Here is a 72,089-nt window from a genome sequence, read left to right as displayed (position 1 = left end):
TTTCTGTCTGTCTGTTCTCAGTTTTGGAATTAATGTTCATTTTATCACAACTAAAAATATTTACACCTGTCATTTTGTTATTTTTTTCTTAATTTCCTCTTTCTCTCTTTTGTTCTTTGTGATTTGATGATTTTTTTCATTGATGATTTTTCTTTGTTTCACATTCACTTTTTGTATCTTCTCTACTAGTAGCTTTTATGCTCTCATATAATTTTTTTTAATGATAGTTACTATCTTCTCAGTTCTAATGAAGGATTTTCTTAAACATTTTTTAAAAGATTAACCTGTATGGTGAAAAATTCCCTCCTTTCACTTATCTGAAAAGACTTTATTTTTCCTTCACTTCTGAAGGACAGTTTTATTGGATATAATGCTTTGGGTGGAAAATTCTTTCTTTCAAAACTGTGAATGTATCATTCTACTTTTTACTCGTCTGTAAATTTTCTCTTGAAAATCTTTTAGCCTCATAGCAGCTCATATATATGTGACTTGTTGATTTTCTCTTGGTGTTTTTGGCACTTATCTTTGTATTGGGCTTTTGACACTTCAACTGTAATAGGCATCTGTTAGGGTTTTTTCTTTTTGGTTGAATTTATTTGGATTAATTTGAATTTATGGACCTGTCATTTGATATACAGACCCAAATGTGTGTATCTATCCCAAGATTTGGAAAAATTTCAGCCATTATTTATTACTTATTAAATAGGGTTTCCTTTCATTCTCCTTCTAGAACATCAGAATATATACATTTGGTCACTTAATGGTGTGTTGTAAACTTTTGGGAATTTCTTCATTATTTTTTCTTTTCCTTTTTTTCCTTTCCTCTGATTGAATTTTAAAATTTTATTTTATTTATTTAGTGTCTATTCATTTAACAAAGTTGTTTTATTACATTCATAGAATTCACACTCTATATAATCTTTCTTAACCCACCCTGTTTTTAAGTAACTTTTAATTGATTATTACATTTTCATACATGCATATACAGTATGCATATAACTGGACCCTAATGACCCTCTTCTTTTGTCTTCCCCCTCTCACCTAACAGACCCCGTTTTACACTCATGTCATTCTTTTTATCTTTTCATTTTGTTGTCTAGATTCTGCATATGAGAGGGTATATGTGATATTTGTCATTCTTAGTCCTACTTATTTCACTTAAATGATGATCTCTAGTTCCATCTGTTTTCCTGCAAATGACATTTCATTCTTCTTTACAATACAGATTTGTGTACTTCAGAAACCTTGCTTCTGTTTGATTTAGTCTGTTGTTGTTACTCTCAATTGCATTTTAAATTTCCTCTATTGAGTTATTTAGCTGTAAGACTTCTATTTGTTTTTTGTTCATGATCTCTGTCTTTTTGCTGAATTTATTACTCAGACAATAATTACCTTAATTTTTTGCATTCTTTTGTATTTAATTGGGTTTCATTAAAAACCATTATTTTTTTTTAATTTTTATTTTATTAGTATGTGCATACATTTTTTGGGTCATTTCTCCCCCCCTTCCCCCCACCCGGTCCCTTACCCCCCCCTTACCCCTCGCTACCAGGCAGAAACTATTCTGCCCTTATCTCTAATTTTGTTGAAGAGAGAGTATAAGCAATAATAGGAAGTACCAAGGGAAAAGCCATTATTTTGAATTTTGTTTTAATTCATTGATTTCCTTTCCTTTGAGGTCTGTTGCTGGAGAGGTGTGTTCCTTTAGAGTTATGAGGTTGCCTTGTTGGGTTCAGATAGAAAGGCCTTGAGGGAGAAAGACATCCCATTGTGTGAATGGCATTCTATCAGGGGCACTTCCTTAAGCTAGGAAGAACCCCACTGTGTTGGGGGTAGAAGAGTCTTGGCCAGAACCAACTCCTCTTTCACTATGAAAGAGTGAGTAGGATTACAGGAAGTCAAGGGGTAGAACATTTTTCAAATGTCTTAATATGTAACATAAGCTAGCCTTTGATTCTCTGAATCTTCAGAGGTCCAGGGTGCAGCTTTGGATCAGTTCATCTAACTTCTCTTCCTGACTGAGCTCAGTCACTTCTTTTGATAGGTCTTGACACTGGGCCAGCATGCCCTCATCCTCAGACAAACTGCAGCCTATCCACTGGACATTGTTCTTAGACTTCTTCTTAATGAAGTGGATGCCTTCCATCACATTGGTGATATCATAAATCCTTCTCTTCTGCAATTTCAGCATCTCTGCTGCCTTGTTCAAATCCAAGACCCCAGTAGGTGACTGACTTAATAGCTGAATGAACTTCTTGGTGAGCATGGTAAGTGATGTATCATACCACGTTTTTTTTCCTGAGGGAGATTTTTGAGTTTTTGGACTATCTGGACTTCCTTTGCCCTTGGAGTTTTTCAATCCATCTGTGAGGAACCAATGGCCACTTTCACCCAGCTCCAGAATTCCTTTTGCCTGCTGCTGTAAGGTCATGTCCGAAACCAGTCTGGGAGAGGTGGAGGGGCTGGCTAGAGAGGAAGTCTGGAAGGCCAAGAGGACCCACACTGGCTGAGCGTGGGTGCTGGTGGAGGGGTTTGGGCTGGTGGTGGCACCAAGGGTGGGTGTGAGGGCACCAGGACCATCTCAGGCCAGAGGGTAGTTGAGTAGGAGGAAGTGGGTACCCTCCTCCCCTTCCAGCACTCCTTTTTGTAGCCTCCTCCCAGTCACAGGCGCATCCTCCACATATATGTGTGAAAATGTCACCCAGGGGTCCCAGAGAGAGAGCTATTTCTAGTTTTTTTTCAGGGATTTTATCATGAAGGGATGCTGAATTTTGTCAAAGGCTTTTCCTGCATCTGTTGAGATAATATGAATTTTGTCCTGATTTCATTTATGTTCTATTTTTTTTTTTTGATTTGCATACGTTGAATCAACCTTGCATACCTGGGATGAAGCCAACTTGATCATGTTGTATGATCTTTTAAATGTGTTGATGAAGTCAGTTTTCCTAGTATTTTATTGAGAAAACGTTGATCCATCGTTTTCTTTTTTGTTTTGTCATTATCTGGTTTTGGCATCTGTGATAGTGGCTTTGTGGAAAGAGTTTGGTAGGATTATTTCCCTTTCTATTTTATGTAATAGTTTTAGGAGTATTTGCATAGTTCTGTAAAGGGCTGGTATAATTCAGCATTAAATATGTCTGGTCCTGAGATTTTCTTTGTTTGGGAGTCTCTATGCTGCTTCAATGTCATTACTCATTGTAGATCTGCTTAAATTCTAGAACATTTTTATTTCATCTCTGATTTCTTCAATGGTCCACTTATCTTTCCAAAGTGCATTGTTCAATCTCCATGTGTTTGTATAGTTTCTTTTGGTATTGATTTTTAATTTTATTCCATTATGATGTGTTAAAACCATGAAATAATTTTGTTTTTTTCATATTCGTTAGACTTGTTTTATGGCCTAAATTGTGATATATTTTGGAGAAAGTTCTATGGGATTGTGAGTAGAATGTGCATTCTGTAGCTGCTAATGAAAAACTCTGTAGATGTTCATTAAGTCCATCCGATCTATTGAGCAGTTAACTCTGAGGTTTCTTTGTTGAATTTTATTTGGATGATCTTTCTATAAATGAAAGTTTGGTATTCAGCTCACCCACTGTTATTCTATTTGGGCATACCTGTCCCTTTATGTCTATTGGTGTTTGTGTTATTAAACTGAATTTACCAATTTTTGGTGCATACATATTAACAATCATTAACTTTTCTTGATGAATTACTCCATTTATAAATATATAGTGACCTTTATCTATTCTCAATAATTTTGGCTTTAAGTATACTTTGTCAGATATGAGTGTAGCTACTTTTTTGCTTTCAGCTTCTATTTACTTGGTGTATTATTGCCATCTTTCACTTTCAGTCTGTGTGTTTCTTTGCCACTTCAGTAAGTTTCATGTAGACACCAAGCTTCTTTTTATAATTCAATCATGCAGTCAGTGTGTTTTGATTGAAGAATTAACCCTATTTATATTTAGGGTTATTAGTGGGAGGTATTTGTTGATTTCTGTAATTTGATTAGTTTTTCCTGTTTTATTTGATTACTATTTGCTTTTTTATTTCTCTTGTATTCATTTTAGGAGTTGTTGGTTTATTGAATTTAACATGTTTGATTCTTTATTAATTTCATGTGTTTATCTATTCTTATGAAATTTATTCTTTCTTGAGCTCTCATGTTTGTTTTTCCTCATCTTGTATAGAATACCTGTAAGTATTTTTTGTGATGCTAACTTAGTGATTCTAAATTGCTAATTTTAATAGTGATCCTAATAGTTTATATTTACCTTGCAAGACTTTTAAATTTTAAAGGATAACTTTGCTGAATATAGTCATCTTGGTTGGCAGTTATTTATTCTCAGGGTTTGAAGTATATCATTACATTCTTTCCTAGCTCTTAGGGTTTCTGCTGAGACATTTGGTTTAATTCTGATGAGTTTATTTTTGTAACTAAATTGTTGCTTTTCTCTTATTGCTGTCAATATGCTTTCTTTGTTCTGTAGTTTTGGTATTTTAAGTATGTGATATGGAAAGTTCTTTATTGGTGATGTCTATTTGGGATTCTAAGTGCCTCCTGTACTTGAATGTCTATATTTTATCTTAGGTTTGGGAAGTTTTCTGCTATACATTCATTAAATAAGTTTTCTTTGCCTTTAGTTTGTATCTCAACTCCTTATTCTAACCCATGGATTCTTAGATTTGGTCTTTTGATAGTATCCTGGTGTTCTTTCAAGTTGTAGTTATGCTTATTTTTGCTTTTATCCCTTTATTGTTGGTTGAATGTAATATTTCCTTGACCTTGTCTCAATCCCTGATGTTCTTTCTTGTGCTTGAGTTGTCTACTGGTGATGCTTTCTCCTGTGTTTTTAATTTGATTTATTGACTTTTTTAGTTTCAACATTTCCACTTTTTCCAGAGTCTCAATCTCATTGCTTAATTGCTCATGTGCATTGCCATTTCCTCTTTCAGGTCTTGAACTGACTTTCTTATTTCATTTATCTGTTTGTATGAATCCTCTTTGAGGACATTCTTAAAAGTATACCTTTGAATTCTTTGTCCAATGTTTAAACCATTTCAGTATCATTAGAGTCTGTTATTAAAGAAGTTATGAGCTCTGAAGAAGTCATAATTCCTTATTTTTAAAAATTTCTTGTGTTTCCATGTTGTGATTTATACATCTATTCAAGAGGATAGATGTATACTACCACTCATAGAAGAAACAGAGAGAGTAGTAAAAATATAAGTAATTCAAATATGAACCAAACTTTAAAATATAGTTAAAAAAACCCCACTTGGAAACATAAGCTGTATCTCCAATAAGGTTAGGGAAGAAAGAAACTAGGATTCTTATAGGATAAACTGGGAGTTTAAAAATTATTAAAGGTATATTTTTAAAATTGAGTAGTGAAATAAAAGGGGAATGGGGAAAAAATGAAGAAAGATGTAAAATCAGAAGTATATGGGATGATGGTATAAAATTAATACTGTGAGAGAACAAAGAAAAATAAGCACAGAGAAAGAGAAAACAGTCAGAAAAACAAACAAACAAACAGGCCCCATGTTCTCCTCAAAAGTTAGGTAGCTCCTGATGTAGCTGTGGTTGTGGATTTTGGAGGTTTGCATTGACTTCTGGTGTTTGACAATATATCTGAGTATAGGGCAGTATCTCTGAATGTTAGTCTTACACTCTTCACCTGAATACATGGGGCCAGGTTGTGGGCACAGGGTGGCTCTTGATATCACGATGTGAGACTCACATTCTCCTCCCAAGTAGGCCAGTTGATGGCTCAAAGTGTGGGGTAGATGCAGATATGTGGCTTCACTTTCCCTCCTATGTAGTTATGTGTTGAAGAATCTGAGTCAAGTTCCAACCAGTTTGATATGTCCACACTGGTGAGAAAGAATCTCAATGTCATTTTGATTTGTGTTTTCCTTTTGGTTAAGGATGTTGACTATTTCTTTCTGTATTTATTATCCTTCTGTACTTATTCTTTTGAGAACTGTCTGTTTAATTCATTTGCTCATGTTGTTACTTGGATTAATTGTACTTTTAATGTTAGTGCTCTTTGTGTATTCTGGGCATTGACCCTTTGATGAATAACAAAAAGCACTTCTTACATTCTGTGATCCATCTCTTCATTATGGTAATGGTTTCCTTTGATGTGTAGATACTTTATAATTTGGTGCAACTTCATTTGTCTATTCTTGCTCTTATTTCTTGAGCAACTAGAGTCCTATTTTGCAAGTAGTTGCCTATGCCTATATCTTCAACTCATTCTGTGTTTTCTCTAGTAGATTGAAAGTGTTAGGTTTTACATTACAATCTGTGATCCATATTGAATTCATTTTTTCAGTGGATGAGAAACAGTCATCTAGATTCAGTCCTCTATAAGTAGATCTTCAATTTCCCAGTACTGTTTGTTGAAAATGCTGTTTCATTTTTCAATGTATGCTTTTTGGCACTTGTGTCAAAAGATAGATTGCTTAACTATGCTTTTGGGGTTTTTTGTCTAGGTTTCCTATTTTATTCCATTCATTAACTGTCTGCTTTTGTGCCAGTACCATACTATTTTTCCCAGCATGACTCAATAGCACTATTTAAAGTCAGATATTGCAGTATCTTCAGCATAGCTTTACTTCTCTGGATTGATTTGGCCATTCAGTATCTTTTATGCTTCCATATGAATTTTAGTTTCAATTTTTCTATTTCTGTGAAAAATGACATTGGGAATTTGATACAATTTGTACTGAATATACAAATTATTTGTGGTAGTATAGCCCCCTTTTAAAAAAACAATATTAATTCTGTTGATCCCTGAACATGGGGAGTTTTTCCCTCTTCTAGTATCTTCTTCAATCCCTTTCTTGAATGTATTGAAGTTTTTATTGTAGATGTCCATCACCTCCTTATCTAATTCTGAAGTATGTTTTCTGAGGCTTTTGTGAAAAGAATTGTTTTCTCATTTATTTCTCAGCCTATTAATTTTTACATAGAAAAGCCACTGATTTTTCTGTGTTGATTTTATATCCTGCTAATTTGTTGAAACATTTATCAGATCTAAGAGTTTTTGGTGGTCTTTAGGGTTTTTTAAGTATAGGATCATATTGTCTGAAAATAAGTGCAATTGGACTTCTCTCTTTCCTGTTTGTGTCCATTTTATTTCTTTCTCTATCCTTATTGCTAGAAATTCAAGTAGTATATTGAATAAGAGAAGAGGGGACATCCTTGTCTTCTTCCTGAGTTTGTGGTTTTAGTTTTTAATGGTTTTATGTTTTCCCTGCTTAGTATGATGCTGTTTATAGATTTGACATACACAGTCTTTATTATGTTGAAGTATGCTCATTTTATTCCAACTTTCTTAGGCTTTTATCATGAAGAAATGCTGAATTTTTAAAAAGTTTTTTCCTGTCTCTGTTGAGAGAATTAAATGTTTTTCGTCCTTGAATCTGTTTATGTGCTGAATTATGTTTATTAATTTGCATATGTTGAGCCATCCTTGTGTCACTGAGATGAAACCAACTTTATCATGGTATATGATATTCAATGTATTTTTGAATTTGATTTGCAGGTATTTTATTGAGAGTTTTTGTGTTTATGCTAATCAAGGAAATTGTTTTATAATTTTTTTGTTGTGTCCATATGTGATTTTGGAATCAGTATAATACTGACTTCATAGAATAAGATTTGTAGCATTTCTTATTTTTCTATTTTATGAAATAGTTTGAGCAGTATTAGTGTCAGTTATCCTTTGAAGATCTGGCAGGATTCAGAAATGAGTTTGTCCTGTCCTGGGCCTTTCTTTTTGGGTCAACTCTTTATTACTGATTCATTCTCATGGCTCACTATAAATCTGTTTATGAGGTTTATGTCCTCTTGTTTTAAATTTGGTAGGTCAGATGCACCTAGAAGTTTTACAATTTCTTCTAGTTTTTTCAAATTTGAATATCAGTTTTTGAAGTAGTCCCTAGCAATCCTCTGAGTTTCATTGGCATTTGATGTGATATCCTCTTTTTCATCACTAATTTCACTAATTTGAGTCTTCTTTTATTTGTTTTGATTAGTGTGATGAAGAGTTTGTTAATCTTATTTATTTTTCAAAGAACCAACTCTGGTTCATTTATTCTTTGTATCATTCTTTTAGTCTTCATCTCATTAATTTCTGCCCTCTTTTTAAAATTATTTCTATCCATTGACTGATTTTGGGTTTTGGTTGTATTATTTTTTAATAATTTTAACTGTATAGCATTAGGATAGAGATCACTCTGATTTTTTAAATGTAGGTTTCCATAGTTATAGTTGTAATCTTTCCTCTTTGAGCTGTCTTTTTGTATCCCAAAGTTTCTGTTGTGTTTTCATTTTTGTTTGGTCCTTGGGATATTTTAATTATTATTACCCTTTATTTCTTTGATGACTTAATGATTATTAAAAAATGTAGTAATTAGTCTTTATGAGTTTGAATATTTTCTGTAGCTCTCCTTGTTTGTATTTGAATTTTACTACATGTGGTTTGGTAAAATACAGGGTTATTTAATTATTCTGTACTTGCTAAGACTTGCTTTAAGTCCTAAAATATGATCTGTTTTGGAGAATTTTCCTTGAGAAGAATGTGTATTCTGTGGCTGTTTCATAGAATATTCTGTAGGTGTTTCTTAAGTCCATTTGATCTGCAGTGTCATTCAATTCTGAAGTTTCTTTGTTGATTTTTTGTTGGAATGACCTATCTGGTGATGAGAGTAAGATATTGAAGTCACCCAGCATTATCGTGCTGGGGTCTGTTTGTGATTTTATGTCCAGTAGTGTTTGTTTTATGAAATTAGGTGCACCTGTATTTTATGTGTGTATGTTTGCAATGGTATACCCTCTTGGTAGATTACTCCTCTTTATCAATATGAAGAAATATATTTTTATTTCTTCTGATGAAGTTTAGTTTGAAGTCTGTTTTGTCAGACATGAGAATAGCTACTCCTTCTTGCTTTTGGGCTCAATTTGCTTGGAATATCTTTTTCCACACTTTCACTTTACGCCTGTGTTTGTCTTTACCATTTAGGTGCATTTGTTGTGGGCAAAAATGGTTGGCTCTTGTGCTTTAAAACAATTATCAGTATGTTTCTTTTTGATTGAAGAATTGAGACAATTAACATTCATAGTTGTGATTAGAATTTATGTACTAATTCCTGTAACTTTGTTGGTCTTTTTAAAAATGTATTCTTTCCTAATCCTCATTTGCTTATCTACTCTTCTAGGAAAGTTAATTTTATAATTATATTTTCATGGTTTTGTTTATCTTCCTGTTTTGTGTGTGGGATTCCTTTAAGTGTCTTGTGCTGTGCTGGCTTGATGCTCATGAATTAATGAATTTTCTTTGCATTGAAGATTTGTGTTCTCATTCAGTTATGAAAAGTAGCTTCGCTGGATATAATTGTTAGTAGTCTGGTTGGCAGTTATTAACTTTAGGGCTTGAAACATACCATTGCACGTCCTCCTTACTTACAGAGTTTCTGTTGAGGAAAATGCTGTTATTGTGGTTGGTTTGCCCTTATATGTGACTTGACACTCTCTCTTGCAGTTTTCAATATTCTTTTCTCATTATGCATGCTTAATGTTAGAGCGAGCTATAATGCAACGTGGAGAGTTTCTTTTCTGGACTTGTTTGTTTGGAGTCCTAAAAGACGCCTGTACCTGGATGACCATCTCTTTCTCAAGATTTGGGAAACTTTCTGCTATGATTTTATTGAATGTACTTTCTATGTCTTTAGCTTGAACGTTTTATCTTTCTTCTTTGCCCATGATTCAGAGGGTTGCTCTTTTAATGGTGTCTCAGATATCTTTTATGTTCCATTTGTACTTTCTTAATTTTTTCTTTTTTTTTTTTATTATTCATATGTGCATACAAGGCTTGGGTCATTTCTCCCCCCTGCCCCCACCCCCTCCCTTACCACCCACTCTGCCCCCTCTCTCTCCCCCCTGCCCCCTCAATACCCAGCATAAACTATTTTGCCCTTATTTCTAATTTTGTTGAAGAGAGAGTATAGGCAATAATAGGAAGGAACAAGTATTCCTGGTTGAGGTAAGGATAGCTATACAGGGAGTTGACTCACATTAATTTCCTGTGTATGTGTGTTACCTTCTAGGTTAATTCTTTTTGATCTAACCTTTTCTCTAGTTCCTGGTCCCCTTTTCCTATTGGCCTCAGTTGCTTTTAAGGTATCTGCTTTAGTTTCTCTGCATTGAGGGCAACAAATGCTAGCTAATTTTTTAGGTGTCTTACCTATCCTCACCCCTCCCTTGTGTGCTCACACTTTTATCATGTGCTCAAAGTCCAATCCCCTTGTTGTGTTTGCCCTTGATCTAATGTCCACATATGAGGGAGAACATACGATTTTTGGTCTTTTGAGCCAGGCTAACCTCACTCAGAATGATGTTCTCCAATTCCATCCATTTACCAGCGAATGATAACATTTCGTTCTTCTTCATGGCTGCATAAAATTCCATTGTATATAGATACCACATTTTCTTAATCCACTCGTCAGTGGTGGGGCATCTTGGCTGTTTCCATAACTTGGCTATTGTGAATAGTGCTGCAATAAACATGGGTGTGCAGGTGCCTCTGGAGTAACCTGTGTCACAGTCTTTTGGGTATATCCCCAAGAGTGGTATTGCTGGATCAAATGGTAGATCAATGTTTAGCGTTTTGAGTAGCCTCCAAATTTTTTTCCAGAGTGGTTGTACTAGTTTACATTCCCACCAACAGTGTATGAGGGTTCCTTTTTCCCCGCATCCTTGCCAACACCTGTTGTTCGTGGTGTTGCTAATGATGGCTATTCTAACAGGGGTGAGGTGGAATCTTAGTGTGGTTTTAATTTGCATTTCCTTTATTGCTAGAGATGGTGAGCATTTTTTCATGTGTTTTTTGGCCATTTGAATTTCTTCTTTTGAGAAAGTTCTGTTTAATTCACTTGCCCATTTCTATACTCCCAAAAGTGATCTACATGTTTAATGCAATTCCCATCAAAATTCCAATGACATTCATTAAAGAGATCGAAAAATCTACCATGAAATTTATATGGAAACACAAGAGGCCACGAATAGCCAAGACAATTTTTTCTTTATATTAGTCTATAGGTTCTAATTCATTTACCTTGTCCTCAAGTCCTGATTTTCTTTCTTTAAGTTGATCTCATTTACTGGAGAGGCTTTTATCTGAGTTTTTGTCTTATTGAGCTTTTTATTTCCAGAATTTCAACTTGAGTTTTTTTTTTTGAGACTTTCTATATCTTTACTGAATTCTTCTTTCTTGTCCTAAATTGTCTTCCTTGTTTCATTTACGTGCTTACTTGTATCATCTTAGAATTTGTTTGTTTGTTGTTTTTGTTGTCTTTGTATTAATTCAGATGTTTATATATGCTCAATTTAATTTCATTGCTCATTCTTGTAATCATTCTTTCAAATTATTTGAGATTTTATCCACTTCACTTTCATTATAGTCACCCTTTATGTAGTTGTTCACATTTTAAGAGTCATGTTACCTTTTAAAAAATATTTCTTATGTTTTTGCATTGGCTTTTGTACATCTGAGGCCATGGTATTGATTGAGAGTTTTAATAATTTGTAATCTGTCATCTTGAGCATTTTCAATTTTTAGGCATGAGTATGTAGTAGCAGAGTTGAGGTGCAGTTTTTCATCACTGGACTGGGGATATATTATCTCAGTAGCCAAATGTTTGTCCACATGCTCAGGGCACTTGGCTTTACCCTCAGCACTACTCACATAGAGAAAAACTAGCAAGAGTCTCTTGTAGTGTCTAGTGTACTTCCTGGTACTATATGTGGGTTGAGGGTAGGGCTTGTCAAGGGTCATTTGTCCACTTCCTTGGTACTTTTACTTCATAAGCTTCCCTTCTTTGTGTGCTAGGAGCTGCTTTGGCCTATAAAGAGCTTTGAGGACTGTAGGGCAGTTGTATTCCCACATTCTTTCTCCCAGCCCTGACTTTGTGTCTCCATGGGCAGCAAGCATCCAAGCCTAAGGGTATCCCCTAAATGCATTAGTGAGCACTGGGTTCTGCAGTAGAGAGAACTCTTCAAGTTAGTTTCAGCGCTTTCAGAGCCCATCCAGAATTTCATCACTCTGTGTGTGGGAGGAGGCTAGGGAAATCATGTGGTTTATAAGCCCTGTATGAAAGTTATCAGTCACATTTGGCAGCACACACTAATAGATAGCAGGCAGCTCCAGAAACCTGGTGTCAGTGCTTTCAGACTCCAGTCAGTAATTCACTTCCCAAGACTCCTTGAGCCACTATTGTTCCTTGTTTTCAAGTCCCCAGAGTACCTTACTCTTGAATAATAAGACCTCTGTAAAGATGGCACCTCACAAGAGCTCTCTGAAACATAGGAAGTGAAAAATGTCTTTGTCCTCTGATGTTAACCTGTCAAGTGGGAGGAATCACTATTGCACCAAATCCATATATTGGGTTTAAGACTTGAAGAAGGTGGGGACATGTTCTATGGCTAGTCCTACCAATCTGTTGCCAAACCCACCTAGCTTACTTTATGGAGATGGCTTTGAGTTTCCCTTCTCCTTAGGGAGCTTGAGCTGGTACTGCAGACTATTTTCTATTTTACTCTGTCACCTTCTTTTCTCTAGGCTTTCCAGCTGTCTGTTCCCCTGTCATGGTTCCCAACACCTCCTTCCTTCCTTCCTTCCTCCCTCCCTCTCTCTCTCTTTCTCTTTCTTTCTTTCTTTGTCTGTCTCTTTCTCTCTCTCTTTTTCTTTCTTCTTCAGAGTATAGTCTCTCTTTTGTTACCCTGACTTCTCATTCATAAAATCAAACATCTTTCAATTGGCAAATTTTAAATGAAATAATGTGCCAGAAGTCAGACAAAGTCCATAAGTTATAGAAATTAATGTACATGTTACTTTTTTTTGGTGGTACTGGGGCTTAAACTCAGGGCCTCACTCTTGCTAGGCAGGCACTCTACTACTTGAGCTACTCTGTTAGCTCATTTTTATGTTGGGTATTTTTGTGATGGCGTCTCATGAACTATTTGCTTGGGCTGGCCTCAAACCATGATCTTCCTGATCTCTTGCCTCTCATGTAGCTACGATTAAAGGCATGAACCATTGGTGCCTGGCTTTATGTATTCTTAACTCACTTATTATACAATGTTTAGATTTACATAAATGAAAACATAACTCTATAATTGGTACAATATATGTAGCTAAAATAGTAATGCAGCAAAATTACAAATAAAGGAATCAATAGAGATGTATCAGTTAAAGTACTGGCAAGTATATCAATACCTATCCCTATGATCTTAGTCCATACTTTCCACTCCCAGTGACAGACTCATTTCCGTAAACACAACTCTGGTCATCTATTTTGTTGCAGTTGTCAAAATTATTTCCCATCTTTTAAAACACAGTTTATTTTTGGTGTTTCTTAATAACTAAACTATGAAGACAATGTAATCCTGTTTTCTGGATCCCCAAGCTTGTGAAAAAAAGGACATATTGATTTTAACTCCAAATGCACTGGGCTTATGGAATGAATTTGGCAGGCTACTCTATTTCAATGTATGAGGTTTCCTACAACAAAGGCATAAAAATTACCTAACTTGTTGGTAGAACAAATGAAAAGTCTAGCTTAGTAGTGATCAGATGATATAATTTTAGTAAATTATTTTTCTTTATTATTTGCAAATTTACTTGATGAATAATCTTTTTATAGATTTTGTGGATTTCACTATTTTTATGCCTAATTTATGCTTTGACAACTTCTCCATCTTCTGTTAATATGATGAAAATTTTAGTTTTCATTGGGTTACTGAAGGGTATTGGTACTCCTAACGACTAACAAAACAAGCAATGTTCTCATGGAGAAAAAGAAAGAAATGTGATTTAATTTATATAATCAGTAATACAGTGCCATATACAATGAAAAAATAAGCAGACTACATTTAATTAAAGTTCATAGGGATTTCATTATGAAGCGCATTGTTTTAAACTACAGATTGATAAACCAATGCACTAATATTTTAGGTCATCAAAGAATTTGAGAGTAAAAATGGCTATTGCTAAACATTAAAACGTTCTTGTTTTTTGATGGTAGTAGAGTTTGAACTTGATAAACAGGTGTTGTACTGCTTGAGCCAGACTGCAGCAAGTTTTGTTCTGGTTAGTTTTGAGAAAAGGGTTGACTTTTTGCCCAGGCCAGCCTGGACAGCAATCCTCCTATTTTATACTTCCTGTTCTAGCTAGCATGACAGAAGCATGCTATTGTGCCAAGCTATTGGTTGAGATGTGGTCTCATAAACTTTTTGTGTGGGCTGGCCTCAAAAGTACAATCCTCCTGATCTAAGTCTCCCAAGTAGCTAGGATTATAGGTGCCTGACTGAGAATATTCTTGATTAGTGAGTGTTCTGTATGAATACATAATCAAACATAATATCTTGACAGAGCTAAAATCAAGTTAAAAATCAAATTCAAACATGTAATTTATGTCCTATCTATGGTGTTGTTTAAGAAAATATTAAGATTTGAGAAGGCAAAAGGTACTTGAGAGTTCAAGATTATGCTTTGGGATTGGAAAATTTGCCAATGATACTACATGAAGGCTATCTTTATATACACTAACTTTTTTGGGGTAGGCAGTACTGGTACTTGAACTCAGGGCCTTACTCTTGCATAGCAAGCACAATATCACTAGAGGGTCAACTCCAGCCCTTTTTGTATTAGGTTATTTTTCAGATAGGATTTCACTTTTTGCCCAGGGCTTTCCTCCTATCTATGTAGCTCAGGTTACAGAGCCATGGGTCCCAGGTATATACATTAAAATTTATTTTTGATATACATTGGATTTGTCAAAAATTGTGCCTTCTTACACTGACAATCATGGATCTTTTTTTCTTCTTTATCATACTGGGTGGGGGTACATTGTGGCACTTACAAATGTTCTTACAATGTATCAAATATATCATACTTGACTTCATCCCTTCCACCTCTCTCCTTGATCCTTTTCTCCCTTGATAGGGAGAAACTAGAATAGTTTTAACAGGTATCATTTTTGCATTTACAGAGATCACCTGCAACATGACATTTGTATTAAATGTTGTGATACCAGAAAAGGAAGGACCTATACATTATAGCCAACTACCAAAGATCAGAGGTAAGATTGGGCAGATTCTTAATTGATGGGCTTAATCTCTTTTTATTTTTAAAAATTTTATTAGCATATAATAGTTGTACAGGGGGATACATTATGATATTTACATATGTGCTTACAATTTATCTTAGTTAGGTTTACACCCTCCATCATATTCCATCTTCTTCCCCTCCCCCTTCTCTTAGGACAATTTCATCAAGTTTCATTCTTCTATTTTCAAATATGGATACAAAATACATCTATCATATTCACCCTCATTCTCTCTTTTGTTGTGCCCATGTACCTCCTACTGATATTCATCCCAGGAAAATATCTGAGGGGTTTAATGTCTAACAACCAAAGAAATCATGAAATGTGTGAGTATAACTGGAATGAACTACATTAGGTTTTCTTGGAGATTCCAAAGAGAATAAGTGGTTATATATTTTTTATTCATAAGTTAAAGGATTGGAAATATTGCATGTGCTTTCTCACTGATTTTTCTCAATGAACTCAATATGTTGATTTTCCATGTGAATTCAGCCTCCGGTGGCTAAATAGCCTGGGACACTGCTGCAACCTGACATTTGCCTTCTGGGAATTTAGCTGTGACCTCAGAGCATCAAGGGAGAAGGAAGAAGGAGGAATTTTCATGTTATATTAGTACTCTTTGATCCAGAAGATAGTAATTAAAATGACAAATGTTTTATTATTTAATAGGATAGAAAGACTTGTAGGATGTAAATGATGTATTCTTGCACTTAGAATGGTACTTACACATAGCAGGATCTCCAAAAAAATATATGGTGACTAAATAATTGGAAAGTAAATATTTTACGATGTCATGTTGAGATCATTAGATTCCATTCCCCCGTACAACTTTGCAATTTTCACAAAAAAGGATTTTTGTTTTATAGATAAGCCCTGTTCATGTCTCTATATAATATACCCAGTGTTGGTCCCCTTCCTCACAAATTTTGCCTAACTCACTGATATCCAAGCTCCTCAAATTCCATATTAGCTTTGGCTATTTGTTTACAACTTTGTTATTGAAACAATGCATATACACATGGGGATAGATAAAAATCTTTCAAGTTAACTTGAATAAGGATAGTGAGTGTTCAACTATTAAACTCCATAACAATTTAAATGTGGAGATACAATATTAATTTTTATTTGATCCCTTCATTTCTTCTCTAGCTCTATTCAAACTATAGTATTTACCTCTAATGCTAAGAAAACGGCTTTCTCAAAATTCACATGCCATAACATTGATGCTGTTCGTTTTAAGTGAACTTGTTGGATGAAGCTTCACAGGTCTTAAACCTTTTCAGCTCTCCTAAAATGCTCATACTCTAAACTGTCATAGTGGTATGCTTATAAAAGTTTATGTGATGCTACTTTATATTTCTAACTAAGTTTGTGGTTGTCTTTTGGGTACTGAACATCCCTGAAAACTGACAAAGACCATGAGCTTGGCAACATATTAAGCTGTTGGTTGAATCATTTCAAAGTTTTATATGAATTTTTGTTATTTTGTGTTAAATCTATCACAGATATCTCTTTTAAATATACTTACCACCCACATACTACTGCTTAATTTGAATGTGTTATGGTATGTTAATATTTTACATATGATTTTTGTACTTCTGAGTAATTTCATATGAAAGTTGTGCTGTGTCTAAATCACTAAGCTACAGTGGATTTCTCTCTTTTAAACTTCCTTTAGGATATTTTTCATCAGAATTTTGTGCAAAACACTTTTTACTTCCTTATTTCTTAGACTATAAATGAAAGGGTTCAGTAAGGGAACTACTGTTGTAAACAAAATAGCAGCTGGTATCTCTTTATTTCCTTCTTCTGATAAATTGGGTGTAATGTATATGAAGAAAATAGACCCATAGAATAATGAAACTGATAAAAAGTGAGATGCACAGGTGGAAAAGGCTTTAACTCTTCCCTCTTTGGAATTCATTTTGAAAATTGTAAAAACAATGTACACATAAGAAATTAAGACAGTTCCTATTGTGAAAAGTTGAAGTGAACCTGCAAAAACAAATAGCACCAGTTCATTGATATAAGGGTCAACACAGGACAGTCTGTACAAGGGTAGAATATCACAGTAAAAGTGGTTGATGTGATTAGGCCCACAGAATGTTAACCTAAATTGTAGCCCAACATGAATCATGGAATGCAGGTTTCCGGCTATGAAAGCCCCTGTGGTCATCTGAATGCAGAGTTTCTTGGAAATCCTGGTGTGGTACTGCAGTGGGCTGCATATGGCCACATAGCGGTCATAGGCCATGGCTGAAAGAAGAAAGCAGTCTGAAGTTTCAATGGTGCAGAGAAAATAAAATTGTGCCATACATTCATAGAGGGAAATCCTTTTGTCCTCAGAAAAGAAGTTTCCTAACATTTTAGGAGTAATAGCACAGGCACAGCAAGAATCCACAAGAGCCAAGTCACCTAGAAAGATGTACATAGGTGTGTGAAGAGACCGTTCTTTTGAAATTAGTATCAACAGACCAATATTCCCTACCATGGTGATCAGATAAATGACAAAGAACACTGTGAACAGAAGGGTCCTCATGTCTGGGTGATCTGAGAATCCTGTGAGGATGAACTCATTTTTCATGGTATAATTTTTATCAACCATTCCTGACTTCCCTGAAAAAACAAATGATGAGAAAAAAGGTGGGAATATATCACATCCCAAATACATTTAAGTTCTCTTTGGCTCAAAGGAAGATGAGAAATTTCTCCTATTTACCCATGTGTCACCTTAACTTTAGTGTATTACCAATTCTGGAGGAGAATCAATCTTCATAGGATATTTCATTTTATTTTTTCATTGCCTGTTATTGAACCCCAGCCGTTGTGCATGCTATATCCCTAATCTGCTAGGCTATTATGTTTTTACTTGTTTATTAAACATTTTCCATCATATTTTCAAGTAAACTTCAGATTATATACAGAAAGATGGCTTTTGCATTCTTGAGAGAAATATTCAGGGCAAAAATTGCTTTGTATAAGTAAAGCTGACTCATAATTAGTAGGCAGTTAGTATCAGAGCTTCAAAACAATTCAATGGCTGTATAAAAATGTGAGAATGTTGTTTAAAAGGCTATTGTTACCCAAGAACGTTCATAGCAACACTATACATAATATCTAAAAGGTAGAAACAACCCAAGTGCTCATGGACAGATGAATGAATAAAGTGTATTGCATATGTAAAGTGGAATATTCCTCATTCTTAGAAAGAAATGAAATTTTGACATCTTACAAAACTGATAGTCATTTATCCTAAGTGAAATAAAACAGACAGTAATGACAACCCTTGAATGATTTCACATACATGAGGTACCTAGAGTATTCAAATGAGTAGAGATAGAATATAAAATGGTAATTATGTGGGATTCAGGCATAGGAGAGCTGTGGTTTGATGGGTACTACTTTCTGTTTGGGAAGATGAAGAAGTTCTGGAGATGAGTAAAACAATACAAGTGCATCCAATACCACTGAACTACACCTGTTAAATGTCACCACAATGGTAAATTATATGTTATAGGTAATGGACTAACATAGGATAAAATTTAAAAGGTGTTTTTATTTCTCTGTTCTTAGTAATTTTCTATCTATAATGCTATTGGAGTATACATTTAAAAATAACATGATTTAGGGAAAAGGGGATTATTTGCCAAATAGTTACCACTGGAGATGGGGAGGGAAAGGGTATTCATGGATACAAAAAGGAGTGTGGAGGAAGTGACAGGCAGACAAACAGCTGTTCTAAACTGTCCAAATGATTTACAACACCATTTATACGTGCCATGTAAACTTATTCATAAGTTCATGTGTATAAAGAAATTTAAATGCAAAGAAATGTGAGAAATTCTAAAGTTTAAAAATTGATAAATTCACACGTTTCAAAAATCACGAATAAAATCAAATATCAAGCACAAAATTTTGAGATTGTTTGTAATAAAAAGAATGTTCTCCTAGCTTTTTTTTAATGAAAGGCTTATAAAAATCAGCAGTAATAATTAGTACAAAGCAGGTAAATGGCAAGAACAGAAAGCCCTCAAAATAGATGCATTTTTAAATAAATCAAGAATGTTTGACTTCACTACTAAAAATAACATTACATGAAACAATGTAAGTCAAAATATGCAATATAAGTCAATGTTGTCAACATAACAAGGTGTACAGCTGGCACAGTGGCTCAAGTAGTAGAGCACTTGTCTAGCAAGTGTGAGGCACTGAGTTCAAACCCCAATGCCAACAACAGCAAGAAGAAACAAAATAAAAAGTTTTTTTAAAAAGATGATAATTTCTGATGCACTCTACAATATAGTGAAATGGAAATGAAATTGAATTCCTGGTTGTAAGTTGTTGGGATCATTAGAAAATTATCTAGTAGTGAGTTAATGAAACCTTGAATGTTTATATCCTTTAAATAATAATTATAAATCTATCAGAAAGAAATAATTAGAATCTTAGGCAAAGGTTTACATATAATTTTGTCCATTGGAGTTTCATTTACCAAGGTGAAAATTGTAAAGCAACAAAGTAGTATTATCAAATAAAGATAATCATATATGATGGTATGTTGTACAATCATTGAAAATTATACTAGAATATTTATTGCACTGATATAATAGACACAAGTATGTGGAAAAGAAAATAGAAAGATTTATATGCAGAATAGTACTAATTTCCAAATAAATGCATACAACATAAATTTATACTGCATAATAAAAATATAGCTCATTCCTTATATTTCTACCTATTTCAAAGTCTTTAGATTGATTATTACTCTTACAACCAGATACATAAATTTTTGTTAAATAAATTAAATAACATGTTCTGTTGTATAGTTTGAATAGTCCACAACAATCATTGGGGTCCCAACTAATATTTTCTTCACTTTACAATTCTAAAATAGATAAAGTCAAAATGCATTTTTTGATGATATGCCTGTTATGATAAATGCATGAACAGACATAATAATTTACTGGCAATAATACATGCATCTTAAGCCATTTAAAATTTGTTGTAATGCATTGGTAAGGTCATTTGGCTCTATGGAAAGCAATATCTTTCTAATGTCAACTTTCACTCTTTCTAATGTTGGGTATTTCCATGTTATTTGTAGATTCTATGTTGTTTACATTATTAATATTTCAGGATATTTAAAAGAGTTCTTATCTATTGGGGAACATTTTATTATGATATAAATTAACTAATTCCAGTTACTTTGAAAATCACTCATTCATTGGTGTGATATTTATTGAGTACATGCTCTATGCTACATATTTTATTCAGATGGTTAGTCCTTCCCACTCCCAATATTTGTAGATTAACAATTTTCTGGATAGTCACCTACGATGACTGTACTCTAAATTTCAGAAACAGGAAAAATGTTTTGGAGAGACATAAAAAAGGTCTTTGGGTTCCTGAAAATATTGCTGACTTAAATCTCAGATTACTTGGGAATGAAGCCATTAAGAACACTACTAAAAAGAGAACTTTTTTAACATATGCAATTTGAATATTGTACACATTAAATGTGTAATTCTTGCCAGCTAGAAATTATGTAGCATAATGAGATTTTCTTCAAATTTACTGGTGGATTATAATTGATCAAACAGAAGTTATGTTTTACTTTGACATTTTATTTTCTAAGACTCAAGAGAAGCTAGAATGCTTCTTAAAATTAAATTGAAAGTTTAAATGACTTGCTTGAAATTATAGTAATTTCTCAAATAATTTGTTTAATATATATAGTGAATGCCACCACATACACACACACACACACACACACACACACACCCTATGTTCTGTTTCTTTGCAGATACTAATAATCCATCTCATCAAATTGCAAGTTTTATGACAAACCACATTATTCAGAGAAGTTTTAAAAATTTTACTAATGAATTACATTACAACTAAAAAGTGTGCTCTTACATATTTGATGCTTTTGGTAAATTTAGGCTCTTGTTGAAGTCAGAAGTAATATAAGCAAATGACTTTCTTTTGTGTAGTGCATTCAAATACACAATAGACTTTTGAGTAAGGGAAGACTTCAAGAGTTTTAGAAAAGAAATTGAAAATTTAGTATTGCAACCCCCCCCCCCAAATACCATAGAGAAATAAATGCTTCAGGGTATTAATATTTTTAGCAGAAATACATTTTAAACTCTTTCTCACCTTGGTTTACCTAATGATACTTCATAAAGCCAGTTGTTTGTCTGATGTTAGGTTTTAAAGCAGGTCCACACATACAAGTCTTCAGTAGAAGACTATTTTTTCACAGATGTCAATGATAACATTTATTTCAGTGGTATGGAATGTTTCACATATTCAAAAGAATTCCAAGGGGATTTACTTGGCATTGACATCAGAGTGCAGCCTGAGAGACCCAAACTTCTGAACATCCCAGACCTACTAAATTGGAACAATAAGTGTGTCCTTTGAGACCTGAAGAGTAAGGCACATGGGCATGTCTAACCAAATTCTTTTTTTAAATTTTCATTTGACTTTGTACCATTTATCCTTATCAGCAATATGAATATAAAATACCAAGTAAGATGGAAAAATTCCCACTGGATCTGTTAGTAAAGGCTTCATAAGTGGGAACTGAGTTAGAATTGGTTGCTACAGAGGGGTAAAGGTGTGGTATGAACAGAGGTCAGAAAGTAGCACCTTTTTCATCTCTTTCTAAAGCAAAATACAAAATTTCTAGAATATTTCTTTGAAGTTATATTGTAATATCCTGAATCATAGTTACTAAAACAACGATTCTTAATCGAAGAAACAGTTTCTTGTAAGCATTTCCTCAAAATCCTTTTTTACCTGTACTCTCCCAACATTCAGTGTCACAACTTCTTAGCTTGAAAATTCTCATCTCAATTTGTTTGGTTAATTACTGTGGTAGTCAGCTTTCCATCATTATAACAAATACTTGAGATAAATGTTTATTTTGATTCACAGTTTTGTAGGTTTCAGTTCATGACCTGTGGGCGCTGTTGCTTTGAGCCTGTGGTGATGCAGCACATCATGGCAGAAACATGCAGCACAGCTAAAGCACTCACCTGATGACTGGGATACAAAAGAGAGGAACAGGAAGGAGCTGTGCTCACACCATTCCTCCAATGACATGAAGACTTTCCATAGGACCACCTCTTAAATGTTCCACCATCTCTCAATACTTCACTTTTTCTTACAAGTTTATGAAACTTTTTGTGTTCACTTAAAAAATATGAGAAGTCCACATATTCAGAATCACAAATTAACTACCAGTTTTGTGCCATTTATCCATGCAATTATAAAATAGAACAATATCGTGCCTACTCTGCCATCACATTATACTGTCTACTTTCATGGAGTTTCAATTCTGTTAGAAGAAATAGGGAAGCAGATACAGATAAATACATAACAAATGAAAAAAACTAATTCTATGGTAAATGTAACAAAGGGTCATGTGACAGAGAAGCACTTGGAGCTGTTTTAGATACAGTGAATGGAAAAGGCTTATAGGAAAAATCGAGTAGTTAAACTGAGATACTAAGTTGCAAAAAAGCAGTCATAGTAGACTGGGGAAGAGCATTGTAGGTACAGAGGAGGAAGTAAAATTCCCTATAGAAAGAAGCTATGTGTATGTGTAAAATCCATCAAGGCTGGGGAAAGCAGTTCATGATGGGATTGAAGACTTGATCTCAAAAGTTTTTTTTAACATGAAACACGTACTATTTCCAAGAAATGGGAAGCTCTGGGAGGATATATTAATTTCTTATTGCTGCTAAAACAAATTACCACAAATGTAGTAGCTTAAAGCAACCCAAATTTATTACCTCACTGCTCTGAAAGTTGTAAGTCTGAAAAGACTACTAATGGGCCAAAGTGAAAGTGTGAACAGGGCTTGTTCTGGTGGAGTCTGTGGGGAGAATCCCTTTCCATGATTTTTCCAGGGTTGAGTCCAGCCCCATTCTTTGGCTCATGTCCTCCTTCTATCTTAAAGATGCTAAGTTACATGTTTTTCACATTGTATTGCTCTATTCCAAATCAACTGCTTCTGTTTGCCTTATTTTACGTTATATTGGACCAACCTGGATAATTCCCTTATTTTAAGGTCAGTAGATTAGTCACCTTAATCTGTAACCTTTATTCCCTCATGTCATGTAAGCATATTCACAGCTTCCATGGAATAATATGATCTAGTGGCCACTATTCTGCATGTCAAGTGAGAGGTTGTTTAAAGCACACAAGTGGTACTATCAGATTTACTTTTTTAAAGAGACATTTTATATATTGTTCAGAAAACAGGGAAAATGGGAAGATCAGCTACTAGGATACAATGGGATTTCAGTTTTAAGGTTATAATAGTGTATATGTAAATTGACAAATGGATTTGGGTTATGATGTAGAGGATTATTCAGTAGGTTTTGTTGATGATTTGGATTTGAGAAGAAGATGTGAATCAGATATAAGAAGCTGGCAATGATGACGTTTAGGTCTTTTTTCTTTAAGCAATTGAGTGCAAGATGGTAACATTTATGGAATCAGAGGAGATTGGAAGAGGAATACTCTCTTAAAGAAGTGTGAAGAGAAAAAGTTCATTTTTTTAAGATGGCATTTTGGTGACACCCAATACTTCCCTGTGTCTCCACAGGTTTGGATAAAACCTCAGGTATGTGGCTGCAAGGAGAGGTGGGCAAATTAGTATGCTAGATAAGAAGGTATAAGAACAGATAGTATCTAGAGAGAGCTGGATGGAAGGCTAAGAGCAGATTGGTCAGGGCTTCTCTAGGCCACCAAACAGAAGTCAACCAGCATTTGTGTGCCACCACCTGGACCAGAAAGAACATAAGAGAAATGAACCAAGTGGATGAGTTGGTTTGAATCCTGAGGGTTACTGCACTGGCCAGCTCAGCGATCTTTTGGGTAAATGGGTTGATAAAGGCTCTCAGACCAGACCCCAGACCTTCAGTGAAGAGGGTGAACCTGTGAGAAATTCACTACAACCATTGTTAATGTTAATCACGCTGGTGCAGCCTGTGATCAGAAGACTTTCAAATCCTTTGTGTCCCCTTGGAAGAATCCATCTCAGGACATGTAGGTGTAAAGGGTTTTTATTAAAATTTAGGGAAGAGAAATACAAAAGGGAGCATGGTGGGTGAAGTGGAGTCTGCCACCAGAGAAAACGTGCTTTTCTTTCTCAGGTACTTTTAAAACTTATGATAATCTATGGACAGGAGGAAACAGGTGATTCCCATCCACTAATAAATGAGTGGGGAGAGGCATGAGTGGTTCCTGGCCAGGTGAGGATGGTCTGGGTTAGACATTGCACCCTACATATACTTATGAGTCCTGAACTTTCCCTACTTCTAGCCCACCTCAGATTTCCTCTGCCCCCACAAAGAGACAAGATTCCGAAAAAAGTCTTTTTGAGGTTGCTGAGGGGCTGAAGTTCTCTTTTCTTCTGAATCTACTTTGAGCTGACAAGGGGCAGTAGACCCTACCTTTAAGGAGAAATTCTCTCTCCATTTCTTTCCATTGGGGCTCATTTGGACACAAGGTGTCTGAATTATTGTTCAGCACAGTCAAGGTCCCCATGGAGACTTGGGTTGCTCATGGAGATGTTGTTTGTCTGTAAAGATTGATAGCCCTGTTGTCTCAAGATTTGAGTCCTAAAGGCTTTTATTCTGGAAGAGATAAATTTGGTTTAGAAGCTATGATCTCAATATGGGTATTGATGGGATCATCAGAATGGACTCTGCCAGGTAGAAAAAACAAAGAACCTAACTTTTCATTTTGAAAAAAATGATAGTCTTATGTTTTTTTTTTTAAGGTATTTATACCTGTAGCTATTTTTAACCTTTCGTTGGCCCTCTATTTGGATTTCCACTATACTGGGCAGTTGTACATTAGGGACCAGGTGCACCAGGGGGCAGGTGTCAGTCCAATTAGAGGTTAAACAGTGAGTCAGTTCTATACAGAAAGAAGACTCACAGCATCCCTAAGCAGAAGTTCAGTACCATTTGAAGTTATATTGCCTTTGTTTAAACAGAAGACCTTGGCCAAAGACATAAGTTTGCCCTTTGCCAGAAGCCTAGAAGGCTTAAATATTCAAGCACATGTATAAAAGCCTTAAAAAATCTTTTGGTATTGGTTACTTTTAGAGGTCTTGTATAATTGACTCCATCTAGATCTGGAGAAGTCCCCTCATTTGTGTTGTCCTTTTGAACTGCCTTGGGTGGCTGAATACCACTTGTTTCTCTAAGAAGTTGAGAGATGCTGACAGCTTAGGGATCATGTCCTTTTAAACTGTTTCTCTGAACAGCTGTCTCTAAAGATTTTGCCAATTTGGCAGTTTTGTCCACTGGAGCCAGGAGCAGCTTCTCCCAGGATGTCCATAAAGTCAGATTTTGTCTCACAGAGGAGGCGAAGTAAGATATTGAATAGATCAGAAGTCAGTGCCAATGTGACCTTTTTGGCCAAATTAAGCAGCATAAAGATTTATTAAAAAATTGGCTATTAGGATGGGCTCAATTAAATCTAATTGCCTGCCCCATAGGGGATGTACTGACACCTTTAAATTATTGTAAAGTGTCAGTAGACAACAGTTATTAAGTTTTACAAGGAAAATACAAAACAACACTAATACTTAAGAATGCATGTCCTGGTTGAAAGATAAGCAAAGTCATTTTCCTTGGGCTTGTCTGTAAAAATTTTAGAAGGATTAAAACTGTAATGATAAAACTTAGAGTAACCATGGTTAATCACAGTTTAAACCTTGAGTTTTGGTTAGGTAAAGTAACAAGTTAGTGTTTGTCAGTACACTAACAAACTGACAAATATAGTCAGTACAGTATAGACAATTAAAAAAATCTTAAATTATCTAATGGTTAGAAGGCAGTGTTGGTAACTTGAAATAGTCTCTGTTTTAATGTTCAATTGTTATCATAGAACTGGAGGTTTGGCTCAAGTGGTAGAACACCTGATGTGCAAACATAAAGCTCTGAGTTCCAACCCTGGTTCCACCAACAAAAAAAAAAAAAAAAAAAAGAAAGAAAAAAATTGTATATCATTGTTCTTCTTTGCTTATCCTCCCTGATCATTTCTTAGCAAAAATTTTCATTAGCTTTCAGCTTAAATTGGTGGAGCTAGTTATTGTATGTCTGGAATTTGATCTGCAATGTTCATGATGACAACTTCACTTATTGTTAGCTCCTAAAGAGAACCTAGACATTTGGCCTTATTATAATCATATTTTAATTAGCTCAGATAAAGCCATATAAATAAAAGCATTCGGAAGAAAACATCATTTTATATAAATAGTAATGTTTGCCTAAACATGTCAGAAATGTCACTTGTGGTAGGCAATACAGTTGTGCAGTATAATATCAGTTATTAAAATAGAACTGTCTGCAGTGACTTGATGTTTACAATTCTAAATTCTGTAAAACCCTGTGGAATCATCTGAAGTTTCTGTAAGATTGTCCAAATCTACAATGCCCAAATCTACAATGCCTAGTAGATCAGTTTCACCTTTTCCTAAAGGGAAGCTTCAGGCTCTCTTGAGGAATTTAGTTTCCCTTTCCTTTGTTTTTTGGCAAGAACACTTAGTACTATTGATTAACTCTTGTTTGAAGGCTTATTTATATACATATTTCCTCATTTTGGGAAATGAATGTAAAGAATCAGTGTGCAAAAATTGCCACTGATTTTTTTTCATTCTTGTGTTATAATTTTATTGTTCTACTGTGTTAAGCTTAATTATTTGAAATTCTGTACAATTTTTATCATGGTATGGGTAAGAGAGAAGTGACTTCTATAATCTTTGTAATTATTTATATGGAAAGTTAATTTTTTGTTTAATTTACAACTTAAGATTGAGTTTATAAGATGCCCAAATAGACAGGAGGAAATAGGAAACTATTAGCTAATTATCTCTGTGCTTTATTTTCATAAATAAAGTCTGGATAAGCTAAATAGTTAGCTAGAAGATTGATTGCTCCTCCTAAAGATGTTATACTGCCTTGTTAATCTTACTATAATAACATTCTAAGTTTAATTATGGGAAATTAGAAAATTTACTTAAAACTGGGTTTAAAATCAATCATAATTTTCATGTGAGATACTCACTTTTGATTCTTATAAAAGGGTTCATTCCATTTAATTAAATGTGGATTCTGATCAAAATTTTTAGGTGACAGTCAAATATTAGCTCCCATTTCTTTTACCAGCTTCCAATAGTAGTGGACTCTCTCTCTCTCCTCTTCCTCTCTCTCTCTCTTTCTCTCTCTCTCTCTCTCACACACACATACACACACACGCATAGATGTCAGGAAATATTCACACAAAAACAGGATTTGAGAATTTGTAACTATTTTGCCATTTGAGATTACATGGAATGAAGCAATCCCAAGCTAAATTAAACTTAACTACATAAATTATTGGTTATTTATACAACCTGTCTCAGCTTGAAGTCTTAGCTAAACAGTATTCTGTACAATGAAAATTAAAAACTAGGTTAAAATACAAGCAATAACAGTTTTTTTAAACACAATAGTTTTGTTTTTTTAGATGGGAAGATACATATTCAGGTAAAAAATCCAAGGCAATGTTCCATGGGAAGAAAAGGAGAATATCTCTATAACATTAAAACAGAAGGGGTACGTGCAGCTGCAATATTCTTCGAACATGAGCAAGATTAATCAAGGAGGCTATTTGAGAACTGGCACAAATTTAAATGGTTATAAAGTTTTAAAGTCCTATGAAATGTCCAGGTAAATGGCAAACTGGACACTCTGAACTCTCTTTAGACCTTATAGGGTATGAGAAAATTGTTCTATCTGGCAGTTTCAGTTCCTGCCATTATATCTATGAGGCAGCCTAAATCTTGACAACAAATTTCTAAGACTCAAAAAGAATTTTTTGCTCTCTTGAGCTGGTGGTGTGGCTCAAGTTTTAGATTGCCTGCCTAGCAGATGCTAGGCTCTGATTCAAAACCCCAGTTCTCAAGAAGAAGAATGAATTTTTGCTCTTTCTTTGATCACTTGGCATGTATTTTAAATTTTGTTACTAAAAGCCATGTAAGTCAGTGCTACTCATGTAAGTCAGTACTACTCACTATAAATAACAAAAAAGGAACTTTTAAATATGAAAAGAACTTTTGAATAGTTCTAGTGCATTTATAAACAATAGAAAGCTCATAAGTAAAATTTAAATCAGATCTTATAGTAAATCTTATAGTAAAAAAATTTACTGAATAGCAGTAAAGAATTAGTATCTTTTGATGAGCTTCAGGGATAAGATCCATATTTATCCCAAAGTCTCTAAATCTTTCCTTTTAATTGTTTTTATCCTTACTGTGATTCTTTTTCCATTTTTGACTTGTCTTATCCATATATGTCCATTTAATCTCTTCCTACTTCTCTTACTTTTACTTCACTTTTTGCAACTCATTTCTCTTTCTAATTCTCATCACTTTCTCTTCTCAGTAACTTTTATTTAAAATTCTTGTGAGGAAAACATTTTACATTTGTCTATTGCAGTAAACAATTACCAAATGTTCTTTAGCTAACATGGAAGGCTTGAGTTGTCCAGTTTGCTTTTCATTCTCTCCAGTTATTCTTTGACTTTAATACTATACTCAACTGGAAAATGCACTCATTAAAGCCACTCAAAATCTTGTTCTTTCATAATCAGTGATCTATGTTCACTCACTGTCTTGCCAGTACCTTTGTTTTGCATTTGGCACTGTACTTCATTTTGTTCTTGAGTATGTTCACATCACTCAGCTGCCTGGTTTTTCTCCTGCATCTGTGTCCACTCTTCTCAGTATCTTCTACTCTCCCCTTTGTTTTACTTTTGTTAGAGCAAAAACTGTTGGTTACAAGAAATGAGTCTATTGAATTGTTATTGGCTCTAACATAGAAATCCTCAGGAGATTGGGAAAATAAGTTATGAAATGAGAAGGGATAAAATGAAGTAAGGCAGCCACTCAGCAGACAAACTCAATTCCCCACAACAGCTCAGTGAAGACTAATATTACTGTTGCTGAACTCTCTGATGACGTAGTTCACACCATCCATTCCATTGTTGAGAGTGGGACACATTTGCTAGAATCCTCATGCATTTGTTTGGGATTCAATTCCAAAATTCAATTTTGGTCCTCTGTTTCTTTGTTTCTCCAACTTCAAATTACAAATCCATAGTTGTTTAGTTAAAATTACTAAATCTGGATTAACTCTTCTTACTCTAGATGCAACAAGTTCAGAAGTTTCTAGCTGTAGAGTATTACTCTCTGTCCATCACCAAGACATATGTGGTAGAAAAGGAGATTAGCTAAATTCCATCTAAGGAATGATGTGAATACTCTTTATAATGTGTTTAAAAATTTTTTGAGACAGTTTTCTCTTTGTAGTACAGACTGGCCTGACACTTGTGACTTCTTAACCTTTGCCTCCCAAGTACTGGGAGAACAGCTGTGTACCACATTGTTCTGCTTATAACCTGTTTAATGCATTTTCTTAAGGTCCTTTCTTCATTCTGCTGTAATTTTGATATACTTTAGTGCATAGGACATCTGATTCTATACCTTTAATTATTACAATGACTCCTATGTCATTATTTTGATTAGTGATAGTTTGCACTATGTGTCCATTAGAAGATATTTCTTACACATATCTGCCAAAGATCCTGAGTTCTTAATCTCATTTTAAGTCACCATATATATCACTCTAGTATTTCATTGATCATTCTTTACAATCTAATATGTTATAGAGTCCTATTGACATTGCACACTGAATCCTTCTAAATCAATTTCTTTGTCCCAGTGATCACATATGGACTAGGCACTGTGCATGATTTCTACACTAATATTTTACATTCTGTAATTTGATGATAAACCTCACTAGAAAATTCTGATATGTAATGTAAGTTGTGATACCTATACAGTAGAAAGAATTTCACTTTCATTGTGACATTATACCATTGTTAAAGATTTCCTCTACTTATGCTTTTATTAATTTTCTAATGATTATATTTTACCTGGTTCAATTCAACATTTTGACTCTAGTGTCCCCTCCCTGCAGCCTATTTTCCACAAAAACAATTATTTAAATGATAGCTTCCATTCCACAATCTATCTTAAAGGTTTCATTGCATGGCTATTGCCTGATAAATAGCAGTCAAGGTCCTTTGCATGGCTATCAACTCATTTTAAAGGTCTGGACTTACAAAGATGTATTTCTTTATATTGTATCCATATATCAGATGCATAATTTTTCCACATACTCAATAATGTTTACATAAATTTAGCATATGCTTATAATGGCTTTCCTTTTCCCCTAAATCTGTTTATTTCTAAATCTTGAATGAAGTGAGATAATTGCATTTTTCTGTCCCTTCAGTTCTACTCATGTTTCCATCAATTAGGGTATAATAAATATTGGACATTCTTATAAATGTGTGGTTTTTTCAACTACTCTTAAAATACTTTTCACTTTTAAGTAGAAAAGAATGTTTATTGAGCACTTAGTGCTTTTTATTTCATAGGATATCAAGTGAGGACATGGAAAAGGAAAATTTAACATTCCTGACAGAGTTTGTTCTCATAGGAATTTCACACCAACCAAAATGCAAACACCCCTGTTCCTGGTGTTCTTGGTGACATATCTTATCACTATATCAGGGAACCTTGGTCTTATTGCTGTCATCTGGAATGACCCTCACCTTCACATTCCAATGTACTTCTTGGGAATTTAGCCTTTGTAGATGCTTGGTTATCATCCTCAGTGACACCAAAAGTGCTGGTCAGTTTGTTAGCTAATAGTAAGAGGATATTTTTCTTTGAATGCATGACACAATGTTTTTCCTTTGGAATCAATGCAACCACAGAATGTTTCCTCTTGGCAGCCATGGCTTATGATTGCTATTTAGCCATATGCAAGCCTTTACTTTACCCAGTGATTGTGACCAAAAGATTATGCATCCGACTATTGGTTTTGTTATTTCTTGGTGACTTTTTTCATTCCTTGCTTCATGAAAGCTCTTTAAAAAGACTAACCTTCTATAATGCCAAAATAATCTCTCACTTTTATTGTGTCATTATACCATTGTTAAAGATTTCCTGAAGTAATCCTTCTATTAATTTTCTATTGATTTTTATTTTGTCTGGTTCAATTCAAGTATTCACCATTTTGACTATACTCACTTCTTATACCTTTATTCTCTTTTCAGTCTTAAAGAAGAAGTCTGTCAAAGGCATAAGGAAAGCCTTTTCAACCTGTGGAGCCCATCTCTTATCTGTGTCTTTGTACTATAGGACACTCCTCTTCATGTATGTGTGCCCTGCATCTTCACAAGAAGATAATCAAGATATGTTGGACTATTTATTTTATTCTGTCATAATTCTTATGCTAAATCCCATTATCTATAGTTTGAGAAATAATCAAGTTCTTGATTCCCTTATAAAAACATTAAAGAGAAATGTTTAGGTCTTATATTAGAAGGCATTTTCTTTTTAACAAAGAAGTCACAAATTCATTTTTGTTAAATTTGAATATTTTTTGGTACATGTTGATTTTTTTGCAATTACGTTGTCCTAGATTTTTAATTTAAATTTTATAATTTTACTGTGATATGGGGTTTGAACACAGAGCATCATGCTTGCTAATCAAGCACTCTACCACTTGAGACTCACCCTGAACCCTTTTGCTTTGTTTTTCAGATTTGGTCACACTTCTACCTGGGTTCGTCTCTGACTGGCATAATCTTTCATCCACCTCCTAAGTAGCTAGGATTACAGGTATGCACCACTATGCCTGGATTGTTTTTTGAGATATCATCTCACTAAATTTTTTTTTTTTCATCTGGGCTGGCTTTGAACCACAATCTTCTTATCTCTGTCTACTTAGTAGCTAGGATTATATGCACACACCACCATGCCAGGTCTCTAGGTTTTTATGGATTTGGGGGGCGGGTATCACCATATAGTACAGGCTGGCCTTGAACTAGTTCTGTGGTAGAGACTGGCTTTGAATTTGTGATTCCCTTGCTTCATTTTCATGAGCTCTAGAATTCTAGGATGTGCCAACCATATCCAACTACAGTCCAAACTTTTTATTTGTGTGCAGGTGTTGCAGATGGGCTATGGGAGAATTATGTACCGGTCCTGGTCCTGGTTTCAAATGGTGCTTTCTTTCTTGTGAAAACAACTTCTCCTTGGGACTGGATGGCCAGTTTAACCCAGGAACTGCTATATGTCTATTGGTGCCACAATCCTGCACAAACATCCTGACCTTATAATAAGGTTTCAGTGCTCATGATAATTAATATTTTCGGAAGAGTTTTCACCTTCTGGTTCTGCTTGTTCTTCTTCCCTTCTGCACACTAAAATTTCAGTGCAGGTGCTTGATCTTGGTAACAGAATACCCAACCCCTATCCAGAATTCCTTCCAGCTCACCTCATGCTCCACAAGCCTGCAGAACAGATTTTTAATGACTATTGTCATTAGTAAATATCAAACTCAACTAAATATTTGTATATGTCATTGAAAAACATATAAGTGTTTAACTCATACTATGATAATTAAAGAAAAAGCAAATAAAAGCATCTTATTGGCATGCATGTCTTTAGTGTAGTTTATAAATGCATTAGGTGATAAAATCACGCAGATCCTCTAATGAGGACTTAGGTATGAAGTCTGTCCTAGACTGCAGACTCATCACATTTACTCCATGGTGGTAATATGCTTGTGTGGTTGAACACAGGCAAATTCATGAATTCAGCTGTCTATGAAAAAGTCCTTTATTCATCTTCATTTAGGAAGTAGTAAATACTTTTTTCATAAGGATTCAATTCAGAAGAAATTATCAGAAATAGAAAAGTAATAAATAAGAACGAAATTAAAATAGTGAAGTAGGGACAACCTAACAGAGCATTCTCTTTTCTCCCCCGTATTCCTTTGAGCAAGGAGGGGCCAGTTGTTTACCCTGAATATTGTGCCTTCTAAAGATATTTTCAAATGTTTCTATGTTCTTGGCATTCTTTAAATCCTCACTAATTTAGAAAGGTAAGTGACTAATAAAAATGTTTGAAAAATGAGGCTAACAGATTAGAATGAAGAACTAAATTGGTGTGCTTGTAGAGATTAAAAGACAAGTTGCAAAATACAAGGGAAATTATACCAAACTTCTAAGATTTAAAAAAAAAAAGTAAGTAAAAGAAAGTGATATTTAAAGGTATAGAAATGTTCATGTATAGATATTTTACAATGTGGAATTTTATACCCTTATTACAAAAGTTCAAATGTCTTTATCTTTTTTTTACTTTTTGCAGTAGAGGGCCTCACACTTGTTAGACAGGCACCCTACCAATTGCCATACCCCCAGTCCTTTTTGCATTAGATAATTTTGAAATATGGTCTTGGTTTATTCCCAGGCAGGTTTGATTGCAGTTCTTCTATTGTGCCTCATCATATCAGGTGGGTACCACTGTGCACATACTTGCATTGGTGGGGTCTCTTGAACATTTTCCCCAGACTGGTATTGACCTTCACAATCTCTGCTTCCCTATGAGCTAGGATTGCAGGCATGAAGTCATCATACCTGGCTAAGATTTTTTTCAAAGGTGTGTCTCCCATATTCCTGCTTTCATGAAGCATTTCCTGATAATCTCAGAGGATAGGAAAGCTAAATCATTTGATGTATTTGGCAGTTTCTTTATTCATCTTAGTCAAATTGCCCTTGTGTGCTATTTATTTTTCTTATAAAGGATTACAAACCAAAGTGTTATTACTCTTTCTATCTTTTGGAGTATATGGGCAATGACATACATAGATAAGATACTAAGTAATTATTTGGGAAATAGTAAAATTGAGTTGAATCTGATTTTAAAAAGTACATAGCAGAAACTGTTCTGCCCTTATCTCTAATTTTGTTGAAGACAGAGTATAAACAATAATAAGAAAGACAAAGCATTTTTGCTAGTTGAGATAGGGATAGTTATACAGGGAGATTTCTAGCATTGCTTCCATGTACAAATGTGTTACATTCTAAGTTGATTCTTCTCAAACTGACCTTTTCTATAGTTCCTGATCCCCTTCTCCTATTGACCTTTGTTGCTTTGAAGTTTCTGCATTAGTTCCTTTGCATTGAGGACATCAAATACTATCATGTCAAACTTTTTCTTGGGAAACATTACTGACTTTAAATTAGCCAGTAACTCAATTTCTTCTTTTCAGTAAGGTTAATTGGAGGAACCTCTGTACCTTTGAAAAAAATCTCTTGTCAAGGTAGATGTTTCAACTTTGGAAAAAATATTTTCAAAGAAATTTCATGTATAGTTATTTATTTGCTGCAACTCCTTTTGAGTAGATCCCTTTTACATAATCCTTATTTTAGGTAACAATGACATCATATTTTACTGTATTTTTCAAGAGAAGGAAGGAAGCTTAGTAAATGTGCACTGAAAGTTTATACATGTGAAGATTTTTAGATAGCAGAATAAATAGTATACATGTATGAATTATATATATGCGCATAAGTATGCATATGTCTATGTGTGTCCATTTAACCATTCATCCATCTACCTACCTGCCCATTTATCTCCCAACTCATATGCAAATCTGTCGAGAATGGTGGGGGATACCACCATCTACAGTGCATAACTTGCTGAGATGGGAAAGCTTCTGCTGTGGTAAAATGTGACATCACTAGAACCATGTTACAGATTCCAGTCTATGGCGAAAGACCTGAGAACAAGGAGTGTTCAGGGGAAAGATGAGAGATGGAAAGGTTCAACAGTCAAGCAGAGAGTAAATTCACCTTCCTTCACCTTTTTTAATTTTAATATTCTGATATTAAAATAAAGTATTTTTTATTTTAATATTCTCAATAGATAGCTTGAGGATAGTATTCTTTACTCAGTTCACCAATTCAAATGCTAATCTCTTCCAAATACATTATCATGGACTCACTAAGAAATACTACTTAATAGGATATCTGGGTAGCCTATGGCCCAGTGATACCTACATTAAATTAGCCATTCCTTTGTCACCCTGGAACCCACATGTGTAATATTAAACCAAATTTAATCTCTACATAAAAACAACAACAAGGAGTCTGAATCTGTTCAGGTTACTATAGCAAAACTACCATAAATTGTGTGGCTTATACAGAACAAATATTTGTTTCTCACACTTCCAAGTGTTCGGTAGTTGAAGATTAAATCTCCAGCAAATTGTTTCTGTAAGCATTTACTTTCTTATTAATGACCTTCCTGCTGTGCTTTCACAAGATGAATTGGAGAAACAAGACACTTTTTTTCTCATATAGGGGAACTAATCTTAATCATGAGGGCTCTTCATTCATGATATTGTCTCTTATACAGCCTCCAGTTCAGCTCTCAATATCATTTCAATTATAACATATGAAATTTGACTGGACACAAATATTTAGACCAGAGCATTCAGCCCAGGGTCCCCTAAAATTTATGTTCTTTTCATAAAAAAGTTCATTCATTCCATCCCCATAGCCATTCTGGCATCAACTTAAAAGTCAATGTATTCATTGGTGAAATACTGTAGCAAAAATTCTTTGAACAATGACTATGTACTGAAAAAATAAAAGATAGGAATGTAAAACAATGTCTTGTGAGGGGATAGTTACTACTGGGATGGGGGAATGGTGAATTGGGAGTATAAATGGGGATGAAAATGGTTGATGTACTTTATATGCTTATATGAAACTAGAACAATGAAACCTGTTGAGTCCATTTTACATAGTGGGGAATATGCAGAAGGAGGATGAGGGAGAATGATGGTTGGGTGAATCTAGCCAAGGTACATTGTTAGTATATATGTAGATGTCACAATGAAACCTCTCTATGTAACTAATATATGTCTATAAAAGTGTTTTAAAGGTTGATTTGTCAGCACTACAATATAAAAAATATAAAATTAAAAAAGAATTGTGGAAGTAGAAATACCATTTTTATTTTATTCATATTACATTTAATATGCCTACCCATTATCAAATATTTAATATACAATTAAACATAAAAGATAAGGATGGAGGTCAGGAATCATCAGAATATATACTTAAAGCCTTGGAACTAAGTCAGATCATCTCTCAGAAGAGCACCACTGCTGCTAAAACCTCAGGGACAATACCAAGCATTGCTCTCCCAGTCTCATTCTCTGTTGTCCAAATGATTCCCTACATCACAGACATTAGTCCAAGGGATTACTAGACACACACTAGACTAGGAGATACCATGGGGAAACAAAGTACAATAATATACAATGGATAGAGTTTTCTCAGTCCTTTCTCCCCACCAAGGATGCAAGTTGGCAGATGACACTGAAAGCGTGATATACTTCCATGAGTTCCCCAGCAGTTGCTCATTGGCTACCTATGACTCTCTGCATTTTCTCTTATTCAAGATAGCATAGCTTTTTGTAAAGTATTGATGAAGTTATCACTGAAATACTCTCAAACCCACTTGTTACTTAAAAAAAAAGTCATATTCAAACCGTGGGATTTATTATTACTCTATAATAGTTATGCATTTTTAGCTGATTATGACAGATCAGGATGTTTAAATAATTTGAAGTTTGGTGAGCCTTATAATTTGATCTCTATGAATGAATTTTCTTGTATTTATGATCCCCATAGAAAGAATTCCTTACTTATCTCCTATCTAGCTCTGGAGTCAGATGCTGCTATTGTTTTAGTCACATGGGAGTTCAGGCATGGCTGAGTTCCCAAGACCCATTTCCAAGAGTTTGAGGGACAGAAGAGGAAGCAAGAGCTCAGCTCCAATTCTATTCTCTGAAGACTTAGCTCTTTCCACAGATGATTGAAACCAGTAATGCCCAACTTACTCAACTCTGTTGAAGAGAGTCTAACCTCAACCACAAATCTAATCATATCCTCAGCCATGCTTCATATTAATGTATTCTACATTAAGCTCAGCCCTTATTTAAAAACAGGGGATGGTTTATTGTACATTGTCTGAGATGGGACTTTTTAAAGATATGTAGATGTTTTCTGGACAAAGAAAGATTGAGAAGGGAAATGCTAAACAGTACTCCAGGCATGAATGCTTATGAAGCATTTGAAAAATGGAAATTATTTACCAGTGAGGCTGCAGCATTGTGCTGATTAGAGAACTCAGTACTCATAATTGTATTCTGGGTAGATTACTCTGTTGTTACAATTCTTCCATTTCTTGTGTGAAATGAATATTGAATGAGTTAGATTTTCATAATTGAATAATTGCTCAAGAAAAGTTTTGAAGGCAGTGGGAAGATAGACTAAGCTATGCTCAACAGAGAAATACATAATTGGAGATATGAAAGTTACTTTATTTTTATTTGTTCATTTGTTCATCAGCTTATTCACTTGTTCCTTCTTTTATTTCTTCCTTCACTATATTTCTTTCTTCTCTCATATATTTAAATGATATAATTTTTCTAAATTATATGGTGAGTTTGCATTATGCTAGTTACAATATTAGATACCACGGCTAAGAAACAGACATGCCCCCTTTGTAGAATGGGGAAATGTTTAGATTAATATGGCTTATGCCCCAAAGTTTCTTCTGTTGGAAGCTTGGTACCCAGTGTGGCAATGTAGGAGATAACAGATCTTTATAAGAGGAGGCCTAGTGTGGGGTCTCTTAGGTAATTGTGGTGTTTCTCTCAGTAATATTTGGTAACTTTTATGGGACCTCTGAGTTCTCTGGAGAGATAGTTGTTTTAAGACCTATAACAGCTTCTGTCATATCCTGTTTTACCATGTGATCTCTCCCTCTTGCACACATTCTTGTCATCTACCGTGAGGTCCTAACTCCTAACTGGAGGCTGTACTAATAGAACTTCCCAATCCTGTTTCGTGAGCTTTTGAAACTACACATTATATAAGACCTCTCTTCTGTACAAAGTTCTCAGCTTCAGGTATTTTGTTATAGTGAAGCAATGCTGACTAATATAGGCCAAAATGTATAATATACAGATACTAATAATTGAATGTAAAATTACATCTTCTCTATCATTAAGGGAAGATCACTGGAGACATATAGCTTGTAATGGAGGGATTAGATTAGTTACAAAATGTAGGAAATATATGTTAATCCTGTATGCTCTGCAACCATGATGTTTGGCTATTCCACTTTTTAGTCAATCTTGGAAAAACATTGTTTAATCTCTCAGGACTTCAAAGTTTCATCAGAAAAATACATATCATTGTGGATTATATTTTGAATAAAATGGTATTTTAAAGATTTAACAAATTATTTTATGTGAAACAATAGAAGAAACACTAGTACAAAGTAAGTGCTCAATGAGTGATAAATGCTGTCACTATCTCCATCACATCACTACTCATCATTGCAACTATGGTTTGGGGGCTTTGAGAGAAAGATTTTCTTAAAGAAATTTGGCCTGTAATCCTAACTACTCAGGAGGGTGAGATTGGGAGGTGAGGTCAAGATTGATGACAATCCAAGGAAAAGTCTGCAAGACCACATCTCAGTCAACAAAGGCTGGGCATGGTGGCATGTGCCTGTCAGCCCAGAGGGAGTGAGGAGCATAAACAACTGTGGATGTAGCTCAACTGGTAGAGCATCTTCTTAGCAGAAATAAGGTTCTTAGTTTAACCCCATTACTTCAAGAAAAAAAAAGAAGTGACTAGTGAACTGAATTCTGGAGGTTTTTGAAGAGAAGTTACAAGAAAGGGTGTAGTGGGTAGGTTGTGAGGAGAAAAACATAAGTCCCTATTTCTGGAGGGAACATGGCAAGTTCAAGGTACAGGAAGAGGGACATGAGGCAGTTTTGGGGGAAAATGGTGCAAGAGGGGCTAGAAATGTAGGAAGTGGTTAGATAATATGGGGTGTTGTGAACAATATTAAGAATTTGGTGTTTTTCTTTTTTTTTTCTAACAGCAATAAGAATTCATGGATAGTTTTTATAAAGAAACCCAACATGATCAGATTTTCATTCTATGCCTTAATTCCAGATACAGCATGAAAAATTTATGGGAAGTTGGCAAAACTGGATATAGACAAACTAAATTTTGAAATTTTCTAAGAAAAAGAGATAGTGGTGGCATAAACCAGATGGTGGCAGTAAGAGTTTGGAAATAATAATGTAGAATGAGCAGGAACATTTGCTGGGTTAGATACAGGATTAAGAGAAGAAAGTTCTATAGTTCTGGTTTTTGAAACAGGATGTTGATGACACTCACGGAAACTGGAAACATAGGACAAATATCAAATTTGAGGAAAGAGGCAGAAAGAGATGCTCAGCTTCACACATGCTCAGTAAATGGAGCCTCCAAGACGATGCGTGGCTCAAAGCAGAGATCTGGATGTACATTTTTGTGAAGATGTGTAATTAGCTGACAAACTAGCTACAGGTACAGAGGTAGTATCTAAAGCCTAGAAGAGTTTCCAGATAAGAAGTAGAGGCTCAAGTGATAGAGTGTCTTCCTAGCAAGTGCGAGGCTCTGGTGTTCAAGCCCCACTACTGCCCCAAAAAGTAAATAAATAAAAAATGATACATTGGGCTGATGGAATGAGGCCTGTAGTCAAATTACAGTACCACAGAAAAAAGAAATAGAGCTTTATCATATTCAGAATTTTGAAACACTTTTGGTTTATCTTTGCACTTTGTATATATTTCCATATATCACATCACATGTTTTCAAAATCTATCATTGCTTTGTTTTCACTCACTCACAAAATGTTACATAACCTATCATAAGCACTTAATATGAGAATTTTATAATTTGGAAATGCTTTTGGTGTACATATTAAATTGGTACCAAACTGAAATTCTACTATCTACTTGTCCTATTTGAACTTACCATAAAAAAGTATATAAAATTCAAGGATATAGATAGGAAACCCATCATGTAGCTGCTGCTCATTGAGATTTCATGATCACAGATCATTATTCCAGAGAAAAATCAGTACAGAAAGGTGAAGAAGGGCAGAGTGCCCTTGGAAGGACATTCTCAAGAAAACATACAACTGATAGGTTAACCCAAGATATGGAAACCATTTGGAGAGATATTGTCAACTCTGCAGAAAAATTTGCCAAAGAATTCATTATAAACAATAATGAGTGAAAGCATAAACCTACTGATTATTACCTTCAAGAAAATGAAATTTTGTGTAAGAAAATAAATATTACACTAGTACTCTTGGTAATTTCTACTATGAACAAAAACTATGCTGTCATAATAGCAAGTATGAGGCCCTGAGTTTGAACCCAAGTACAGATAAAAACAAAGGAGATGTGTATGAGGAAATGTGGAAATTATCCTATTTCACATCACTAATTTTTCATTATTTCACTATTTTCATTATTTCACAATATTATCACTATTTCATATTTGATTTTTAAAATTAGAAACTGAAAAAACAGTATAATAAGCACATGAATTAAAAATATAGATGTCTATACATAAAGAAACTGATAAAAGAATTGGTAGCTGTTCTGTGGAGTAGTATTTCTTCATTATAATTGTTGATCCCAATCAAGTATGTTAAATAACTAATGAATTCATACTTATAAATACAGTGTAAATAATGTGTACACATGTATGTAAATGCAAAAATGATACCTGTTGAAACTGTTCCAGGAATTGGGGATGAAGGAGTGCAGTGGAGGGGATGAATTCAAATACAATATATTTGATACATTGTAGGAAACTTTGTAAATGTAAATGCCACAATGTACCCAGCACAACAATAAAGGAAAAAGAGAGATTACCTATGAATCCAAAAAAAAGAAAAAGAATTAAGAGCAAGGTATAATGTACTTCAACAAAACAATCCAATTTAAAATAGTTATAAAATACTTAAGAATAAATTTATCCAAACAGGTGAAATTATGAATTATTAATGAAAGAAATTGAAGAAAACACCAAACATAGGAAAGACATGCTATGTTTATGGATTGGAAGAATCAATATATATGAAGAAATGTTCAACATTCCTAGCCATAAAGGAAATGGAAATCAAAATGTCATTGAGATTCCATCTCATACCAGTCAGAATGACAATTATCAAGACAAGAAACAACAAATGCTTGTGATGATTTGGGAGAAGGAACCATTATACACTATTGGTAGGTATGTAAACCAGTGTAGCCCATATGGAAATTAGTATAAAGGTTCTTCAAAAAAATTCCTAAAAATAGAAATACCATATGATCCTCCTATACCAGTCTTGGGCATATAAGAACTGTAAGTCAGTACACAATAGAGACATCCATGTTTATAGCAGTAGTATTCACAGTTGCTAACCTATGGAATCAGGCTAAGTGTCCATCAGTCAATGAATGGGTAAAGAAAGTATAGTATACATACATAATGGGGTATTATTCAACAATAAAGAATGAATTTGTGTTGCTTGGAAGGTGGGTAGACTGGAGATCATTGTTAAGTGAAATGATCTGATTAAAGAAAGACAAATATTGCATGTTGTCTTTCATAAATGGATTCTAGATCTGAAAAAAAAATGAATGATATTAGTATAAAACAGGATTGTTTGGGAGTGGAAACTGTTACCAGAAAAAAATGGTCCTGAAAATTACCTCGGTTCTTGTGTACAGCAGGAAAACAATTCAACCAAGACACAAAGATTTTTGTCTTTTATTTTATAAAAGTAGCAGTAAAGTTTATTAGGAGAGGAATATGTTTTCAACAGGCTGAAAGCAGATTGTCTCTAGAGTGAGAACAATGGGGCCAGGAAGTAGAGAGAGAGAGAGATTTCCTGTTCCCCATGCAGAAAATGGGAGCAAAACCACAAAATGGTAGTCCCTAACTCTCAGTTTTATACCGGAGAGCTGGGGAAATAAAAGTGGTCAAAGATAATGGGTCTGGGTATCTGAGATAGCTGCCAGAACAGGGATGAGTGACACTCCCAAATCACACCCAATCACACCCAAATTCTACCCAAATCACAGAGACAATAGGTGTGCTTTATAACTTCCCTTTTCATTACTCTCTACCCATGCAAGGATCCTGGTAGTTTGTTAGCATCTTAAAGAGGAAAGCAAAGCAGGTAGCTCCTCTTTGTCTCCCTGTTCCTGTAACTTTAGCATCTAAAAGATAGGAGGGGCTAGTCATTCTGGCTCCTCTCATTCCAATGTCAGTCTGGCCCTTTAAATATTTGTTAAAATAACATAATTTCCCTGTCTCCTCTTATGACCACCACTTCTCTAGCACTTAACTAGACAGGTTAAGTAGATAGGTAGCACTTAACTGCTACCTATCCAAACCAGGGGAAGGGTGAAAGGAAAGGGTGATGGAGGGTGAATATGATTGCTATACTTTATATAAATGAAAACAGAATAATGAAACATGTTGAAATTATTTTAAAATGGGGGAAGAGGCAAAAATGTCTAATGGAAGAGATTAAATTGAAGTACATTATATTTGTGCAAGGAAACATCAAAATCAATCCTTTGTGTTATTAATATATGCTAAAAAAGAATTTGCATAGTAAACTCTAGAAACAAACATTTAAATAGATGAGGAAACACATTAATGAAACATTAGATAATATTCTAATACAAATGGAAGAAGTAAAGTAAGAACAGAAGAATAATAAATGAGACATAAAAAAACCTGCTGAAATAAATTTAACCATATTAATAACATTTAATATGAACATATTGAACAATCCTATTGTTGATGGTGGTCATTGCAGTCTGTGATCAGAAGATCTTGGTTTTTGTGCTCCAAATGGAAAAATCCAAGAGGAGCACATGGATGGAGTGAAGTAGGGTAGCTTTATGGAGAGAAGGGGTTGCCTGTCCTTCCAGGTGAGGAAAGGGAAGCAGAGAAAAGGGCATGGTGGGTGCAGGTAGAGTCTGCTGGCCAAGAGAGCAAAGTTTTCTTTTTAGGTGCCTTTTAAACCTATCCTACTCCATGGGAGAGCAGGCCCAGGAAGTTCCCACCCAATAATGGATCTGTGTGGAGAGGCATGGGCCTACATGAGGCCCAAACTTTACTTCTGGCCTTCCCCAAATTCCTCCTGGGAGACAATATACCAAGAAATTCGTTTTTGGGGTTTTCGAAGGGGGCAGTCCACCTTCAGTACCTGCTTTGAGCTTACAAGGGGCAGCAGACCCTACCTATAAAGGGAAATTTTCTCTATTTTTTTTCCCTTGGGGCTCATTTGGACACAAGGTGTCTGAATTATTGTACAGCATAGTTAAAGTTTTTTATGGAGATTTGGGTTGCTCATGGAGATCTCATTCTCTTGTACAGCCTTATTGCCTCATGATTTGGGTCCTAAAGGCTTTTATTCTGGAAGAAATAAAAATCTGATTTAGGAGGCATGACCTGAACATTTAATACTGATAGGAGCATCAGCAGGGACCCTGCCAGGTGTGGCAGGAAGGACAGAGTAATTTTGAAAAGTGACAGGGAGTCTTATGATTATTTTAATAACTGTAGCTATTTTTAACTTTTAGATGGCTCTGTATTTTGGACTGTAGTTAAAGGCTGGCTACATTAGGGACCAGGTGTACCAGGGACCAGGTGTTAGTCTAGTTAGAGAGTAAACATCAACGAGTCAGTTCTGTACAGAAAGAAGGCTAACTGCTTCCCTAAGCAGAAGTTAGATACCATTGAAAATAATATTGTCTTTGTTTAACTAGAAAGCCTTGGCCAGAGACATGAGTTTGTCTTTTGCCAAAAGCCTTAGCAGGCTTAAATGTTAAAGCACATGTGTAAGAACCCCTCTTTTAAAAAAATCTCTTGGCTTTGGTTACTTTTAGAGGTCTAAAAGTATGTAGTTTAATGCTTAGTAGCATTTTCAAGAATTTTTTTATATTTGTACATGTATTTATTAATAAATATTTTTGTTTAGATATTTAGGATTTCACTGTTTTCTGCCTCACTTCTGCATGAACAACATTTTTGTTCATGTTATGAACATATTAATACTTTTCACTAGAGTCACTACAGGTTTTTGGTATGCCTAATGGCCAATGAAACAAATGATGTCATCAGGGAAAAAATAACATGTTTTAATGGATGTATTCAGAAAATACACTGTCACAGATAATGAACAAGAAGCAAACTACATGAAAACATTAAATTTCATAATGAAGAACATCATTTTTAACTACAGATTCACATACCATGTAAATATAAATATACCCTAGTTAAAGATTTTGAAGATAAAAATGACAAACATGAAATAAGATATTATATTTGGTTAGAGAATAAATATCTAGGATGAATACCTACTCAAACATCATCTCTTGATCATGTGGTAAATACAATTTAAGCATATAATTTGCTTCTAACAGTTTTTTGTTACCTAACCAATGTTAATATATGAGAAAGTAGAATGTTCCTGATATTTAAATATTATCTTTAGGACTAAGAAATTTGCCAACTACCATTGCATGTTCTAAAATATTATTCCTAAGTTTGTTGGATTTGTTAAAAATTGTAACTAGTTATAATGAGACACTTGAGTATTTCTTTAGTTCACAACTAAAAGATTCTACTACCTTAGATTTTCAAGTATGGTTAGCAGGTTATCACCTTTTTGAGTGATTTTGACTCAAATATCATCATATATTAAAAAGTTAATATTTGCCTATAAATTTAGAGAAAGGTATTATCAAATTGAAATCTCTTTTCTATAAGAGATTTTTTCATAATGTTATAAAATTACTTCTTTTAGTAATTTTTTCACAATATCAATTTACTTCCATATTTCTGAGACTGTAAATGAAAGGATTTAATAAAGGAACTACTAAGGTATAAAAAACAGCAACAGATATATATTTATCCTCATCATTCAATGAACTTGGTCTAAGATACATAAATAGAAGAGAACCATAAAATACTGACAGAAAGAAAGTGGGAGGCACAGGTAGACAAGTCTTTGCCTCTTCCTTCTTTGGATTTCATTGTGAATATAGTAAAAAGTATATAGAAGTAAGATAATAGGACTATTGTAATAGTAAAGGCTCAAATTGGCCCTGACATGATAAGTATCATCAAATCATTGATGGTAAGGGTCAATTCAGAAGATTCCGCATAATAGAAGGACATCACAAAACAAGTGATTGATTTAGAGAGACCCACAGAAAGTTAACCACATAGCGGTCATAAGCCATTGCTGCCAGAAGAAAGCATTCTGCAGTTTCAGCAAGACAGAGAAAACAAAACTGTGCCATTCATTCATGGAGGAAAATCCTTCTGTCCTCAGAAAAGAAGTTCTCTAACATCTTGGGAGTGATGGCACAGGAACAGCAGGCATCCATCAGAGCCAGGATTCCCAGAAAGATGTACATTGTTGTGTGGATGACCTTCCAGGTAAATCAAGGCTACCAAGCCAAGATTCCCCACCATGGTTATCAGATAGATGGCAGAGAAGATCACAAACAGCAGGGTCTTCAGTTCTGGATGATCTATAAATCTTGTGAAGATGGATTCAGGTGTCCAGGAGTAGTTGATGCCAGTCCTGTTGAAGTAGGAATTGCAAAGACATGATTCTAATTAAGAGCATATAATTTCTTATTAATTTTTGTTTTTATAGCAGGCTAAGGAGTTTCTTCTTCAAGTATTTTGACAGTCTGTGGAATATAGGTAACCTGTACTTTTTGGAGCATTTATTCTCTTAAAACGTCTATTTTGAATTCTTAATGTGACTCTCAAAATTCACAAGGATACTTTGATACTTCTAGGGAGGATGCTTAAAACAGAAAAAGTGTATGCTATGTCGTATGGAATGAGTGTCATAAAACTTTGGGTGCTGGCCATACATATTAGCTAACGTCTGTAATCCCAGCTACTCAGGAGGTAGCAATCAGTTGAATTAGTACTCAAGGCCAACCAGAGCAAAATGTTAGCAAGACCCCATCTCAACACATAAGCTGGATGTGGCGGTGCACATCCATAACCCAGCTATGTGGGAAGTATAGGTAGGAAGATTGTGCTCTGAATCAGTCCCTGGACAAAAGTGAGAGCCTATCTGAAAAACACTAAAGCAAAAATGGCTGAGGGCATGGCTCAAGTCATAAGAACTTGCCTAGCAAGCACAAGACCAGAATTCAAACACCACTACCACCCCAAAAAAAATAGATAATTTCAGTGTCACTTTTTTAAGATCCCTAAAACAAATTTGCAATCAATTTTCCTATAAATGTATATTTTCTACTGAGTGTGTTTTTATACATTCTTCTACATGAGGAGATGTTTATAAAAGTATGTTAAATCTGTTAAATTTACATATTAGAGGCTGTAGAAATATCACTAACATCTGAAGAAGAGATTACTCATCTTTAAAGGTAATTATTTTGGAAAACTAAAGAAATAAATGTCCATAGTTTATTGTCTCTCTCTTTCCCTTTCCCCACAGTAAAACTCATGCTTCTAAGCATTGATTCTGTCCATACCATTATTCCCATTTCCCCCCAAACATCTACTTTTTTTGTATGGCATAGTTTACATATAATGTTACTTTATAAAGTTATACCTGAATTTTGTCCCAGGCTACAAAATTCTCTTTTTCTGAATTATGGAGTATGTCTTCTATACTCAGGACAATCTTCAGTTTCTTCTGTAGAATCTGCATTGTTTTATTTTTTACATATATTCAAATAATTTCTTTATCATAGCATAAACACTTAGTGCTTAGTGGTTACACAGATCTATGAAAGATACTGTAAAATATTTTGGGCAGGTTTGTGAGTGTAGCTCAGTGGTAGAGCACTTGGGTAACGTGAACCTGGAACTGGTTTCAATCCCTAGCAACACACACACACACACACACACACACACACACACTCTCCACTATTAATAAAATGCTCTGAGGGAAAAACAGAGCATCCAGTCCTAGATCCAGCTTGATGGTTTGGATTAGTGACTTTGTTTTCAGTGTTCTACTAATGATCATTAGTAATTGCTAATTGAGACTATTAACTTTGGAAAAGAGTCTACCATGAGAAGTTTTCAAAATAATCACTTAAAAATTTTTGCATCTTTCTCTATTCTAAATTAGATCTTTTCTACTGTTCTGTTTTATCAGAATTTATATTATTCTCTGATCTCTACCATTGTAGTTAAATATCTTATACAAACAATGACATTTAAGCTTTAGTTTTTAACGTAGAATGTGAAAATCTTTGCAATTCACTTATCAACTCTCAAAACTTCACCTTCAATTGAAATTTGTTTTGCTTTAAAAGGGTTGTTCCTTTTGATTACTTCAGTGATCCATTGGTATATATTGACTGATAAAGACAAATAGTCTCTCGGTAGTTTGACTCCATCCTGGATAAACCAATTAGTATAGTTTATGAAAAATAATTAGCATAGTTTATGAAAAATAATTAGCATTTGGAGAGGAAACTAAATGGTGTGATAGGTTCAACCAAGTTCATCAACATCTTCACTATGGGAGATTAATTTATCTCTGTCCTATAACACACTCAGTGGAAATTTGATGTTGTTATTATTCCTGAATCCAAGCTACTGAGATTGTTCTATCTCTTCTGATAATCCAGCTGCCCTTGAATTTACCCTATTGAATTTCACTTCTGCATTCTATTAATCACTCATCTCTAAACTATGTATTTATTTATTAGTTCAGCTATAATTGTTCAATACTTCCTCATACCCATCATTAGCTTATAGATTTAGAGAGAGGAATTTGCCTGATATGTCAATTTCTGTGATTTTAATTCTTGGAATACTGTCTGGCAGTTTGTAGTGTTCAATATTCATTGAATACATGAAAAAATTGATAAATTCTGTGGTGAAGAATTCATAGCATTACATCATTAATTTTCAAACCAGATTCATTTTCCTTATTTTGACATCTAGCTACTCCATAGTCTAAGCCTTGTCACCTTGCTTTGTCCTGTGCCCTTCAGGGAAAGATGACCATGTACCTATCTTTACTGTTCTTTTTACACTTGGTTCAGGTAACTTGATAGCCATGTTTCCCTCATCCAACATAACTCAATTCTCTTTTCCTATTTCAATCCTGCTCATTTTGAACTCAAATATGAACTCCATGTGAAAATTTTCAGTAATTTAAAACAGCCAAGATGCCCCACCACTGACAAATAGATTAAGAAAATGTGGTATCTGCACACAATGGAATTTTATGCAGCCATGAAGAAGAACGAAATGTTATCATTTGCTGGTAAATGGATGGAATTGGAGAACATCATTCTGAGTGAGGTTAGCCTGGCCAAAAGACCAAAAATGGTATGTTCTCCCTCATATGCGGACATTAGATCAATGGCAAACACAACAAGGGGATTGGACTTTGAGCACATGATAAAAGCTTTAGCACACAAGGGAGGGGTGAGGATAGGTAAGACACCTAAAAAATTAGCTAGCATTTGTTGCCCTCAACACAGAGAAACTAAAGCAGATACCTTAAAAGCAACTGAGGCCAATAGGAATAGGGGACCAGGAACTAGAGAAAAGGTTAGATCAAAAAGAATTAACCTAGAAGGTAACACCCAGGCCCAGGAAATCAATGTGAGTCAATGCCCTGTATAGCTATCCTTATCTCAACCAGCAAAAACCCTTGTTCCTTCCTATTATGGCTTATACTCTCTCTACAACAAAATTAGAAATAAGGGCAAAATAGTATCTGCTGGGTATTGAGGGGGTGGGGGGAGAGAGAGGGGGCGGAGTGGGTGGTAAGGGAGGGGGTGGGGGCAGGAGGGAGAAATGACCCAAGCCTTGTATGCACATATGAATAAAAAAAAATAAAAATAAAAATAAAAAAAAATAAGAAGGAAAGATGTATCTTGAAAAAAAAAAAGAAAATTTTCAGTAATTTATAATTGATTTTTTCCCTTCTTGATCTAAACAGTACTTACTTTACATTAAAAAAATAATTTGTACTTTATCAGGTATGACTTACATGATCCTAGATTGTGTAATTTTATATTTAATAGCTTTAAAGTATGGATCAGCTCATAGCTCTTTTGGGCTTTTTGCAGCAAATCAATCTTAATACTCAATACATACTCATTGCTGGAATGTATACAGGGACTGGAAAAAAACAATAGAAAGAGAAAAATTAGGATGTGTGCAGGAAGAGGCTAAGAACTTCTTAGATTTTAGAACTGGCTCCTATAAAGGACCTCATAATCTATTCAGAGAAAAAGATATATATTGGTAACCAGGGTAAAATTCAGGCTGCAATATACAAAGGTGTAATTGTTTTATGCAAACATAGAGAAATAAAACCTGGCAGACTTATGACTTAGAGGAACAAAAAAAGATTTCCCAGTGGAAGTGTCATTTCAGATGACTGTTACAAGGGTAAGTATGGTTATAATTCCCTGAGATCATGAGGAAAAGTGGCTTAGGGTACTTCATGACAGAAATGTAGAAAATTGAAAAAACAAGACAAAATCAAAATTTGGATATTAAAATGGTTGGTTGAAGCTTACTCATCATAGGGGACACTTATAAGTGAAATAGAGGGAATGGAGAATTAGATTGGAAAATCTATTTTGTTTCTGTATAGTTACCTTTTCCGCCCCCACCGTTTCAATGAATCTTCTCTCTATTAAGGTCACAACCAACTCCATGTATCATCCAAAGAATACCTAATTAACTTCTTTTTCCAAAATGTTGGGTTTGGTAAAACACAAATTCTACTTACTTCTATCCTCTGTGACAATAGCCACTGGTTTTATCTTCCTAATTGTCTATCTCTGTCTTTTGCGATAGGTCCTATTTCTCCTTTTCCTTAGTGATACTTTTGTTTCCCTGGGTTCTGTCTTTGTGTCCCATCTTCTTTCATTATATATTCTTCTTTGATTATCCATCTCATTCAACCTTGAGGTTCAATTGTCATCTATTTTCTTGCAGCTTTTTCAATAGAAGAGAGATCACATCCATTTTGTTTGTCCATTCAAACACTCAGAAAATATTTTAAATACATACATGTTCTCCTATAAATTAGATTGATGTAATGGTACATGAAAATATTATGTTTATTATTCAAAATAAAAATGAAAATTGAAATACCATAAGATTGAATGAAAAAAAGATGTAAAACTTTATTTTATCTTTAAATGTTCCAAGAATATTGTTTACTTCTAATATACTATTATTAATTGAAATAATAATAAAATTCATTGAAAGTAATAATATATATGCCTTAGTGGTTTTCAAATATTAGTTTGGTGATGTGATATATCAATTCAAGAATATGTTAATACTTCTAAATGCTTTTTAAATTTTTTTAAACTGTCAAATAGTAATTATACATATTTATGTGTGCAGTGAGATAATTTGATATGTGTATAAGATCACCATAAATACTACTTTTGTCTTTTTAAGCTTTTATGATTTTCTTGTGACTGAAGCCTATGAACTCCTCTCTTCTAGCTATTTAGGAAATATGTCATAACTTACATATTACTTACAAATATGACTATATGTAAACTATAGTCATCCCCTGTGTCAATGAACATTGGAATTTATTCCTTCTGTCTAACAGTATTTTGACACTTGGCATCTGACCTTCCCTAACTTTTTACCCCCTATTCTTCTTAGCTACTACTCATTTTTTTGTTGTTATTCTATTTTAATTGCTGTGCTGGATGGGGTACATTGTGGCATTTACAAAGGTTCTTACAATGCAACAAATATATCATACTTTAATTCACCCCCTCCCTTTCTCTCCTTTATCTACCCCTTTCTCCATTCCAGGAATAGTTTCAACAGGTATCATTTTTTGCATTTACATACATGTGTACACAGTTTTTGCACTGTATTCACCCTCCTACTCCCTTTCCTTGCCACCTCCCCCCTCCAAATGATGCCATCTCCACCTGGGCAGAACCTGTTCTACCCTCCTATTGTCTAATTTTGCAGAAGAAAAAAGAAGAAAGAAAAAAAAAATGACATCTTTCCTTGTTTGTTTTAAAGGTAGCTAAACAGGAGTTTCCTTGTGATATTTTTATGTATACATGTACTATAACCCTAATTGGTTCATCTCCTCTATTTTTCTTCATTCTACTTTAGTCCCTTTCTTATGGTGGTTTCAGCTGGTTTAAGAATTCCGTATTCATTCTTGAATAGAAAGAATATCAACCATATTCATCTTCTTAGTTTACTTTTACCCTAGCCCTCTTGTATGTAACCTCTCTTTAGTGTAACCAATTTTTCATAATACTGATGCATTTTTATTAGGTCTATATTCCACATATGAGAGAAAACATGCTGCTTTTGGCCTTCTGAGTCTGGCTAATTTCACTTCAGATGATGATCTCAGTTCCATCTATTTACCTGCAAATGACAAAATTTCATTCTTCTTTGTGGCTGAGTAAAATTATATTGTATATAAATAACACATTTGCCCCATTACTGCTGTGCTGGTTGGGGGTACATTGTAACTTTTACATGGATTTTTACAATGTATCAAATATATGATACTTGAATTCTCCCCCTCTACAATTCCCCTTCACATCCTCCTCCCCTGATTCCTCAAATAATTTCAATAGGTATCATTTTTGTATTTACATACTTGTATGCACATTTTTTGTAACTCATTCACCCTTCTACCTCCTTTTCTTATCACCTAAAGGCAGGACTTGTTCCCCACTCCAGTCCTCCAATTTTTGTAGATGAAAAAGTAAAAAGAAAAACATGACACCTTAGCTTGTTTGAGGTAAAGGTAGTTACACAGGGAGTTTCTTTGTGATATTTCCATGTATATGTATATTATAGCTTCAGTTGGTTTATCTCCTCTAATTTTTTTCATTCTACCTTAGTCTCTTTCTTTTGGTAGTTTCAGCCAGTTTAAGATTTCTATATTCATTCTTGTATGGATAGTATATCAACCTTACTCAAGTTCTTAGTTTCCCTACCCCTCCTGTAATTGAACTCCCTTTAGTGACCAGTGTTTAATGATATTGCTGCATTTGTGTTAGGTCTATATTCCACATATGAGAGAGAATGTGTGGCCTTTGGCCTTCTGAGTCTGGTTAACTTCACTTAAGATGATGTTCTCCAGTTCTATCCATTTACCTGTGAATGACAAAATTTCATTCTTCTTTATGTCTAAGTAAAGTTCCATTGTATATAAATACCACATCTTCTTAATCCATTCATCAGTAGTGGGACATCTTGGCTATTTCTGTAGCTTAGGTATTCCGAACAGTGCTGCAATAAACACAGGTATACAGGAGCCTTTGTTGAAAACTGACTCACAATCATTTGCATATATCCCTAGGAGTGGTATTTCCAAATTGTATGGCAGACTACTTTTAGTTTTTTGAGGAGCCTCTATACTATTTTCCATAGTGGTTGTTCTAGCTTGCATTCCCACCTGCAGTATACAAGGTTTTATTTTCCCCTGCAGCATCACCAACAACTGTTGCTGTTTGTTTTCTTGAGCTGGAATCTTAAAGTGGTTTTGATTTGCATTTTTTTTATGGCCAAGGATGGTGAGCATTGACCATGTAGTTTTTAAGCCATCTGGACTTCATTTGAAAAGGCTCTGTTCAGTTCACTTCCTGACATCTTCATTGGATCACTGATACTTAGGAGTTTAGTTTTTTTTTTTTTTTTTTCAAATTGCAACCAACAATTTATTGATTTTACAAGGAAATACTGTACATGTCAATAAATGAGCCAATAGGGGTCAAAAACACATCAGTAATATATTTAAAAAAATGCAATGACAAATGAGATGACTAAAATTGACAGGGTAATCAAATTACAGTTAGAAAGACCAATATTGTCATCTTGAGTTCTTGTTAGTATTAATATTGTAACCCAGCTAATACAAAATTACACATAGTTCAGGGACAGAAACAGTACATAGTGGAAGTATGTAAAGAAGGAAAATGGATGGAAACCATTCTCCCACCCAAAATAAAGTAGTACAGGATTTAGATTGAAATGAAGAAAATGGATACCCAGACCCAGACTCCAACAAAACAAAGATAAACTATACCAAAGAACCCAACAAAGATCACAAGAACACCCTGAAAGAAGAAATTCTACAAGTTATTAATGAGAATTTCATAGAGATGCTACTAGACATGGTCAACCAAAACGTAAAGGAGGCACTCAAAAAATTCCAAGACAACAAAACTCAAGAATATGAGAAAACACAAAAACAAATAAATGAAACCATAGGAGCCCAAACTGAAACAAATATCACCATAAGCAGAGAGATAAATGAATTAAGGGCAAAAATTGACAATATTAAAGAAGAAGTAACCCATGATATGGAAAACCTCAGAAAAAAGAATGAAACAGAAATAAAAAACAAAATGGAAGGCCATTCCAACAGAACAGAGCAAACAGAAGACAGAATCTCAGAACTTGAAGATGAAATGGCAATTAAAGGAAAAACTCAAGACCTGTGAAAAGAAAATGCAAGAACTCAATGACTCCATCAAAAGACAAAACCTGAGAATAACAGGTATTGAAGGAGAGAGGGGCAAGCAAAAGGAATGCGTAATATATTCAACAAAATAATAACAGAAAATTTCCCAAATCTAGAGAAAACGATGCCCATCAAGGTACAGGAAGCCTCCAGAACACTGAACAGACCTGACCAAAACAGAGCTACCCCCATGACATATTATCATTAAAACAACAAGTACAGAGACTAGAGAAAGAATATTGAAGGCTGTAAGAGAGAAAAAATAAATAACATACAAAGGTAAACCCATCAAAATCACAGCAGACTTCTCAACAGAAACATTAAAAGCAAGAAGAGCATGGAGTGAGGTCTTCCAAGCACTGAATGAAAATAACTTCAATCCTAGGATACTTTACCCAGCAAAACTATCATTCAAAATAGATGGAACAATAAAAGTCTTCCATGATAAGCAGAAATTAAAATAATATATGACCACCAAGCCACCAAGCCACAAAAGATTCTCCAAGGAATTCTGCACACAGAAAATGAAGGCAAACAAAACCATGAAAGGGCAGACAATACCAAACCACAGGAGAAGACAAGGCAAGAAATAAAGAGTAACATTGATTCAGCTACACATAATCAAACTCTTAATCAACAAAGACAACTAACCCTATACCAAGATTAACTCAAAATGGATCAAGGATCTTAGTATCAGACCACAAACTCTAAAGTTGATACAGGAAAGAGTAGGAAATACTCTGGAGTTAGTAGGTATAGGTAAGAACTTTCTCAACGAAACCCCAGCAGCACAGCAACTAAGAGACAGCATAGATAAATGGGACCTCATAAAACTAAAAAGCTTCTGTTCATCAAAAGAAATGGTCTCTAAACTGAAGAGAACACCCACAGAGTGGGAGAAAATAGTTGCCAGCTACACATCAGACAAAGGACTGATAACCAGAATATATAGGGAACTTAAAAAACTAAATTCTCCCAAAACTAATGAACCAATAAAGAAATGGGTAAGTGAACTAAACAAAACTTTCTCAAAAGAAGAAATTCAAATGGCCAAAAAACACATGAAAAAATGCTCACCATCTCTAGCAATAAAGGAAATGCAAATCAAAACCACACTAAGATTCCACCTCACCCCTGTTAGAATAGCCATCATCAGCAACACCACCAACAACAGGTGTTGGCGAGGATGTGGGGAAAAAGGAACCCTCATACACTGTTGGTGGGAATGTAAACTTGTACAACCACTCTGGAAAAACATTTGGAGGCTACTTAAAAAGCTAGACATTGATCTACCATTTGATCCAGCAATACCACTCTTGGGGATATACCCAAAAGACTGTGACACAGGTTACTCCACAGGCACCTGCACACCCATGTTTATTGCAGCACTATTCACAATAGCTAAGTTATGGAAACAGCCAAGATGCCCCACCACTGATGAATGGATTAAGAAAATGTGGTATCTATACACAATGGAATTTTATGCAGCCATGAAGAAGAACGAAATGTTATCATTCGCTGGTAAATGGATGGAATTGGAGAACATCATTCTCAGTGAGGTTAGCCTGGACCAAAAGACCAAAAATAGTATGTTCTCCCTCATATGTGGACATTAGATCAAGGGCAAACACAACAAGGGGATTGGACTTTGAGCACATGATAAAAGCGAGAGCACACAAGGGAGGGGTGAGGATAGGTAAGACACCTAAAAAATTAGTTAGCATTTGTTGCCCTCAACGCAGAGAAACTAAAGCAGATACCTTAAAAGCAACTGAGGCCAATAGGAAAAGGGGACTTGGAACTAGAGAAAAAGTTAGATCAAAAAGAATTAACCTAGAAGGTAACACACATACACAGGAAATTAATGTGAGTCAACTCCCTGTATAGCTATCCTTATCTCAACCAGCAAAAACCCTTGTTCCTTCCTATTATGGCTTATACTCTCTCCACAACAAAATTAGAAATAAGGGCAAAATAGTATCTGCTGGATATTGAGGGGGTAGGAGGGAAAGGGAGGGAGCAGAGTGGGTGGTAAGGGAGGGAGTGGGGGCAGGGGGGAGAAATGACCCAAGCCTTGTATGCACATATGATAAAAAAAAAAAACAAAGACAACTACATGACAGGAATCACCACATACTTATCAATACTAGCACTGAATGTGTTCCCCCATCAAAAGACACCTAATGGCAAACTGGATTAAAAATGAAGATCCAACAATCTGCTGCCTACAGGAGACCCATCTCATCAACAGAAATAAGCACTGGCTGAAAGTGAAAGGCTGGAAGAAGATTTACCAAGCCAGTGGTCCCTGAAAACAGGCAGGGGTAGCAATACTTATCTTGGACCAAGTAGACTACAAACTTACATTGATCAAATGAGATAAGAAGGACACTCTATACTAATAAAAGGGGAAATACACCAAAAGTAAATAACAGTTATCAGTCTATATGCACCCAAGGTCAATGCACCCAATTTCATCAAACATACTCTGAAGGACCTAAAAATATATATAGACTCCAACACAGTGATAGTGGGAGATCTTAATACTCCCCTATCACCAATAGATAGGTCATCCAAACAAAAAATCAATAAAGAAATCCTAGAACTAAGTCACACCATAGATGAAATGGACCTAGCTGATGTCTACAGAATATTTCATCCAACTTCTGCACAATATACATTCTTCTCAGCAGCCAATGGAATCTTCTTCAAAATTAATCATATCTTAGGGCACAAAGCAAGCCTCTGTAAATATAAGAAAATAGAAATAATACCATGCATTCTATCTGACCACAACACATTAAAACTAGAAATCAACAACAAAAACAGCAGTAAAAAACATGCAAACAATTGGAAGCTGAACAACACATTGCTCAATGATGAATGGGTCATTGATGACATAAAAGAAGAAGTTAAAAGGTTCCTGGGAGTTAATGGAAATGAAAACACTACCTACCAGAACCTATGGGACACAGCAAAGGCAGTCCTGAGAGGAAAGTTTATAGACATGAGCATATATTAAAAGGACAGAAAGATCTCAAATCAATGACCTAATGCTACATCTCAAACTACTAGAAAAACAAGAACAAGCAAATCCCAAAACAAGCAGAAGGAAAGAAATAATTAAGATTAAGTCTGAAATCAATGAAATAGAAACCAAAAAAACCATACAAAGAACCAATGAACCAAAAAGCTGGTTCTTTGAAAAAATAAATAAGATTGACAGACCCCTGGCAAACCTGACTAAAATGAGGAGAAAAAAAACCCAAATCAGTAAAATCAGAAAGGCAAAAGGAAAGAAACAACAAACACCACAGAAATCCAGGAAATCATCAGACACTACTTTGAGAGCCTATACTCTAATAAATTTGATAATCTTGATGAAGTGGGCAGATTTCTAGAAACTTACAACTACCCAAAACTGAACCGAGAAGATATTAATCACCTGAATAGATCTATAACACAAAAAGAAATTGAAGCAGCAATCAAGAGCCTCCCAAAAAAGAAAAGTCCAGGACCTGATGGATTCACAGCTGAATTCTATCAGATGTTTAAAGAAGAACTAATACGAACTCTCCTTAAACTGTTCCATGAAGTACAAAGGGAAGGAACACTGCCTAACAAATTCTATGAAGCTAATATAACTCTTATCCCAAAACCAGACAAAGACACCTCCAAAAAGGAGAATATAGGCCAATTTCCTTAATGAATATCATTGCAAAAATCCTTAATAAGATAATGGCAAACCTAGTCCAACAACACATCAGAAAGATCATACATCATGACCAATTCAGCTTCATCCCAGGGATGCAGGGATGGTTCAACATATGCAAATCTATAAATGTAATATGGCACATCAATAGAAGCAAAGACAAAAACCACTTATTTGATCATCTCAATAGATGCAGAAAAAGCCTTTTAACAAGATCCAACACCACTTCATGATAAAAGCTCTAAGAAAACTAAGAATAGAAGGATTGTACCTCAACATTGTAAAGGATACTTATGACAAACCTACAGCCAACATCATACTTAATGGTGAAAAACTGAAACCATTCCCCCTAAAATCAGGAAGAAGACAAGGGTGCCCATTATCCCCATTTGTATTCAACATAGTCCTGGAATTTCTAACCAGAGCAATTAGGCAAGAAGAAGAAATAAAAGTCATACAAATAGGTTAAAGAAACTGTCAAAATATCCTTATTTGCACATGATATATATGATTCGATACCTTAAAGACCTAAAAAACTCTTAGACATCATAAACAGCTACAGCAAGGTGACAGGATACAAAATCAACCTCCAAAAATCATTAGCTTTTCTATACACCAACAACGAACAAACTGAGATGGAATACATGGAAACAATTCCATTCACAATAGCCCCACAAAAATCAAATACCTAGAAGTAAATTTAACAAAAGATGTGAATGAACTCTACAGAGAGAATTACAAGCTCCTGAAGAAAAAGATGAGGAAGACTACAGAAGATGGAAAGATCTCCCGTGCTTATGGATGGGTAGAATCAGCATAGTAAAAATGGCTATACTACTGAAAGTAATCTACACATTTAATGCAATTCCCATCAAAATCCCAATGACTTACATCACAGAGATTGAAAAATCTACTCCAAAGTTCATTTGGAAGCACAAGAGAATGCAAGTAGCCAAGGCAATACTCAGCAAAAAAAAAACAATGCTGGAGGTATCACAATACATAACTTCAAACTATATTACAAAGCAATAGCAATAAAAAAAGCATGTTACTGGCATAAAAACAGACATGAAGACAGTGGAACAGAATAGAAGATCCAGATATGAATCCATACAACTATACCCACCTTTTTTGACAAAGGTGCCAAAAACATACGATGGAGAAAAGACAGCCTCTCCAGCAAATGTTGCTCGGAAAAGTGGTTATCCATTTGCAAGAAACTGAAACTAGATCCACCCTGTCTGTCACCCTGTACTAGTATCAACTCAAAATAGATCAAGGACCTAAATATCAGACCTGAAACTCTGAAGTTACTACAGGAAGGAGCAGGAAACACTCTGGAACTAATAGGTATAAGCAAAGATTTCCTCAATACAACCCCAGCAGCCAGCAACTAAGAGAAAGGATGGAGAAATGGGACTTCATAAAATTAAAAAGCTTTTGAACAACAAAAGAAATGGTCTCTAAGCTGAAGAGACAACCCACAGAGTTAGAGAAAATTGTATGTTCTCCCTCATATGCTTACATTAGATCAAGGGCAAACACAACAAGAGGATTGGACTTTGATCATATGATAAAGCAAGAGCATACAAGTGAGGTATGAGGATAGGTAAGACACCCAAAAAACTAGATAGCATTTGTTGCCCTCAACGCAGAGAAACTAAAGCAAATACTTTACAGCAACTGAGGCCAATAGGAGAAGGGGACCAGAGAAAAGGTTAGTTCAAGAAGAATTAACTTAGAAGGTAACACACATGCACAGGAAATCAATGCGAGTCAACTCCCTATATAGGTACCCTTATCTCAACTAGCAAAAACCCTTGGTCCTTCCTATTATTGCTTATACTCTCTCTTCAACAAAATTAGAGATAAGGGCAAAATAGTTTCTGCCAGGTAGCAAGGGGGTAGGAGGGGAGAGGGAGGGGGCAGGGGGGTTAAGGGAGGGGTGGGGGAAGGGGGGAGAAATGACCCAAACATCGTATGCACATATGAATAAAATAAAATTAAAAAAAAATCTCAACATAGACCTGCCATATGATCCATCATTCCCACTCCTGGGGATATACCCAAAGGAATGCAATAGAGGTTACTTCAGAAGCACCTGCACAAGGATGTTTATTGCAGTGCTATTCACAATAGTCAAGTTATGGAAACAACCAAGATACCCCATTATTGATGAATGGATCAAGAAAATGTGGTACTTATACACAGTGGAATTTTACTCAGCCACGAAGAAGAATGAAATCTTATCATTTGCAGGTAAATGGATGGAACTAGAGAAAATCATTCTGAGTGAGGTCAGCCAAGCTCAGAAAACCAAAAATCATATGTTCTCCCTCATATGTGGACTTTAGATCCATGGCAAATGCAACAATGTGATTGGACTGGGACCACATGACAAAGGGAGAGCACATATGTGTGATATAGAAATAGGTAGAAAACCCAAAACATGAAAGTGTTCTATATACCCACTGCAGAGGAGCTAATACAGAAACCTTAAAGCAACAGAGGTTATCAGGAGAAGGGGATCAGTAACCAGGGTAAAGATCAGTTAGAGATGAATCAACATGAGTCATAACACATGTACACAAAAGCAATGCTAGGAATATTTCTGTATAGCTATCCTCAACTCAACTCTCTTTTCTTCAACAAAACTAGTGATAAAGGCAGAACAGGACCTGACTGGAACTGAGGGGGGTAGGGTGAAGGGGGTGCAGGACAGGGACAGAGGGGAGAAATGACCCAAACAATGTATGCACATGTGAATAAATGAATAATAAAAAAATGAAAAAACCCAACTTGATTTAATGTATATATTCAGTAAATACAATGTCATACATGATAGATAAATAAGAAAACTGCATAAAAAATAAAAATATGTAGGAATTCCAGTATGAAATGTATAATTTTAAACTACAGACTTATAAATCAGATTCCTGGTTCAGAGAATTTGAGAGAGAAAATGATTAACTCTGAATATAAAAGTATTCTTGATTAGAGAATAACTACTTAGGATGAATACCTATTCAAACGTAATCTCTGGAAATTACTAAGCCATGATAAAATCTAAAGAAAAGAACTTACTTCCTGCAATAATGCTGCATAAGAAAAGATTCATATTTGAAAACTTGTAATGTTTCCAAGAATTTAAGATTATGCTGTGGGATTAATAAATTTGCCTATTACTTTTATATGTACTAACTTTTATTCATAACATTAGGTGGATTTTTAAAAATTTTGAATTAAATATACTGTCACAATAATGAGTAATTTTTTTTACTTCACTCCTGAGGGATCCTAGTACCATAAGTTTCTTGCAGAAAATCAACTTTTTGAGCTAATTTATCTCAAACAGCATCATGTTTCCATAACATAAAAGTAATATTTGCTACTTTCTCAGTACCTGCCAATTTTTAAAAATAGTATTATCAAATTGAAATCACTTTTCCAAGGAACATGATACTTATTTTAGAATGTTACACAACTGTCTATTGCTCATATTCTTTTAATAACATTTATTACTTCCTTATTTCCTAGACTACAAATGAAAGGATTTAATAAAGGAATTACTACAGTATAAAAAACAGTGACAGATATGTCTTTATCCCCTTCATTAAGTGCATTGGGTTGAATATACACAAAGAGCAGAGAACCATAGAACATCGACACAAAGAGAAAGTGGGAGGCACAGGTAGATAAGGCTTTGCCTCTTCCCTCTTTGGATTTCATTGTGAATATGGTGAAAAGGATATAGAAATGTGGTATCAGGACTATAGCAATAGTAAATATTTGAATTGACCCTGACAAGATAAGTATCATCAAATCATTAATATAAGGGTCAACACAAGATAGTCTATATAATGGAAGGACATCACAAAAATGATTAATTTGATAAAATTCACAGAAAGTTAACCTAAACAAAACCCTACTTGAATGACGCAATGCAGGTTTCCAATTATTTAGGCCCCTGTAGTCATCTGAGTACAGCGTGTCTTGGACATCCTGGTGTGGTACTGCAGTGGGCTACAAATGGCCACATAGCAGTCATAGGCCACTGCAGCCAGAAGAAAGCAGTCTGCAGTTTCAGCAAGACAGAGAAAATAAAACTGTGCCATGCATTCATAGAGGGAAATCCTTCTGTCCTCCGAAAAGAAGTTCTCTAACGTCTTGGGAGTGATGGCACAGGAACAGCAGGCATCCATCAGAGCCAGGTTTCCCAGAAAGATGTACATTGGTGTGTGAAGACGACGTTCCATGTAAATCAAGGCTACCGAACCAAGATTCCCTACCATGGTGATCAGATAGATGGCAGAGAAGATCACAAACAGCAGGCTCTTCAGCTCTGGGTGATCTGCAAATCTTGTGAGGATGAATTCAGGTGTCAAAGAGTAGTTGTCCTCAGTCATCCTTAGCTTTTCTATTGAGAATGGAGTTTGGAAGATATAAGATTCTAATTGAGAGTATGTAATTTTCTTTATTATTTTTTTCTTTTTATAACTGGTAAAGGAGTTTCCTTAAGCATCCCCTGGTGTCTATACTTTTTGGAGGCATTAGTTCTCCTAGTGTCAACAGCTATGACCTCTACATATGATTCTCAATTCACTAAGATATTTGGGTAATTCTAGGGAGGATACTTAAAGTGTAATTTTATATATTTATGGAAGGATAACATAAAAATTTAGGGTACTTACATTTGTTTCATTTTTCTCAGGTAATTTCAGTGTCACTCTTAAAGATCCCTACAACATATTCAAAACCAATTTTTCTATAAATGTGTGATTTTTTTAACCAAGAACACTATTTTTATACTTTCTCCTTGTGGAGAGGATGTTTTAAAAAGCATAATAGAGATATGATAAATTTAAAACTTAGAGATTTCATAAAGATTACCAAAAATTTAGAAGTGGATTAGTCATCTTTAATGATAGTTACTATGGAAAGCTAAAGAGATAAATCCCCATTGATTATCAACTCTTGATCCTTTTTTTCCCATAGTAACACCAATTTTTATATACACTGACCTAGTCTATGTCATTATTCCTGTTGTTTTTTTTCCCAGGTATCAAAATCCTTCATCTTTATTGTAAGTCAAAGTTTATATAGAATGCTAGTTATTAACGTTTTATCTGAGTGTTCCAGACCACACTGATCTTATTTTCTGAGTTGTGGATCATGCCTTCTATAGCCAGACCAATCTACAATTTCTTTTGTAAAAATCTGCCTTGCTTTATTTTTCACATGTATCTTAACTATTTCCTTATATTTTCATGTACATCTTGAAGTTTGTTTTCACATACTTCTGAGAAAAGAACTGTAAAATATTTTGGGGAGGGCTGTGGGCATAACTTAGTGGTAGAGCACTTCCATAGCATGCAGAAGGGCCTGCTTTATAATCCCTGACACCTACACACCAACACACATACAATCAACATGCTGCAGGAAAAAGACAGAATTAATTTTAATCTTAGACCTACCCTATTGACCTTTGATAGTTGTCCTTATTTTCAGTATCAACTAATGATGCTTAGTGACTTCTTTGAATTTGGACATTTGACTATTAATTTTGGAAAGTTTATAAGAAAAAATTTCAAAATAATTATTCAAAGAAAATTTGCTATCTTTTTTTAATCTAAATGGCTTTTTTCTGCTATTTTTCTATCCTCTGAAAATTTTATGATTATCTGCATTAGGCCATAGTAGTTAAAAAGGTAATGAAAACAGACTTATCTTTATATTTCAGGTTGTTTTTTTTTTTAGTGGTGGGACTGGGGTTTGAACTCTGGGTCTCATGCTTGTTAGGCAGGCACTCTATCACTTGAGTCCCTCCTCCAGTCCTTTGTTTCATGATAGGTATTCTTGAGATCAAGAACTATTTACCCTGGCTGGGTAGGATTATATGAGTGAGCCACTGGTGCCCAGCTATACTTCACTGACAAAAAGAGAAAACAATTTAAATCCTGGTAATATTTTAAATTTTGTTTTGCTTCAAATACTAATTTTCTCTTGCTAACTAAGTAATCCCAAAGTGGGTTTATTTCCATAATTAGAGGTAAACAGAAAATTTTTTGCTCCATAATATTAAATATAAGTCATGCAATTAGACAGTTAAGTTAGAAATTATATTCAATGTGTATATCTCTAACAGAAATTTCCTTAATTTTATCTATTTAATTTGAAATTTTATCTAATATTCAGAAAATCAGATGAATTACAGGATTGTACTTCATCCTAAAACCACTTAACTCTAACATTTGAGCAGTTCTAAGAAAATGTGGAAGGAGTTCAAATTTAGGAATACTGAAACAGGGTAAATAATTTAGGAAAGTAAATATTTATGTTTGCTAAAATTTAATTCTTTTACCAATATTTCACAGAGAAGAACTTTTTCACAGTGCATTGTTTGCTTTATTGCAAAAGTCTATGAATTTTAACACTTATACGTATCTTGGTCTCTAAATCATTTGAGATTAAGAGGATGAAAATCTCTTAGAAAACTTATTGGTCACTGATAATAATTTTGTTCCTAACATGGCAAAATTAATGTGTTCTATAAAATCCTAAAGGGATTTCCCTGCACTGACATCAGTGTATTTCTGTGGAGACAGAAAGTTCTGATAAATATAAATCACTTGAAATTAATTAAAATTGCCCTGTGAGAAGTTAAAGAAAATGACATTTGTTGAAGTCTGTTTGAAGAGCATCTTTCTGACTTGTGGGTAGCTACTTGGTACAATTTTTGTCATCATTTTCTGCTTAAAATACAAAACAAGCAGCAAATAGTTTCTGTCTGGTCTGACCTCTCATTAGACAAAGTGGAATAAATATACCTTATGAAAAATAATTAGTATTTGAAGAGGAAACTATAAGGTGTATTAGGTTCAACCATATTCATGAACTTCCTCACCATGTAAGTTGAATTTATCTCTGTGTCGTACAACATATTCAGTGAAAATTTGATACTACTGATATCTCATCTTTTTTTCTCATACCACCTGCAATCTACCTTACTTATCATTTTCTCTTCTTCATACCACTAATTCACTTCATACCATTTTCACTAAACTCTGTTTATTTTTAATACTTGTAGAGTTGATCACTGTTTCCCCATCCCTACCATTGTCACTATGACTTGAAGGAGTTTCTTCAATATGTTCATTCCAGTATCTCTAGCATTCTGAAAAGTGTTTTCAGTGCTCCATATTTGTTGAATGAATGAAAACAACGATACTTCTCCTAAAGATACTACTCAAAAATTCATAATAGTACCCAAATAGTTTTCAAAACTGATCTATTTTCCTTATTTTAGAAACCAGTATTTCCCATAGTCCATCTGCATCTTGTCATGTTGCTTTCTTCTGTATCCCTCAGGGAACTCTGACATGTGCTTAACTTCAGTGTTCCTTGTGTATTTGCTCCAGTTAACTTGATAGCAATACTTCTCTCATGTAATATCACTTCTCTCACTATCTCATCTTGCTCTGATTTGAACTCAACTATGAACTCCTTCATGAGAAGTTTCCACGGTGCTTGTAATAAAATTAACAGTTCATCACTCTTTTGTGTACTATGTGGCAAACTAGTTAAACACTCAGTACATATTCATTGCCTTCATTCCTTGAAAATATACAAAGGGCACTGGAACAGACAATGGGTAGAGGGGCACAGGGTGTGAGCAGTGTGAAGAAAAAAACTTAAATTTAGAAATGAATCCTGCTATGAATCGATTTTCTAGCAGAAGATCATTTCAGATTACCGTTGCAGAATAAGTTAGATTATAATTCACAGTAAGCATGAGGAAATGTAGTTGGGGGTCCTCATGACAAAAAACCTGGAAATTTAAAGATCAGAAAAAAGTGATAATTAAATAGTAAAATAGTTTGGCAGAAGCTCACATGCATGATATAAGGAAACACTTACAGTGAAATGGGAAATGCAGAGTTAGATTGGAAAATGTTTCCATTATTTTTTCTGCCCATGTCATTTCAATGAACCTACTCCTTGGTACATTAGCAACCAACTTCATGTGTCATTATGAAGACTATCTAATTAGATTCTTAACAAAAATGTGGTGTTTGGTAATAGACAAAGGTAATAGTCACTGGTTCTATCTCCTTAATAGTTTCATCTGCTTCCAGTACTAGGTCCTCTTTCTGTCCTTTTCTTAAGGATGTTCTTATTTCTTTGAATTCTGTCCTTGTCTTTCACCTTTATTCATCCTATTACATTTCTTTAATTATCCATCTCACTGTACATTTGTCACAACTGTGATCTGGGTCTTTGCAGCTTTAGTATAGGAGAGATTAGAACCATTTTGTTCAGGCATTTATAACAATAAAATCATTTGGAAAATATTCAATGCATATTTCCTATCAACTATATAGATATGATAATTTGCCAAAATTGTATTTATATGACAACACATAAAATATAAATGAAAATAGTATGAGACTGAACAGACTAGAAATAGAATAGAATAGAAATGGTATGAAACTTTTATTTTATATATGAATGATAGAAAAACAATGCTTACCACTTACCTACTATTATTAAATGAAATAATAGTAATGTAAAATTCTGAAAGATTTATTTGGCTATTTTTTTTTTTGAAATACTAACTTGGCCGTATGAGACATCAATTTCAGGATATATTTTTATTGTTTTTGAGCTGTTCTATTTTAAAATTTATTTTTAACTGTCTAGTAATAGTTACTCATATTTATGGTTACCTTGTAATAACTTGACACATATATGCAATGTTTACTGATCCAATCAGGGTAAATGAATGTCTTGTCCATATTCTCAAACTTTCATCAGTTCCTTGTTCATGGAGCCCATGAACCCCTCTCTTCTATTTGTTTAGAAAATATATCATAAATTATATTCACCCACTATGCTGTAGAACAATATAACTTATTCCTTTTTGCTATATTTTGGTGCTTATTACTCAAACCTTCCATATCGTTTCTTCCCTATTCTTCCTAGGCAGTAATCAACTTTATTATTCTCTCTTCTTCAGTGGGATCAACATTTAGTAGCTTTCACATATGATGAAGATCATACAATATTTGTCAACATGTGTCTAGCTTATTTCACTTAACACTAATGTCTTTTAGTTCTATTTTGCTACATTTTCTAGATGATTAGTAATGTTTAGCATTTTCCCCCTATTCTTAGCAATGTGTATATTTTCCTTACAGAAATGTCTATTCAGATCATTGGCCCATTTTAAAATCAGCTCATTTGCAATCTTGCTGGTTGAGTTTTTAAGTTGCTTGTGTAATATGAAAGTCATTCCATTTTTAGATGAATAGTTTGCAAATATTTTCTGCCTCTCTTCAGATTGTCCTGTTTTTTGATTGTTTCCTTTGCTTTGCAGAAGCTTCTCAGTTTGATATCATCTAATTTGTGTATTTTCCTTTTGTTGCTTTTTTTAGTTTTCTGCTAAAATAACTATTTCTTATACAATACTATGAATTGTTTCCCTGGTGCTTTTTTCTAATAGTTTCAAAGTTTCCAATCTTATCAAAAAGATGAAATTTATGTTGCTTGTAGAAAAGTGGATGAAGGTTAGGTGCAATAAACCAGTCTCATGAAACAAGTATCACATGTCTTCCTTTATATGTGGAAATTTGGGGAAAATGACATTGAAGTAAAGGGAAATATTAGGTATATGGAGGGGTTAATAGAGGAAGAACAGGGTGTATAAGAAATGGTAATATAACAGGTGTTTTGTGACGATTGCACTGACAGACTCAGAGTAGTTGGTAAGTAATTTTACCGTATTTTTTTTAACATTTGGCACCTTGAACTGAAACAAATTAACATGTATTTTTTAACATTAATCAAGCTACCTATTCCTTCAGTGACTGTTTAAAAGTTATAGTTTAATCAAGTGATGGATTTTATTTATAAATGTCTAAAGTATAATTAATTTCCTCCATATGATCTCAAAGAAAGAATTTATTATTTCATTTCTGTTGCATTTAGCTAAAACAACAATAGAAATTACCACCCCCAATATATATGCAATATTTTTTATGAGAAATATATCATAAATATGGGATATTTCTGGGGTAGGGTGTAACTCAGTGGTGGAATGCTTGCCTAGCATACACAATGCCCTGGTTTTGACCCCAGCACTGCAAAATAAATAAATAAGAAAATGTAGATATTTCAGTAGGCATTTGAAACTAAGATTACTGACTAAGAGTAAGCCAGGCACTTGGAGTTTTCACTTACAAAAATTAAGATAAATCTCTATACAGAATGATATATAAATATATAAAAATAACTGACTTCCACTGAGCATTCATTATGTGAAAAACACTTTTCTAAGCCTTTTATACTTATGAAGGTATTTAATCCTATGAGATAGATAACAATCATTGTTTTCCCTTTTTCTATAGATGGGCTAATAGAAGCACAGGGAGGAAAGGCAATCTTCCATTGCCATGCATTTTAAGCAGAAAAGCCAAGAACAGGAACCTGACATTCAGGCTGCAGAGCTTGTGCACATTGCTCCATACTGCTCTACTTTAAGGGTGCTTGGTCCACATACCCTTCCTGTGTGTTGCTACTCAGGGATGAGATACTTTGTATTCCTTTATAGGTGTTTTCTAGTGGGCAAGAAATGTTTTCATCTCTTATTTAAACATGAACTATAGTAGGCCAAACCATTAGTAGTTCATGTATGTCCATTTTTTAAAATCCAAGAATATAAAACTGTCTATTCTCTAGTCCAGTGGGAATCTACATCTCTTTTGGAAAACCCCATTTTTATGCTCCATTTCTGTGTATCAATGTTACCTAGGATAGCTTCATGGGGGCTATCCAGAAGCAACTTTTTCATCTTCCGAATCTCTAGAAGACAGTACTTTTTCTGTCTCCTTAAATTTCAAGTGATCGTTCAGATTTAGGCAACTTCCTTCAATGATCCACACTTTATAATGGCTCTAATACATTCTATATGATAGATACAGTCAGTTAAAGGCAGGACCAGTTATTCTCATAGTTTTTCAATTCGGTAACTTTCTTGGCAGTAGAATTAGTTTCTTTCTAGCAGAGATAGAAAGCTCTGTCCAGCTTCTGCCTACTGGAAAAGTTTGGAGCCACACTGGAGAGGAGTATCTGGGAGAGAGTACTAGTAATTGGAGTCAGTTCTTTGGCTGATATAGTAGAATCTTTCCTTTGTGTTTTTTCTTAGTTCTTTTAATAACACTTTCCACTTTCCTTTATAAAGGAGAGCTGTCCAACTTCTTTGCCACAGGAGTGGGGCATAGGACTCACACTGGACTAGAATCTTCACCTAGAATGTAATAAGAAAGGATGGAGGAATAGCCTCTGTCTCCTTAGACTGCATGCTGTAAAGATGTGACTCTAGAGCTGTCTATGAGGGCAGAGAGAAGGGCAGTCAGAATCCTGACAGCACTGCTTATGTTCCTGGGCATAGACATAACCAAAGATGTCTGTATCCCTGACCTTTCTAATTACATTGGTTAATAATAAATCTTTTTTCATTAAAAAAAAAAACCCAGGAATGGTAATGTGTGTGGGGGGGAATACGGTTTAAATTTACGATATACTTATATTGAAATATAATGAATCACATTATTTTTTACAATTAATATGCACTAATAAACTGTTTTAAGTTTCACATTCAGGTCTTTGATTTTTTTTTTTTTTAGTTCATTTGAGGATAAGGTAAGAGATAAAGTTCTAGTTTCCTTTTGCATATGGAGATCCAGTTTCTATACACCAGTCATTGAAGAGCGGCAGGCCTTTCTCCATTGTGTTTTTGGTACCTTTGCTGCGTAGACTAAAATCTGATTCTCACTTCTGAGGATTTTTTTTTTTGGTGGCTCTGGGGTTTCAACTCAGGGTCTCATGCCTAGGCAGTCTCTCTTACCACTTTAGGCACTCCACCTGCTTTATCTCACTTCTGTTTTGCTGGTTTCTGTGTATGTTTCATGCCAGTATCATGTTGTTTTGGTTACTACAGCTTTGTAGTATGTTTTGACTTCAGGTAGTATAATGTGTACAGTTTTGATAATTTTGCTCATGACTGCTTTGGCCATTTTGGGGTCATTTTTGGTTCCATATAAATGTTGTATTGTTTTCCCTATTTATATGAATAATGTCATTGACATGTTAATGAGGATCCCATTAAATGTAAAGATTGCTGGGATAATATGAATATTTTAATAATGTTAATTTCCAACCTATAAGCATGGACCATGACTTATCTTTCTATTTCTTGTGCCCTCTTAATTTCTTTCATCTGTAATTTTCATTTCCTTGGATAAATTTTATGCTAAATATTTGTTTTATGCCTCTTTCAAATGGAATTATTTTTTTTATTTCTTTCTCGACAAGATTGTTATTGGCATCAAAATATTACTTACTTTTGTATGTTGATTTGTATCCCAAAAAATTACCGAATTAATTAATCAGTTCGGTACAATTTTTAGTGGAGTTGTTAGCTTTCTGTACATATAAAGTCATGTCATCTGCCAATAAGAAATTTCCTTCTTTCCTCTTTGCATGAACTTTATTTCTTTCTCTTGATTAACTGCTCTGGTAGGCCCTTTACTGATGAATAGTGGTGAAAGTGAACATTCTTGCCTTATTCCAGCTGTTAAAGGAAACATATTCAGCTTTTCCACATTAAGTATGAAGTCAAATAAGTATCTTATATATATGTGTGTGTGTGTGTGTGTGTGTGTGTGTGTGTGTGTATCTATATCTATACCTATCTCTCTCTCTCTCTCTATATATATATATATATGTATATATATATATTCTTTATTGTGTTTGTGAGCGATAACCTGTCTTTTCCTTCAAAGAAATAGAATTATATACTCAATCCAGATCATTCCACTTTAAAACAGCAGCTTGTTATGTTTGCTTGACTTGTGGCTTCCCAGAACGTTAAATGTCCCTTCTGCAGAAGTAAAACTCTGCCTTGCTGACCGGCTCCTGAGTCTTATTTATTAATCCAGAGATTTTTCCAATATGTTGATGTATGTTCTTCTGTGCTAAAATTTTGTGGCTTTTTTGGTAAAGGATTGTTGTACTTCATGAATTGTACTGATCATTTAATGTTTTGCTTTATTCTCTTGATGTGATATGTAACATTAGTTTTTGTATATGTTGGGTTATCTTATATAGCTTGAGTAAATTCTAGTTGGTTATAATGTATAACCTTTTTCATGTGTTAGACTCAATTTGCCAGAATTTCATTGAGAATTTTTGCATTGATGTTTATCAAGAATACTCACCTGTAATTTAATGTTTTTCTTGTAGCTTGTCTGATTTCGGTATCAAAGTAATGTTGGCCTCATTCAGTCATTTTGGAAGAGTTTCCTGGCTTTGACTTTTGTAATTGAGTAGTTGTTGTTAGCTCTTCTTTGAATATTTGGCAAAATTTAGCTGTGGGTTTTTCTTTATTTGGAAACTTTTTATAACTGATTTACTCTTGTTTTTAATGCCTTCATGGTTTAGGATTGGTTTTGGGTTATTTCTCTTTCTCATTGTAGATAATGACTTGTTGATTTTGTTCATCTTTTTAAGGGACTTACTTTTGATCCATTGATGTGTCTGTTACTTTTCTAGTCTTTATTTAATTTATTTCTACAATGATCTTTGCTATTTATTTTCTTTGGTTAATTTTGGTCTGATTTGCTCCTGCTTTTCTTGGTCCTTAAGATGAATCATTTGTTGTTATATGAAATCTTTCTTCTCTTTACTTTTTTGATAGTCATTTATTGCAAAAAACTTCACTCTCAGTACTGCTTTTACAATAGTAAGGTTTTGATACACTTTGTTATTTTGTATTTCCATTTTCATGAAATATTTTTATTTACATGTGATTTCTTCATTCACCCATTGGTCATTCAGACTTGTGTTTATTTATTTTCCATGTATTTGTATATTTTAATAAATATCTCCTTGTTATTTCCTAGTTTTACTCCATAATAGGAAAAGAACATATATGACATGATTTCATTTTTTTAAAATTTGTTGACATTTGTTTTATATGACCTGTCTTGGAGAATGGATCATGTGCTGATGAGGACATGGTTCTGTAGCTGTTGGTTATATTCTATAAATGTCTGTTAAGTCCATTTTGTCTATAGTAGAGTTTAACTCAAACTTTTCTTTTTAAAAAATTTTCTATCTGGAAAATCTGTCCATGAGAAAAGTGGGTGAATAAAGGCCTCTGTTATTACTATATTGGTATTTATTCCTCTCTCTATATCCAATTATGTTTGCTTTCTTTAATTGTGTGTTCTAGTATTGTTCAGATTAATTTTTTAAATTTTTATTTATTTTTTATTCATCCTTTTTATCCTTATTCAGTGAACTTTTGCATGTTTTTTTACAACTGTTGAATTAATGTTTGTTTTATCAGGAATAGAAAAGTTTATTATTATCATTTTTTTCTGGTTTTGTTTTTCCTTTATTCTTTCTTGTGTTTATCTTTGTGATTTGATAATTTTATTGGTGGTGTTGACTCTTTTTCCTGTCACTTTTTGTATCTTCTCTTTTTGTAGCTTTTAGACTCTCATATGTTTTCTTAATGGTAGTTACTATTCTCTCAGTTCTACAGTAGGATTTTCTCAAGTGTTTTTTAAAATGATTAGTCTGGCTGGTGAAGAATTCTCTGCTTTCACTTATCTGGAAGAGACTATTTCTCCTTTACTTCTGAAAGACAGTTTTATTGGGTATAGTGCTTTGGGTTGAAATTTTTTTTCTTTCAAAACTATTAAAATATATTCCCACTCTGTAAATTTTCTGTGAAACAATCTTCTGCTAGCT

General features: G+C 34.4%; 1 protein-coding gene and 4 pseudogenes across 1 annotated transcript; 1 reads left to right on the top strand and 4 right to left on the bottom strand.

Moving 5' to 3' along the window:
• Positions 1-1,917: 1,917 nt before the first annotated feature.
• On the bottom strand, positions 1,918-2,431 carry LOC141423053 (transcription factor E2F3 pseudogene; annotated as a pseudogene).
• Positions 2,432-16,843: 14,412 nt separating this feature from the next.
• LOC109698530 (olfactory receptor 5K1-like) lies at positions 16,844-17,785 on the bottom strand. The gene has a single exon (XM_020182816.2). The coding sequence runs from the start codon at positions 17,783-17,785 to the stop codon at positions 16,844-16,846; it is 942 nt and encodes a 313-aa protein (XP_020038405.1).
• Positions 17,786-30,700: 12,915 nt separating this feature from the next.
• On the top strand, positions 30,701-31,634 carry LOC109674420 (olfactory receptor 5H8-like; annotated as a pseudogene).
• A 13,202-nt stretch (positions 31,635-44,836) lies between these two features.
• Positions 44,837-48,123, bottom strand: LOC109698531 (olfactory receptor 5K3-like; annotated as a pseudogene).
• Positions 48,124-60,767: 12,644 nt separating this feature from the next.
• LOC141423052 (olfactory receptor 5K3-like) lies at positions 60,768-61,678 on the bottom strand (annotated as a pseudogene).
• Positions 61,679-72,089: the final 10,411 nt, after the last annotated feature.

Source organism: Castor canadensis, chromosome 5 (assembly GCF_047511655.1).
Source record: "Castor canadensis chromosome 5, mCasCan1.hap1v2, whole genome shotgun sequence".
In the NCBI taxonomy this organism is placed as follows: Eukaryota; Metazoa; Chordata; class Mammalia; order Rodentia; family Castoridae; genus Castor; species Castor canadensis.
This window is presented reverse-complemented; position numbering and strand designations above follow the sequence as displayed.

Coding starts and splice junctions, on each gene's coding strand:
- LOC109698530 (XM_020182816.2), bottom strand. CDS start 17,785: ATGGTTGATAAAAATTATACCATGAAAAATGAGTTCATCCTCACAGGA.